Raw genomic sequence first — 55909 nt, forward strand, 5'->3', positions numbered from 1 at the left:
GCGACAAGAGTAAGACTCTTGTCTCAAAAAAGAGAAAAAAATTTAAAAAGAAACATTGTTTTAAACTTAGATTCAAACATCAGTTTGCTACTTATCAGCTGTGTGACCTTAGGGCAACTCACCAGATGGCTCTGAGCCTCAGTTTCCTCATGTGTAGATTGTAGATAATAATACTTTTCTCATAAAATTAATGTGGGTAATACATGTAAAGTACTTAGCAGAGTGATTACTATTCATTTTATTTCACTAGTTTTTACTGAAATTCTTTAAATTTTAGTAGTGTGTAAGAAAAGATCATCTTTGTCCTAACAGAGATTATAGTCTAGTCTAGAGTAGAGGTCAGCAAACTTTTTCCTGTAAAGAGCAGCTGGTGGCTGGGCACAGTGGCTTGCGCCTGTAATCCCAGCATTTTGGGAGGCCAAGGCAGGCAGATCAGCTGAGGTTAGGAGTTCAAGACCAACTTGGCCAACATAGCAAAACCCCATGTCTACTAGAAATACAAACATTAGCTGGGTGTGGTGGTGCACATCTGTAACCCCAGCTACTCAGGAGGCTGAGGCATGAGAATCACTTGAACCTGGGAGTCAGAGGTTGCAGTGAGCTGAGACCGTGCCATTGCACACCAGCTTGGGCAAAAAGAGCGAAATTCCATCTCAAAACAAAAAAAAAATGCAGATGGTAAATATTTTAGGAGCCATATGGGCAATACATAAATGAATGAATTTTACTGTATTCCAATAAAACTTTATTTATAAAACAAGTGGTAGGCTGGACTTGGCCCATGGGCTGGAGTTTGCTGATCTCTGGTCTAGAGCAAACAGACCAACAAGAAAATATAATTACAAACAAACAAACAAAAAAACCCAGCCAAACAAAAATAAATAAAAATAATTACAAATCATAAGTGCTATGAAGGAAAAAGATAGGTTTTAGAGGATTACATAACAGTGACCTCACCTTCTCTACAATGTTAGGAGTAGCAAAGCTAAAGCAGTAGCATTTACACTGAGACCTAGAAAGTAGGTAGTCATTAACTAAATATGTGGTGGCAGGGAGCTTATCAGGCAGAGCAAATAGCATATTCTAAGGAAGTGAAAGAGAAAGTTACATAACTTTTTCTTTTCTTTTTTTTCGAGACAGGGTCTCATTCTGTTGTCCAGCTTGGAGGGCAGTGGCGCAATCATGGCCCACTGGAGCCTTAAACTCCTGGGCTCAAGCAATCCTCCCACCTCAACCTCCTGAGTAGCTGGGACCACAGGTGTGCTCCATCATGCCCAGCTATTTTTGTATTTTTTTGTAGAGATGGAGCTCTCACTATGTTGCCCAGGCTTATCTTGAACTCCTGGACTCAAGTGAGCCTCCTGCTTCACCCTCCCAAAATGCTGGGATTATAGATATAAGCCACCGTAACAGCTGAACTTTTTTTTTTTTTTTTGAGATGGAGTCTGGCTCTGTTGCCAGGCTGGAGTGCAGTGGCGAGATCTCCGCTCACTGCAATCTCTGCCTCCCAGGTTCAAGTGATCTCCTGTCTCAGCCTCCTGGGTAGCTGGGATTACAGGTGCCCACCACCACACCCAGTTAATTTTTATATTTTTAGTAGAGACGGGGTTTCACCATGTTGGCCAGGATGGTCTCAATCTCTTGACCTTGTGATTGCCCACCTCGGCCTCCCAAAGTGCTGGGATTACAGGCGTGAGCCACCGCACCGGGCAAGCTTTGAATTCTTAAAAAATTTTCAGCTGAGGCCAGACGCGGTGGCTCACACCTGTAATCCCCAGCACTTGGGGAGGCCAAGGTGGGCGGATCACGAGGTCAGGAGACCAAGACCACCCTGGCCAACACGCTGCAACGTTGTCTCTACTAAAAATACAAAATATTAGCTGGGCGTGGTGGCGGGTGCCTGTAGTCCCAGCTACTTGGGAGGCTGAGGCAAGAGAATCGCTTGAACCTGGGATGCGGAGATTGCAGTGAGCCAAGATGGTGCCACTGCACTCTAGCCTGGGCAACAGAGCTAGACTCAGTCTCAAAAAAAAAAAAAAAAAAAAAAAAATTGAAAGCCAATGTAACTAGAAGGCAAAAAAGAAAGAAAAATGATGTGGGAATCTTTGAATGAATAAACATTTGTTAAAAGATTCCCCACATCATTTTTCTTACTTTTCTTGCTGCGTGCTAGGCATTATTCTAGCTAAAAGGAATACACTGGTAAACAAGACTAATAAGGTCCCTGCCTCTATGAAGTTGACATTTGGGATAGAGGTGGGTGTTGGAGATGGATAATAAACACATGAATACATAATTACATGTTTAATATGTAATCGTATAGACGTATGTGCATGTGTAAATAAATGTGTTTACAGATTACAAGTACCAAGAATAAGATGCTTTTTGTTCTTTGAAACAGGGTCTTGCTCTGTCACCCAGGCTGAAGTGCCGTACTGCAATCCTAGCTCACTGCAGCCTCAACCTCTCAGGCAATCCTCCCACCTCAGCCTTTTGAGTAGCTGAGACTACAGGTGCACGCTACCACATCCAGCTAATTTAAAAAAAAAAATTGTAAAGATGGAGTTTCACCATGTTGCCCAGGCTGGTCTTGAATTCCTGGGCTCAAGTGATCCTCCCACCTTGGTTTCCTAAATTGTTGGGATTACAGGTGTGAACCACTGTGCCCAGCCTGGAGAGGGCTTTTTGAGGAAGTGATTTTTTTTTTTATTATACTTTAAGTTCTAGGGTACATGTGCATAACGTGCAGGTTTGTTACATATGTATACTTGTGCCATGTTGCTGTGCTGCACCCATCAACTCGTCAGCACCCATCAACTCGTCATTCACATCAGGTATAACTCCCAATGCAATCCCTCCCCCCTCCCCTTGAACACTGAGAAAAGGCCAAATACATGAAAGCAGAAAGAAGAATGTTAACAACTGTGAAACGACAAAAGCAGATGCCCTGAGACAATAAAGAACCACTACTGAGGAAGAAACCTACAGGCAGCCAAAGGGAGAGGGCTGTGAAACAAGATGGGAGAGGCAGGCAAAGGCCAGATCACACAGCCTTGGAGTCCACGGTGAGAACTTTGGACTTCATTTGAAATGCACTGAAAATCAATGGCAAGATTTTACTGAAGGGAGTGACATGACATTTTAAAAAGATTATTCTGGGTGCAGTGTGATGAATGCAATGGAGAAAAAACAAGATTGAAAGCGGAAAGAAGTTAAAAGGCTTTTGGACTAATCCAGGTGAGAAACTATGAGGTAGTTAAAATGAGGGTGGTGACAGTAAAGATGGAAGGAAATGAACAGTTTAGAAAGATACTTAAATGATAAAACTGATGGAACTTGGTGATTTGTTAGATATGAGTACTAAAAGAGAAAGATGGTCCCCAAGCTCCTGAAAGGAGAAATTGGGTGAATGTTGGTGCCATTCACTGGGATATCCAAGTGGAAATGTTAAATGTGCAGTTGAAAATAGGCGCTCAGGCCGGACGCGGTGTCTCACACCTGTAATCCCAGCACTTTGGGAGGCTGAGGTGGGTGGATCATGTGAGGTCAGGAGTTTGAGATGAGTCTGGCTAACATGATGAAACCCCATCGCTACTAAAAATAAAAAAAACTAGCCGGGCATGGTGGTACATGCCTGTAGCCCCAGCTACTTGGGAGGCTGAGGCTAGAGAATGGCTTGAACCCAGGAGGCTTGAACCCAGGAGCCGAGATCGCGCCACTGCACCACAGCCTAGGTGACAAAGTGAGACTCCGTCTCAAAAAAAAAAAAAAAAAAAAAGGAAAGGAAAATAGGAGCTCGGAGGGTGGGCACCGTGGCTTGTGCCTGTAATCCCAGCACTTTGGGAAGCCAAGGCAGGTGGATTGCTTGAACTCGGAAGTTTGAGACCAGCCTGGGCAACATGGCAAAACCCTTTCTCTACAAAAAAATACAAAAATTAGCTGGTGCTTGGTGGCTCATCTCTGCAGTCCCAGCTACTTGGGAGGCTGAGGCAGGAGAATGACTTGAGCACTGAAAGTCAAGGCTGCAATGAGCCACGATGGCACCACTATACTCCAGCCTGGGTGACAGAGTGAGACCTTCTAAAAAAAAAAAAAAAAAAAGAAAGAAAGAAAAGAAAACAGAAAAGAAAAAGAAAATAGGAGCTCAGAGGAGAACTGGGGATGTATTTATCCACATGTGGTAATCAGAGCCATGGATATGGTTAAAGAGAGAGGAGATAAGAAAAGCCTGCCTAAGTCTGAATCTTGAGAAATGTGGACGTGTAAAGACTGACAGAAGCTATAATCCCAGCACTTTGGGAGGCTGAGGCGGGCGGATCACCTGAGGTCAGGAGTTTGAGACCAGCCTGGCCAACGTGGTCAAACCCCGTAGCTACTAAAAAACCACAAAAATTGTCTGGGCGTGGTGGCTCACACCTGTAATTCCAGCACTTTGGGAGGCTGAGGCGGGCAGATTACCTGAAGTCAGAAGTTCGAGATCAGCCTGACCAACATGGTGAAACCTGTCTCTGCTAAAAATACAAAAATTAACTGGGCACGGTGGCGCACAGCTGTAGTCCCAGCTACTGGGGAGGCTGAAGCAGGAGAATTGCTTGAACCCAGGAGGCAGAGGTTGCAGTGAGCCGAGATCATGACACTATACTCCAATCTGGGCGACAGAGCAAGACTCCATCTCGAAAATAAAAAATTAGCCAGGCATGGTGGCACACGCCTCTAACCCAACTTCTCAGGAGGCTGAGGCAGGAGAATAACTTGAACCTGGGCGGGGGAGGTTGCGGTGAGCCAAGATTGCGACACTGCACTCCAGCCTGGGGGATAGAGAGAGACTCTGTCTCAAAAAAAAAAAAAAAAAAAAAAGAATTAGCTGGGCCTGGTGGCAGGTGCCTGTAATCCCAGCTACTGGAGAGGCTGAGGCAGGAGAATCGCTTGAACCCAGGAGGCAGAGATTGCAGTGAACTGAGATCGCACCACTGCACTCCAGTTTGGACTAATCGAAACTCTGTATCAAAAAAAAAAAAAGGCCAGAGCACCGTGGCTCACGCCTGTAATCCCAGCACTTTGGGAGGCTGAGACAGGCGGATCATGAGGTCAGGAGATCGAGACCATCCTGGCTAACACAGTGAAACCCCGTCTCCACTAAAAATACAAAAATTAGCCGGGCACGGTGGCGGGCGCCTGTAGTCCCAGCTGCTCTGGAGGCTGAGGCAGGAGAATGGCGTGAACCCGGGAGGCGGAGCTTGCAGTGAGCCGAGATGGCCCCACTGCACTCCAGCCTGGGGGACAGAGAGACAGAGGCTATAATCCCAGCCTCCCAAAGTGCTGGGATTATAGCTTCTGCCAGTCTTCACATGTCCAAGTTTCTCAAGATTCTGTCTCAAAAAAAAAAAATAAAAAAATAAAAAAAGATGTAGGCAGAACACCAGGAGAGCATCATGTCACAGAATGCTGCTGAGAGTTGAGGAATACGAGGATTAAAAAACAGCCACTGGAGGGAAAGACAAAGGAGTCATTGATAGCCTTGGGAAGAGTCATTTTGGGGAAGAGGATGAAGCTAGATTGCAGTGTCAGAGGAATAAGTACAAGGTGACAGGGAGTGTAGATGACTGTGAAAAACATAGACATAAAAGGGAAGAGAGATAGGCCACAGACTCATCCCTCCATAAATAACAGTTTTGTTATTACTATTTACTTGTCATTTTTAAAAAGCAAAACTTTGAGACACATTTACTTCCCCACCTTACCAGTCAATTATTACATCATAATTCTGAGTGGCTGTCTTATATCTTCTCAGAAAAAGTGCACTATTGAGGGGCTGGCATCTTATAGGGAGCTTCCCTCTTTGGTCATAGCATTAAGAGCCCTTGGCTTCACAGGTCATTCAATAGACTGTTTAGGTACTTACACTTAAGATTTTCACCTGAGTATCCAACTTACTTGTTTAGTGGATTTTTTGATTAATTTTTTTTTTTTTTTTTTGGAAACAGAATCTCACTGTCACCCAGGCTGGAGTGCAGTGGTACAATCATAGCTCACTGCAGCCTTGCTCTCTCAGGCTCAAGTGATCCTCCCACCTTAACCTCTCAAGTAGCTGGGAATACAGGCATGCACAACCACACCGCTTAATTTTTTTTTACTTTTTGTAGAGATGGGGTTTCACCATATTGCCCAGTCTGGTTCTTGAACTCCTGAGCGTAAGTGATTCACCTGCTTCGGCCTCCCAAAGTGCTAGGATTACAGGTGTGAGCCACTGTGTCCAGCCTTAATTAATTATTTTAACATTAATTTTATTTTTTTAAAAAAATAAGCAGGCCAGGCCGGGCGCAGTGGCTCACACCTGTAATCCCAGCACTTTGGGAGGCTGAGGCGGGCGGATCACGTCAGGAGATTGAGAACATATTGGCTAACATGGTGAAACCTCGTCTCTACTAAAAATACAAAAAATTAGCCAGGCGTAGTGGCAGGCGCCTGTAGTCCCAGCTACTCGGGAGGCTGAGGCAGGAGAATAGTATGAACCCGGGATGCGGAGCTTGCAGTGAGCTGAGATTGTGCCACTGCACTCCAGCCTGGGCGACAGAGTGAGACTCTGTCTCAAAAAAAAAAAAAAAAAAAAGCAGGCCAGGCGTGGTGGGTCACGCCTATAATCCCAGCACTTTGGGAGGCCAAGGCGGAAGGATCACCTGAGGTCGGGAGTTTGAGACCATCCTGGCCAACATGGTGAAACCCCGTCTCTACTGAAAATAAAAAAATCAGCCGGGCATGGTGGCACACGCCTGTAGTCCCAGCTACTCAGGAGGCTGAGGCAAGAGAATCTCTCGAACCCGGGAAGCGGAGGTTACAGTGAGCCGAGATCTCGCCACTGTACTCCAGCCTGGTGACAGAGCGAGACTCCATCTTAAAAAAAAAAAAAATGCCATACATCCAAATGCTTCAAAATTCCGAAAGAGGCCGGGCACAGTGGCTCACGCCTGTAATCCCAGCACTTTGGGAGGCAAAGGCAGGTGGATCACCTGAAGTCAGGAGTTCGAGACCAGCCTGGCCAACATGGTGAAACCCCATCTCTACTAAAAATACAAAAATTAGCCGGGCGTGGCGATGCACACCTGTAATCCCAGCTACTCAGGAAGCTGAGGCATGAGAATCACTTGAAAACAGAAGGCGGAGGTTGTGGTGAGCCGAGATCGTACCACTACACTCCATCCTGGGCGAGGGGGACACTCTGTCTCAAAAAAAAAAAATTCAGAAAGAACTAAAAGTTCAGTGAAAGTTTACTTTTCACCCTATTCCTGAACCCCTAGTTTCCTTCCTGGGGCAGCTGTATTTTATTTAACCAGGAGCCTAGTGATGAACATCTGCTTTTTAACAGTCTTTTCCTATTATGAATAATGAAGCAATGGATAACCTTGTATATGTTATTTTGTGCATGCGTGAGTGTCTTCAGTCTATTTCCCTAGAAGCTGAGACTGGTGGAGCTTAGTAGGCAAGTGATTTATTAGGAAAGTAGTCTAGGTAGAAATCTAGGAGACTGAGGGAGGGAAGCAGGCCAGGGGAGGGGAAGAAGGAACGCAAGGATGGTTTCAGGGGAAGTCTAGACTCAGCCTGTTCCTACCGGGAGCCCTGAAGCATAAAGTGCAAGCAGAATCTGTCTGTCCTTAAGCAAGAGACCAGAACATTTGTACCCCACCATAGACAGTCACTGGTTAAAGCAGCACATGACTCCCATGAACCTCATGTCCAGATGGCTCTAATCATGCAAGTCCAATCCCCTGGGGTTGTAGGTAGAAACCATTACCAGCAGTGCCCACAGCTCCTGGGGGAATGGGCACCACAAAATGGTAGCAGGGATCCCCAGGGATTGAGGTGGGGACACCAACAGATTCTGCCACGGTGGATATGTTGATGAAAAGCGTCAAACTCTGTTAACTATTTGAAGAGATTTATTCTGAGCCAAATATGGGTGACCATGGCCCATGACACAGCCTGCAGGAGGTCCTGAGAACATGTGCTCAAGGTGGTTGGGGCACAGCTTGGGTTTATACATTTTAGGGATACATGAGACACCAATCAAATACATTTAAGAAATACATTGGTTTGGTTCAGAAAGGCAGGACAACGCAAAGCCGGGGCTTCCACGCTACAGGTAAATTTAAACACTTTCTGGTTGATAGTTGGTTGAGTTTATCTGAAGACCTGGGATCAATGGAAAGAAAATGTTCAGATTAAGATAAAGGATTGTGGAGACCAAGTTTTATTGTGCAGAGGAAGCTCTCAGATAGCAGACTTCAGGGAGAGCAGTTTGCAAAATGTTTCTTATTGCACTTAGAAGGGTGCCTGGCTCTTAGCTGATTATCTCCTGGATCTGGAAAGGAAGGAAGGAAAACAAAGGAGGAAGGGGATTCTCTACGGAATGTGGATTTTTCCCACAAGAGGCTTTGCAGGGCAATTTCAAGGCATGCCAGAGAAACACGTATTGTGGTAAAAATATTTTGATTTTCTTCCTTGTTATGCCAGAGTCAGATTGGAGAGTAAGTCACAACATACAGGATTAAATAAAACCCATCTGATGAGAATTGATCATTTGTAGGGCATGACTCCCCAGACCCTTTAGGTAGGAATTTGGGGGAAAAAAATCAGAGCTTAGTCCTCAAATATCACTATAGGATAAATTCCTGGAGGTAAAATTGCTGGATGGAGCTAACGCTATTAGTTTCTTTAGATAAACTCAACCAATTGTCAAGCAGAAAAATTTTATCTAAAGACCTGGGATGAATAGAAAGGAAATGTCTGGGTTAAGATGAAGGATTATGGAGACCAAAGTTCTGATTTGCAGAGGAGGCCTTCAGTTAGTGGGCTTCAGAGAGAATAGTCTGTAAAATATTTCTTATCGGACTGAATTATGTGTTGATGTTAATGCCAGAGAGGTATAACAAGGCATGTCTGACCCCCGCCCCCACTTTTCCATTATGGCCTAAACCAGTCTTCCCGGTTAAATTTTAAAAGTGCCCTGGCCAGGAGAAAGTCCATTCAGATGGTTGGGGGGCCTTAGAATTTTATTTTTGGTTTAGAATTATTACACAAATCTATTTTCATTTATACGGTATTTTATGTATTACAAGTATACTTTCACAAACTTTTTTTTTCCACCTCACTTTATTTTTACAGTATCTCCCATCCACATGACAAGTATTGGTACTCTTGAAAAAAATATATCTCCTGCAGTAGTAAAAGCTAATAATTCACTGATGACTTTGACTTAGTTTTCTTTCCTTCTAACAACTAGCTGAGATGAGCTACTCTAAAAGTATGGGATTTAAAATATGGGAAAAGTAATCTTGTAACAGAGTCTTTGGGAGGGGATCCATACCCCAAAATAGAAGTACAGGGTAGAGTCCCGTGAGAGCACCAAAGATCAAAGAAAAGATGCAGTAAATGTGGGGGAAGGAGGGCAGAAGGGATGTCCGTGTGTTACGAAAGTCAACTTTTATCTATTCTGAAGTTTTGCCCTGTAGTCTGTGGGAAATACATTTTCCCTGTATTACTCAGTGTTCCTGCAAAACTTCAGCCTCTTGAACCACAGATACTGATCTACTATTAAAATAAGAATGCTTACTTTCATTTCCCCCATAAATATTTGTTCTCTACAACCTTCATTATGGAGCCATTGGCTTCCACTTAAAGGATAATAAAACTTCTCTTATCTTACCTGGAGGCAGAGCCTTACATTCCAGGATAGGGAACTTCCCCTCCTCCCTAGAAAGACTTCTGAAAGAATGTAGAGAACTCTCTCTCCATGACTTTGCATGTCAAAAGTGGAGAAAAGCCTCAAAGAGGCTGGTTTTATCTTCCCAGTAGAGATAGAGATTTAGATTCCAAAAGGTGAGAATCTGTTCCTAAGGAAAATATGTTTACCTTAGGGAACAAAGCTTTTTCCCTCTCCTTTGAGGAGAGTCTCTTTCCCATATGAACTCTCAGGCTTGAGGACAACTCAGCAAAGTCACTGTGGCTACTCTTATTGCTGGGAGTAAAGCTCTGATCTTTGACTCCGAGACCTGATGTTTCGGCTAGTATCTATTTATTTATCATCTCTATGTGCTTATTTATGACTATACAAGTAGGATAAGGTCTCACACCCATCACAATTTCCTTTTTTTTTTTTTTTTTAAGAGACAGGATCTTGCTATACTGCCCAGGCTGGTCTGAAACTCCTGGCCTCTAGCAATCTTCCCACATTGACCTCCCAAAGTGTTGGTATTACAGGCATGAGATACCTTGCCTGGTCCCATCACAGTTTTTGATTTGACATAATTCTCCTTTAAAAAATTGGTAAATTGTGCTTGCTTCAGCATATATATACATATACATATATATATAATTTTTTTTTTTTTTTTTTGAGACAGAATCTCACTCTGTCGCCCAGGCTGGAGTGCAGTGGCGCGATCTTGGCTCACTGCAAGCTCCGCCTCCTGGGTTCACACCATTCTCCTGCCTCAGCCTCCTGAGTAACTGGGACTACAGGCGCCTGCCACCACGCCCAGCTAATTTTTTGTATTTTTAGTAGAGACAGGCTTTCACCGTGTTAGCCAGGATGGTCCCGATCTCCTGACCTCATGATCTGCCCGCCTTGGCCTCCCAAAGTACTGGGATTACGGGCGTGAGCCACCGCACACGGCCTAGCATATATATTAAAATTGGATTATACAAAGTAGATTAGCATGCCTCCTGTGAGAGGATGACATGCTGAAATGGAAATTCGTGCTCCATATTTTTTCTTAATTGATAAATTACTCTTTAATAGTGAATTACCCAACATTGTGGGGTTTTTTGTTTTTGTTTTTGTTTTGAGACAGAGCCTCACTGTCTCTCAGGCTGGAGTGCAATGGCATGATCTTGGCTCACTGCAACCTCCACCTCCTGGGTTCAAGCGATTCTCCTGCCTCAGCCACCTGAGTAGCTGGGATTACAGGCACATGCCACCACACCCAACTAATTTTTGTATTTTTAGTAGAGATGTGGCTTTGTCATGTTGCCCAGGCTGGTCTTGAACTCCTGGCCTCAAGTGAGGCTCACCTCAGCCTCCCAAAGGGCTGGGACTACAGGCATAAGCCACCGCTGTGGGCCTGTATTTCTAATATATACATACAAGATCATTTATGTAGTTTACTGCCCAAAATGGAAGAAACCTCATCACAAAGAGACATTTAGAAAACCTAAATTGATGAACATCCTAAAAATATATTTGTCTGTAAAGACTAACTTCTGATTTTTATTTTTATTTTTATTTATTTATTTATTTATTTATTTTCTCTTGCCCAAATTCCTATCTTAAGGGTCTGGAGAGTCATGTCCTACAAACTATAAATTCTCATCAGAGGTGTGATTTAACCCTGTATATTGTGACTTACTTTCCAATCTGACTCTGGCATAACATTACGTGACAAAGAAGAAAGGCAAAATATTTTACCCCAAAACATGTTTCTTTGCCATATTTTGAAATGGCCCTGCAAAGCTGTCCTTTGAAGGGGAAGATTCGCATCTGTAAAGAATCTCTATTAACAAAGCTAGATCTTTTTCTTCCAGGCTCTCCCAATCCTGAAGAGATTGTTATATATATGTGCTGCCGAATGGAGCACTCCAGAAGAGATTAACTAAGACTCTAGCACCTTTTAAGGTCTGAATAGGAAACATCTGTCATTTATTCTCTCTAAGGGTAGCCACTATAAGACTTCAAAAGGGCCGGGCGCGGTGGCTCACGCCTGTAATCCCAGCACTTTGGGAGGCCGAGGCGGGCGGATCACAAGGTCAGGAGATCGAGACCACGGTGAAACCCCGTTTCTACTAAAAATACAAAAAATTAGCCGGGCGCGGTGGCGGGCGCCTGTAGTCCCAGCTACTCAGGAGGCTGAGGCAGGAGAATGGCGTGAACCCGGGAGGCGGAGCTTGCAGTGAGCCGAGATTGCGCCACTGCACTCCAGCCTGGGCGACAGAGCGAGACTCTGTCTCAAAAAAAAAAAAAAAAAGACTTCAAAAGAACCTTGGTTGCCGCAATCTTCTTCTTCTTTTTTTTTTTTAATTGAGATGGAGTCTCACTCTGTTGCCCAGGCTAGAGTAGAGTGATACCATCTCGGCTTGTAGCGGGATGAGCCACAGAGAAAACTCCTCAGACACCGGATTAAAGAAGGAAGAGGTTTTTTATTCGGCCAGGAGCATCAGCAGACTCGCGTCTTAAGAGCCGAGCTCCCCGAGAAAAAATTCTTGGCTTTTTTAAAAGCTTACAACTTTAAGGGGTCCATGTGAAAGGGTCGTGATAAATCAAGCAAGCGTGGGAAACGTGACTGGGAGCTACATGCATCAGCTAACAGAACAAAAAGTTTTACAATGCTTTTTTCATACAGTGTCTGGAATTTACAGATAACACAAGTAGTTTAGGTCAGGGTTTGATGTTATTATTATTACTTTTTTTAACTTCTAGGGCTGAGTGGTGGTGTCAAGGTTGTCTGGCTATTTATTTTACTTTTGTTTCTTTTTAACTTTTTGCCTTCTCTTTTTTCTTCTGTCTTGTGAACTAGGCAAGGTGAGGGGAGGAGGGCAGCAGGAGTAGTAGTGGTCTCCTTCCAAAGGCTCACTGCAACCTCCACCTCCCAGGTTTAACTGATCCTCCTGCCTCAGGCCCCCTAGTAGCTGGGATTACAGGCATGCATCACCATACCCGGCTAATTTTGTTTGTTTGTTTTGAGACGGAGTTTCACGCTGTTGCGCAGGCTGGAGTGCAGTGGCGCGATCTTGGCTCATTGCAACCTCTACCTCCTGGGTTCAAGCCATTCTCCTGTCTCAACTTCCTGAGTAGCTGGGATTACAGGTGCCTGCCACCACGCCCAGCTAATTTTTGTACTTTTAGCAGAGAATGGTCACCATGCTGGCCAGGCTGGTCTCGAACTCCTGACCTCAGGCGATCCACCTGCCTTGGCCTCCCAAAGTTCTGGGATTACAGGCATGAGCTGCTGCTCCCGTTCTAAGGGCTGGGATTACAGGCGTGAGCCACCGGCCCTGGCCAAGTCTCCACAATCTTTTTTTTTTTTTATTTTTTTTATTTTGAGGCAGAATCTCTCTCTGTCGCCAGGCTGGAGTGCAGTGCTGCTCTCGGCTCACTGCAACCTCTGCCTCCCAGGTTCAAGCAATTCTCCTGCCTCAACCTCCTGAGTAGCTGGGACTACAGGCGCACGCCACCACGCCCAGCTAATTTTTGCATTTTTAGTAGAGACAGGGTTTCTACATGTTGGCCAGGATGGTCTCCATCTCTTGACCTCGTGATCTGCCCACCTCAGCCTCCCAAAGTGCTGTGATTATAGGCGTGAGCCACCGTGCCTGGTCCCCATAATCTTTTATCTTAACCTTAACATTTCCTTTCTATGGATCCCAGGTCTTTAGACAAACTCATCCAATTGTCATCAGAAAATGTTTAAATTTACCTATAGCCTGTAAGGCCCCCGACTGCCCCCCACCCACCCTATCTGCTTTGAGTTGTCCCGCCTTTCTGGACCAAACCAATGTATTTCTTAAACATATTTATTGATGTCTCATGCCCTCCCTAAAATGTATAAAACCAAGCTGCACCCAACCACCTTGGGCACATGTTCTCAGGACCTCCTGAGGGCTGTGTCACAGACCATAGTCACTTATATTTGGCTCAGAATAAATTTCTTCAAATATTTTACAGAGTTTGACTCTTTTTGTCAACACTGTGCACTTCAAAAATGTTCGTGTCATAGAAAACAAAGTTTGAGGAACTGTTCCAGATTAAAGGAACCTAAATAGACACGGGAACTAAATGAAAGGTGTGAAGGGAGAAGGATTGTTACAGAAGGCATTATTGGGACAATTGGCAAAATTTGAATATGGACTCTATATTGATAATCATAGTGTATCAATGTTAAATGTCCTGAATTTGGTGATTGTACAGTGGTTTTGTAAGAGAATGTCTTTCTTCAAGGATAGACAATAAATTATTTAGGCACGTCGGGTCGTGATATCTATAACTTAATTTCAAATGGAGAGAAAGAGAAAAAAAGCAATTGTAGCAAAATGTTTACTAACAATTAGTGATCTAGGTGAAGGGCGTTTCAGTTCATTGCGCTACTATTCTTGCAACTTTTCTCTAGTTTATATTGTTTTCAAAATAAAAGGTTTTGTGAAAGAAGGAAAAACATTCCCATCGAGAAAAGCCTAGGTCTGACGCTGTGGCTCACATCTGTAATTCCAGCAATTTGAGAGGCCGAGGCAGGCAAAATACTTGAGGCCAGGAGTTCAACACCAGCCTGGCCAACATGGTGAAACCTGGTCTTAACTAAACTACAAAAATTAGGCCAGGCACAGTGGCTCACGCCTGTAATCCCAGCACTTTGGGAGGCTGAGGCGGGTGGCTCACCTGAGGTCAGGAGCTTGAGACCAGCCTGGACAACATGGAGAAACCCCATCTCTACTAAAAATACAAAAATTAGCCAGGCATGGTGGCAGGCACCTATAATCCCAGCTACTTGGGAGGCTGAGGCAGGAGAATCGCTTGAACCCGGGAGGCAGAGGTTACAGTGAGCCGAGATCATGCCACTGCACTCCAGCCTGGGTGACAGAGTGAGACCCTGTCTTAAAAATAAATTAATAAAATAATAAAATAAAATAAAAAATTAGTTGGGCGTGGTGGTGGGCGCCTGTAATCCCAGCTACTCTGGAGGCTGAGGCAGGAGAATTGCTTGAGTCCAGGAGGCAGAGGTTGCAGTGAGCCAAGATAATGCCATTGCACTCCAGCCTGGGTGACAGAGCAAGACTCCATCTCAAAAATAAATAAATAAATAAATAAAAGGAGAAAAGTCTAACATGTGTCAGGCACTGAGCTAAGCATAAGCTCTAGAGATGAGTAATGGATGTGATATATTACCAGACCACAAAACCTAACAGTCTAGTGAAGGAGATATAAGGAGATATACAAGTAAATTAATATCATGTGACAAAAAAAAAAAAAAAAAGGGAAGGCTTTTTTTTTTTTTTTTTTAAAGACAGAGTCTTTCTCTGTTGCCAGGCTGGAGTGCAGTGGCATGATCTCGGCTCACTGCAACCTCCACCTCCTGGGTTTAAGGGATTCTCCTGCCTCAGCCTCCTGAGTAGCTGGGACTACAGGCACCCGCCACCATACCCAGCAAATTTTTGTATTTTTAGTAGAGACGGGATTTCACCATGTTGGCCAGGATGGTCTCCATCTCTTGACCTCATGATCTGCCCGCTTGGCCTCCCAAAGTGCTGGGATTACAGGTGTGAGCCACCGTGCCCTGCCAAGGAAGCCTATTATTTTAGAGTATGATTATGAACGTTTTCTTCACTTGGCCTCTGCAACATCATCGTCTCTTTTCATTTATTTATTTATTTATTGAGATGGAATTTTGCTCTAGTTGCCCAGGCTGGAGTGCAATGGTGTGATCTTGGCTTACGGCAACCTCCGCCTCCCGAGTTCTCCTGCCTCAGCCTCCAGAGTAGCTGGGATTACAGGCATGTGCCACCACGCCTGGCTAATTTTGTATTTTTAGTAGAGACGGGGTTTCTCCATGTTGGTCAGGCTGGTCTCAAACTCCTGACCCTAGGTAATCCGCCCGCCTCAGCCTCCCAAAGTGCTGGGATTACAGGTGTGAGCCACCGCTCCTGGCCGTCTCTTTTTATTTTTTAATTTATTTTCATTTTTTTATTTTTGAGATGGAGTCTCGCTCTTGTTGCCCAGGCTGGAGTGCAATGTTGCGATCTCGGCTCACCGCAACCTCCACTTCCCGGGTTCAAGCAATTCTCCTGCCTCAGCCTCCTGAGTAGCTGGGACTGCAGGCACACAATACCACATCTGACTAATTTTGAGTTTTTAGTAGAGACAGGGTTTCTCCATGTTGGTCAGGCTGGTGTTGAACTCCTGACCTTAGCTGATCTGCCTGCCTCAGCCTCCCAAAGTACTGGGATTACAGGCGTGAGCTACCACGCCTAGCCCATCGTTGTCTCTTGATTCTCCTCCTACTTCCCCGGCTGCTGCTTCTCAATATCCTTTGCTAATTCTTCCACATCACTCCCAACTCTTTTCTGGGGAGGCCCAGAACTCACTCTCTGGACCTCTTCCCTTCTCTGTCTACTCTTGCTCCTTAGGTGGATTTAACTAGTCATATGGCTTTAAAGATCATCTACAAGCTGATAATCCAATTTAGACCTCCAGCCTGGGTCTCTCCTCTGAACTCCTGTGGATTCAGCATCTCCACTTGGATGTTAGATAGGTATCTCTAACTCTTTTTTTTTTTTTTTTTTTTTTTTTGGAGACAGGATCTCGCTCTGTTACCCAGGCTGGGATGCAGTGGCTCCATCATAGCTCACTGCAGCCTCGACCTCTCAGGCTTAAGTGATCCTCCCCTCTGGGTCTCCAGAGCAGCTGGGACCACATATGTGTGCCATCATGCCTGCCCAGCTAATTTTAAAAAAATTTTTTTCTGTAGAGATGTAGTCTCACTATGTTGCCCAGGCTGGTCACAACTCCTGGGCTCAAGTGATCCACCTGCCCCAGCCTCCCAAAGTGCTGGGATTATAGGCATGAGCCACTGTGCCCGGTCAAACTCAATTTATCTAAAAGAAAAAAAAAAAGCCTCCTAATTTTCTTCCTAAAGCGTTCCCCATCTCAGTGGAGAAAAGCTTTTCTTTTACATGCTAAGGGTAAAACTCTTGGAGTCATCTTCAGCTTCTCTCTTTCTCTCATACTCTACATGAATCATTTAACAAACTTGATTAACTTTAAATTCAAAACAAAATACTCATAATATGACCACTTCTTTTTTTAATTAGTAATTTACTTCTTTTCTTTTTCCATTTATTCTTCATGATGGTATATAACTGACCACTTCTTACCACTTCACTTCTACTACTGTGGCCTAAACCATCATCATTTCTCACCTCAACGATTGCGATAACTTCCTAATGCTATACTTCTCTGTGTCTGTTCTTCCTATGGTATTCTGAGGGATCTTATGAAAATGCAAGTAAGATTAGGTCACATTTTGGCTCAAAACCTCCAGTGACTTCCCATCTCACTCATGATTTTACTACCCACACCCATCGCTGGCCTCCCTGACCTCCTCTCCTTATGTTCTCCCTCTTGGTCCCTCAGCTCCAGACACATGGGCTTCCTTTCCGTTCCCTGAGCATAGCGTGCTTCCACCTCAGGACCTTTGAACTTACTCATCCCTTTACTCGGGTCACTTTAATCACATATCCATATGGCTTGCTCTCTCACTTCTATTCAGATATCACCTTGACGGTGGAGCTGTCCAGACTACCCGTGTGTAAAGCAGTATTTCCACACCCCTGCCTCTGGACTACCTGTCCTCCTTATGCCGTAATAATTTTCTCCCATAACACCTATTATCATTTGTCTAATAGACACATTATCTATTAGACAAGTGGGACTTCCCGAGCATGTCCTGGTTACTGTAGAAGTGTCTCCTCCTCAAGGCAATGTTATGATGAGAAGTGAGGGAAATAGTCAACAAGGGCTGCAAAGCATGTTGGTCTAATTAGTGCCCCCTTGCACAGAGATCTGGGGAGAAGTCTGAGGAGGGAGTATCCAAAGATGACATAACCTGAGTGCAGATTTTCCACTGTAAGTGAAAAGTGAGCTGAGCCTGTGCTCAAGGACTTCCTGTGTGCTGAGCACCCGTGCCGAGCACTGTCTCTCACTAGCTTGCTGATGGGGGTTTGGGTTTATAAATTTCATGTTTCACTCACCAACACTAACTCATTTTATATTTCAATCAAAACGGAATGTGTGAATCCAGGCTCGGTGGCTCATGCCTGTAATCCCAGCACTTTGGGAGGCCAAAGCAGGCAGCTGGCTTGAGCTCAGGCGTTGGAGACCGGCCTGGGCAACACAGTGAAACCCCATCTTTACCAAAAATACAAAAAAATTAGCCAGGTATGGTGGCATGTGCCTGTAGTAACAGCTACTCCGGAGGCTAAGGTAGGAGGACTGCTTGAGCCCAGGAGGCGCAGGGTACAGTGAGCTAAGATCGCGCCACTGCACTCCACCCAGACTCTGTCTCAAAAAAAAAAAAAAAAAAAAAAATTGTGTTTTGTTTTTTTTTTTTTTTCTGGAAGGAAATAGAACATATTCTCTAATATTCTCTAAGTGGTTTGTGTGCTTTGGCACACAAAAGAATGCAATGATGATGGCCTTTCTCACTGGTTGGTTTGCTGTTCCCACAGGTAGAGGAGACTGCCCACATAGGGAGAGTGGCACAGAGGAGAGCAACATCAATCAACAGCGAATATGCATGTGATCGCGGTCTAATTAGCACCAGGCACCTCAGGGCAGCAGTATTGTCAGAGGCATTGGAACAAGAGGGACTCCATCTTGAATAAGGTCTGGGTAAAATGAGGCTGACACTTACTGGGCTGCATTCCCAGGAGGTTAGGCATTCTTAGTCACAGGACAAGATAGAGGTCATAAAGACCCTGCTGATAAAACAAGGCAACAAAGAAGGCAGCCAAAACTCACCAAAACCAAGGTGGTGATGAAAGTGACCTCTGGTTGTCCTCACTGCTCATTAAACGCTAATTATAATGCATTAGCATGCTCAAAGACACTCCCAGCAGCACCACGACAGTTTACAAACGCCATGGCAACATCAGGAAGTTACCCTATATGGTCTAAAAGGGGAGGAACCCTCAGTTAGGGTAAATCCCTGCCCCTTTCCTGGAAAACTCATGAATAATCCACCCCTTGTTTAATATATAATCAAGAAATAACTATACGTGTACTCAGTCGAACATCCTATGCCACTGCTCTGCCTATGGGAGTAGCCATTCTTTTATTCTTTTACTTCTCTAATAAACTTACTTTCACTCTACTTTATGAACTCACCCCAAATTCTTTCTTGTGCAAGATCCAGAACCTTCTCTTGGGGTCTGGATCAGGACCCCTTTCCTGTAATAGCATTAGTCATAACTATTATCTGAAAAAGTATATTTATATGGCACTTTACAAATTCAATTGTGCACGATAGACTCTGACCCATGTCATTCTCACAATCACCCCATAATGTTAATCCTTCCATTTCACAATAAAAAAACTGAGGCTCAGGCTGGAGATGGTGGCCCACACCTATAATCCCAGCACTTTGGGAGGCTGAGGCAGTGGGATCATTTGAGGATTGGAGTTTGAAACCAGCATGGGCAAAATAATGAGATTCCAGTTCTACAAAAAAATAAATAAAAGTTTTTGGCCAGGCACGGTGGCTCACGCCTGTAATTCCAACACTTTGGGAGGCCGAGGCGGGTGGATCACGAGGTCAGGAGATCAAGACCATCCTGGCTAACATGGTGAAACCCCATCTCTATTACAAATACAAAAAATTAGCCAGGCATGGTGGTGGGCACCTGTAGTCCCAGCTACTCGGGAGACTGAGGCAGGAGAATGGCATGAACCTGGGAGGCGGAGCTTGCAGTGAGCCGAGACTGCACCACCACACTCCAGCCTGGGCGACATAGTGAGACTCCAGCTCAAAAAAAAAAAAAAAAAATTGTTTTTCATTAGTTGGGCTTGGTGGGGCAACTCTAGTCCCAGGTATGAGGGAGGCTGAGGCAGGAGGATTGTTTGGGCCCAGGAGTTTGGGGCTGCTGCAGTGAGCTGAGATCACACCATTGTACTTTAGCCTGCATGACAGAATGAGACTATGTCTCAAAAGAAAAAAAATAAAGAAGAAGAAGAAATTGAGGCTCAAGGAGGTTAGGGTGGATTGCTCAAAGCCATTCTGCTGTGACCTAAACCTAGAGTGAACATATGTCCTGATGCGTCCAGGACAGCCCTCAGTTTATGCCTGTCGTCCTGGTGTAATTATTAATAGCACCTTCTCACTCTCCGGAGTATCCTGGTTGGATAGTAAATTATATGGTCACTCTACCAAAATCTGTTTCTTTCATTCACTTAAATGCAATCTTTTATTTCATTACTGCCTTATTTCCTCCACTTATGGCAGCTTCAGGATGATTATAACAGCTGAAAAGGCTGGCTTCAGACCATGGTATCACTTCTATAAGAAAGGACATTTCAAGTTGCAAACAAACAATTCAACCAGTGATTTTAAAGTTGAAAACTACCGATATAGTACGGCAGTGAAGAGATCAGGGTCTCAATCTCTTCACTGTGTGGGAAGTTGCGTGGCTTTGGTGAAATTAATGTGGAAAAAAAAAAACCAGCCAGAGCACCATCAGCATAGACATTATTCAAAATGTCAGGCCTGAGAAGGAGCTAAAATACGGCCTGTCTTGGGGAGGAAACAGCAAGAATTTTATGAAACTTTAGCTGGAGTGGGAGAGGGGGTTGTCAGCCAGAATGCAGCTAGTTTGGGGACGAGTTGGGCAAAGAGATTCTTGAAAGAGGGAGGAATCGTGGTTGCAGATGAGCAGCCATTGGGCACTTTGGATTTATCAGCCTGGACAGGATGAGCTGTTAGGGGCTAAGGTCCTGCGCAGGAAGAGGTGGAAGGAACAACTGCAGGCAAAGGGGACCTGCAGGTTCCATGTGGAAAATGCTAGGACTTCAGGGTCTCTTAGGTTAGTTAACTCTTTCGAGCCTCATTTTCCTCATCTGTAAAATGAGGATGGTAACAGTTTATAAGGGTGGTTCTGAGGATGGAATGTTCTCAGTACATAGATGTTCAGCAAACAGTGGCTCTTATTCTTTGAGTCTCTTCCCCACCCTGTGCCCCCAGTGTAGTAGTAAGGGTACGCATTTTCTTTATGCTGTATATAAAACTTTGAGAAACTATCAATTGTTTGTAATAAAGAATGAAAACTCCAAAAGGCATCTGGGGTGAAGTGGAGGTCTGCACAGAGATTATGGAGGGAGGGGACCCCCAAAGCTGTCGTTGGCTTCAGGCACTCAACAGATTGGAACACAGCGTGGAGATTTATGGTAGTGTGAAGGTGCTTTATTTGTTATGAATTACTCAGAGATTTTACTATATTTTAACCTGGGGTAGGGAACCCTTCCTTTTTTGGCCTTTTGAAAATAAGGTAGATTTCTTCAGATGTGGAAAGTATCAATAACCAATCTGATAGCTTTTCATTATTTTATTTTTTTATTTTTGGAGGCAGAGTCTCACTCTGTCTGTTACCCTGGCTGGAGTACAGTGGTGCAATCTGGGCTCATTGCAACATCTCCCTCCTGGGGTTCAAGTGAGTCTCCTGTCTCAGCCTCCCGAGTAGCTGGGACTACAGGCGTGCGCCACCATGCTTGGCTAATTTTTGTATTTTTAGTAGAGATGAGGTTTTGCCATGTTGGCCAGGCTGGTCTCAAACTCCTGACCTCATGATCCACCCGCCTCAGCCTCCTGAAGTGCTAGGATAACAGGCTGAGCCACCATCCTTGGCTCACTTTGTGACCTGTTTTTAAAAGTTAAAAAACTCACCTGACAAAAGAGATACTTTGTGGCCAAGCACGGTGGCTCACTCCTGTAATCCCAGCACTTTGGGAGGCCAAAGTGGGTGGGATCACTTGACGTCAGGAGTTCGAGACCAGCCTGGCCAACATGGTGAAACCCCCGTCTCTACTAAAAATACAAAAATTAGCCAGGTGTGGTGGCAGGCACCTGTAATCCCAGCTACTTGGGAGGCTGAGACAGGAGAATTGCTTGAACCTGGGAGGTGGAGGTTGCAGTGAGACAAGATCGTGCCATTGCACTCCAGCCTGGGTGAGGAGAGTGAAACTCCATCTCAAAAAAACAAACAAACAAAAAACAGAGACAGAGAAACTTTGTGATTTACTCCATGGAACAAATATCATATAGAACTGTAACATTTATAAAGTCAGATTTCTGTTTCTAAACTTTAGGTTTATACCTTTTGGCAGATGACTAGATGATTGTTTCCCCATCCCAAGAGTAACAGATATTCAGCCAACTTGTGTGTGTGTGTGTGTGTGTGTGTGTGTGTGTATCACATGTGATTCAACATTTCAGTTTGTTTCTCAATACTTTTTGTATTTTAAATTGGACAAGTATTACTTTTATAAGAAAAAAGATAATTACTAAAAATGAATGAGAAATACATATACATATAGAATTTGCATAGTGTCAAGTAAATGATAAGGTTAGAAAGAGTGCAGAGAAAAAAAAAGATTAAAACGAAGGTGGCTGAAGAACACGTTGTGAAGGAGGTGGGATTGAAATGTGCCTTGAAAGGCCGGGTGGGGCGGCTCACACCTGTAATCTCAGCAAATTGGGAGGCTGAGGCGTGCGGATCACCTGAAGTAGGAGTTTGAGACCAGCCTGGCCAACATGGTGAAACCCCATCTCTACTAAAAACACAAAAATTAGCCAGGTGTGGTGGCAGGTGCCTGTAATCCCAGCTACTCTGGAGGCTGAGGCAAGAGAATCACTTGAACCTGGGAGGTGAAGGTTGTAGTGAACCAAGATCACACTACTGCACTCCAGCCTGGGAAACAGAGCGAGACTCCGTCTCAAAAAGGAAAAAAAAAAAAAACCCACCAAAATGGGCTTTGAAGAACGGAAGGGATGCAGATAAAAGAGAGAGAGAAAGAAGCAGAAGTATTGGAGAGTAGAAATGCGACAGAGAATTGTAAAGTTTATGTTGGGGGAAAACAATTAGTTTGTCTCAAGTGTAGTATTTATGCAAAGGAGAAAACTTTAGAGATGTAGGGCACACATTGTAAAGAGCTTGGAATTAGGATTTAAGGAATGTTATACTCTATCCTGCAAAATTCAGAGACAAATTTGAGAACCGACTAGCACTTTAACTTGCAAAAAAAGACAAGTTGGTACAGAACTAGCACATCTAATTTTTAAAAAAGTATTTGAATTATAACATGGTGAAACCCCATCTCTACTAAAAATACACAAATTAGCCGGACATGGTGGTGGGTGCCTGTAATCCCAGCTACTCTCAAGGCTGAGGCAGGAGAATCGCTTGAACCCAGAAAGTGGAGGTTGCAGTGAGCTGAAATCGCACCATTGCACTCCAGCCTGGGCATCAAGAGCAAGACTGTCTAAAAAAAAAAAATCACAAAGTCAGGAGATAGCTCAGATTGTTATATATTAGTCAATAATTCTGATTGGATAACTTTGGGGTCAGTTTTGATAAAAAGAAAAATAAAATGTTTCTGTCTTTTGCATAAAAAATAACTTTATGGTTTATCTTGGAATTCAAGGCTTTCCAAATATTTCTGGTTTTCGTGGCTTATCTTAGAGTGCAAAATTTTTAGGAATGTCAGCCTTTTCCAGACTATGGTACAGGATGGGCTTGATTAGTCGATATGGTGGGCAGGGCTAGATAGGACATTAGTTTTACAGACTAGAGTTCACACTAAACGTCCATAGGCTTCCATAGGGCCACCGGGTAGAGTTGTACAGATTATATAGGTTGTGCACTGCACAACTTTAGATGTTATGTGCACAGTTATAAAATGCAAAGTCGGCTGGACGCAGTGGCTCATGCCTGTAATCCCAGCACTTTCGGAGGCTGAGGCGGGTGGATCACCTGAGGTCAGGAGTTCAAGACCAGCCTGGCCAACATGGTGAAACCCCATCTCTACTAAAAATACAAAAATTAGCTGGGCATGGTGGTGTGCAACTGTCATCCCAGCTACTCAGGAGGCTGAGGCAGGAGAATCGTTTGAACCCAGGAGGTGGAGGTTGCAGTGAGCCAAGATTGTGCCATTGTACTACAGCCTGGGCAACAGAGGGAGACTCCATCTCAGGGGGAAAAAAAAAAAAAGGAAAGTCTACTCAACCATACCTGGAAGCCTAGAGGCCAGGCAGGTAACACAAATCAGTGAAACCTACGGCCCACTGAAAGGATTCCAACAAATTTAAAAATAATGGTCAGAGCACTATGGAGTTGTAGTAAAACAAATTTGTAGACTACGTTCAGCCTTGGAGCTCAAGTTTGGGACCTCTGCTGTATAAGGTAGAGGCAGTCAATATTTTTGTGCAGGGTAATGATGCAAAGAGATATGTAAAATAGATTACCATAGAGAAAAGAGGCTACAAAGAAATAAAAAAATCAGAAAAGTACTTCAATAATCTGGGTTGAGGAAACAGGGGCCTGGCCGGGCCAGAGCTATGTGGATAGACATAGAAAGAAAAGAATTAATAGAATTTAGTGATCAGATTCAGGTTTAATTCTGAACCGAATCAATTCAGACTTGATTTCTCATAAGACAAAATAAAAAGAAAGGGAGACCAGAGTAATGCAAGGTTTTGAACTTGGGTCCTTAGGAAAATACCTGGAAGAAAAATATTTACCTTGGAAATAATTTCAGATTAAAAAAATAATCTTTTGGCTGGGCACGGTGGCTCACGCCTGTAATCCCAGCACTTTGGGAGGCCGAGATGGGCGGATCACGAGGTCAGGAAATCGAGCCCATCCTGGCTAACACGGTGAAACCCTGTCTCTACTAAAAACACAAAAAATTAGCCGGGCGTGGTGTTGGGCACCTGTAGTCCCAGCTACTCAGGGGGCTGAGGCAGGAGAATGGCGTGAACCTGGGAGGCGGAGCTTACAGTGAGCCAAAATCACGCCACTGCACTCCAGCCTGGTCGACAGAGCGAGACTCCATCTCAAAAAAGAAAAAAAAAAAAAAAAAAAAAAAACCTGTTAGAATATGATAGTAAAAATCATGTTTTGAAAGCTTATGTAATGCTGGCTGGGCATGGTGGCTCACGCACTTTGAGAGGCCAAGGCAGGCAGATCACTCGAGGTCAGGAGTTCGAGACCAGCCTGGCCAACGTGGCGAAACCTCATCTCTACTAAAAATACAAAAATTACCCAGGCTTTGTAGCGGGCACCTGTAATCCTAGCTACTGGGGAGGCTGAGGCAGGAGAATTGCTTGAACCCAGGAGGCAGAGGCTATAGTGAGCAGAGATTGAGCCACTTCACTTCAGCCTGGGCAACAAAGTGAGAAGCCATCTTAAAAAAAAAGAAAAAAGCTTATGTAATGCTATGGTACTGCTCATAATAAAAAATATGTGGGAAAAAAGCTGACAAGATGAAGATAAAAATTGGGAAAAAAAAAACTATGGAAAAACATTAACAAAATGTTATCTCTCAGCAATGTGATTATAAGTTACAAAAATTTTCTTTATACTTGTACTATGTTTCCAAAATTACTACAATGAATATGTTATATTTAAAAATAGAAAAAATATTTTTAAAGATCCTAGAGGCTTCCCTTTTAAGCCATAAATTCAACCTTCATTATTTTGTTTTTGTGGCAACCATTTGTGATAGTAAGTGCTAACAGGCTTGGCTTTTTGGTTTTGGAAAAATTGGTCCTTTTCTGGTATACTAAATAGAAAGTCTTTGTAATCTTGAGGAGATAAAGATTTAATGTTGCCTAGTGATATAGAGTTGTTATAGCCATTATTTTCTTATTCAAAAACTAACTTCAATTGTTTTAATGATTTTTAGAAAAGATGGTTTTCCTTTTTTTTTTTTTTTGAGATGGAGTCTCACTCTGTCACCCAGGATGGAGTGCAGTGGCGGGATCTCAGCTCACTGCAACCTCTACCTCCTGGGTTCAAGCAATTCTCTGCCTCAGCCTCCCAAGTAGCTGGGATTACAGGTGCCTGCCACCATGCCCAGCTAATTTTTGTATTTTTAGTAGAGATGGGTTTCACCATCTTGGCCAGGCTGGTCTTGAACTTCTGACCTCGTGATCTACCCTCCTCGGCCTCCCAAAGTTCTGGGATTACAGGTGTGAGCCACTGCGCCAGGACTCTTTTTTTAGAATTAGCTATTAGCCTTTCCCAAGTTGTATTCATAGCTTAAAGCCTATATGAGCTTTTGTCAAGAACATAAAGATTCAAGCATAAAGGAATGATAACAGTATTATTCTGTTTAAGGTCGGGTGAGGTGGCTCACAACAGTAATCCCAGCACTTTGGGAGGCCGATGTGGGTGGATCATCTGAGGTCAGGAGTTTGAGACCAGCCTGGCCAACATGGTGAAACCCCATCGCTACTAAAATATAAAAATTAGCCGGGCATGGTGGCACATGCCTGTAATACCAGCTACTCCGGAGGCTGAGACATGAGAATCACTTGAACCCAGGAGGCAGAGGTTGCAGCGAGCCAAGATCGTACCACTGCACTCCAGTCTGGGTGGCAGAGTGAGATTCTGTCTCAAAAAAAAAAAAAAAAAAATTCTGCTTATAGGAGTGTTAAGTTTTAAAAAATGGCTTCACATAGGCCTGGCACAGTGGCTCATGCCTGTAATCCCAGCGCTTTGGGAGGCTGAGGCAAGTGGATCACCTGAGGTCAGGTCACCAGGCTGACCAACATGGTGAAACCCCATCTCTACTAAAAATACAAAATTAGTTGGGCATGATGATGCATGCCTGTAATCCCAGATACTCAGGAGGCTGAGGCAGAATTGCTTGAACCCGGGAGGTGGAGGTTGCAGTAAGCCAAAATCGTGCCATTGCACTCCAGCCTGGGCAACAATAGCCAAACTGCATCTTTAAAAAAAAAAAAAAAAAAAAAAGACTTCACAAATATTTGATGCCAGGCTCATTTGACCTTTAAGAAGAAAAACAGGATATAATTACAGCTGATTTTTTTCAGCTGTATTTTGTTGGGGTCCACGTATTTCCTAAACAAAGGAATGAACACACAAGACAACACAAGACAAGACAAACATGGCGGCCACCTCGAATGGTGCGCTCTGCTTTATTTTATACAGTCGTTTGTGGAATGTTGCCAAGTCACAAGACACATTGTTGTTTTGCTGACCTTTCCCTGACTTTCTGGATTTTCAAGATGTTTACACATAAACAAGCCCCCAACGCACTGCTTCGTTTGCAAGAGCAGGACTTATTGGGAATGCCCTGCTTCGTTTGCAAGAGCAGGACTTATCAGGAATGCCTCGTTTGCAAGCACTTAGTCCTCTACATTTCCCCTTTCCTTATTTACAAGTTTCAATTTCTTTTAAAACCATCATTACATATTGGGCTCACTGGGATTCGGTGTTTGCCCTTTGGCACCATCTCCAGCAGACTATGAAAATGACAAAGGCAAGAACAACAATCAATACATTACTAGAAAGAGAGGTCAGCAAAGTTTTTACAGGGCTTATAGGGTTCAAAGATGTCAAACTTTGTGCAATACCAGTCATCAAATCTGCACCAGTCAGCAATGGTAACTGATTGCAAAATGTTTCAGAAATGTTCTGTGTTAATTCCTGTATTTCTAGGGAAAGATTATTATGACCAATTAAAAGTCTCTTTATCTCAGTCCAGTTATGTACAGTGCTGTTAAAAGGAACAGGAGTAATACAAAATTGGGTAGTGTTCCAATCACATTTCAACAAAGCTCGGGTATTCAACACTGTTAGCTGATCTCCCAACCAAGAAACCACTTGCTCCAGATTATCCACTCATTCAGTCAAATGAGCATCTGTCTCGTTGCTGCTGCCACAACAAATGTGATTGTTCATGCCATTGTTGCACAAATTCTGCATTTTGTATACTCTGGTGTAGAGCTAATCCAGCAACAGCGGCAGTGGAAGCAATTGCTACAAGTCCTATCACCGCAGTCACGAGGATTCCAACCATCCTCCGACTGCAGTAGACAAGATCTTGCATAACCTTGTAAATTTGAGTAACCCCAGCAGATTCACTCCAAGTATGTGTTAAGTTTACAGGTAGCCAGGTTTCTTTTCTGGCTCTTAGTATATATAAATCGGAATGAGACTCATTCCAATTATTATTCCACCAAGTAGTATTTATACAACTTAAGAATGTACAATTGTCCGTACAGTTAACTACTCCTGTATTATTATCCCATTTAAAAATTCCTGTCAACAACAAGTAAGGCTTTCTTACACATGCAATAACATATCTAGAACTATTTCGATGCAAAGATATATGGAAAGGGTTAGCAATATTAGTAAGATTTAAGGACATGTTTCCCGTGAAAGTGAACATTGGTTTACCAGCAGCTAGCAACTTCCAAATATGACCTTGTATTTGTGAGGTATTAGCCAAATGTGGCATAGGGGGTGATAGACCACCATCATGCCAAATAATAGTTTCATTGTCATCTGCAGAAATGCTATGATTACCTTTATGCCAACGCAGGTTGACATGGCTGAATTTAGTCTGAAAATCTCCGTGTACACTCCAATCTGTAACAAGGTATTTACAACTCTTCCCTTTTACTTCTAACAACAATCGTGGCCCACTACCTCTACATCTAGTCCACTCTAGTTGGGAAACACCTCCGGACACATCAGGGATGGGGCATAAAGATAATGTACTTGGCAGAGTATCATTAAGTACTGCAGTATGATTATACTTAAAGCTTTGAGCAACAATAATCATAGGAAAGGCAGAGATATGACTATGGTTATAGCGAACAGCCCAAGCCTCATGAGAAAGATGCAGACAATGTGGACTACCCCCAAGACATATAGGTAACCCTTCAACCCCAAATTGATATGAACTATTTACTGTGCCAGTGTTTAATTCAGGATCCTGGTTTTAAAAAGGCAATGGCATCCAAGCAGTATCATTAGTAAATACTGGGACTTCTCTGTCTCCCCAGGCCACACCTTGATATAAGGGTGGAAAAGGAATATAAGCCCAGTATGTAAATTCTCCAGCTGTTACCTGACAATTTACTACAGTCAGCATAGCCAGGAATAAAGTCAGTGGGGTTTTGGGCTGCCCAGCTTGTTGAACAACCCCTTCAGCTTCTTAACCTTTTCAGTTGTCCCCATGTCGGGGCCTCCGCACGTCGAGTTCCAAAGGTGAATGTTCTCTGAGCGCTCATATTTAGCTCCTGGAATTCCTTCAGGAACTCTTCGGATCAGCTCCTCTTCGCCATGGCACTGTTTCAACCGTCGAGATGGAAACCACTCGTCTTCGGCACCTGTACGGACAAGAGCATAGCCTCGGCCCCATTGTAAAACTTTTCTTTTAAATATTTCCCTTGTAATGAAGGATAATACACCCACAGATTACTGTTTTGCAGCTTTTCTAAAGGCTGTTGAAAATGTTTCACCGCTGCAGACTGCTGTAATTGGCGCCAATGGTTGAGAAAATTTAAAGTAAAAAGGGCTTTCAGAATTTGATGTTTTGGGGAATCTCGCCCATCTCTCCCTTTTTGTTTTAAAAGTTGTAATTTTAAGGTAGTATTGGCTCTTTCAATAATTGCTTGACCTTGACTGTTAAATGGAATACCAGTGGAATGATGAATATGGTATAAAGAGGGAAAGCAGCCAATTTGCGAGAGCAATAAGCAGGGGCATTATCAGTTTTTAATTCAGCAGGGACTCCCATAACTGCAAAACAAGTAAGTAAATGAGTAATAACAGAGTCAGCCTTTTCAGAGGGTAATGGCATAGCCCACTGGAAATGTGACCATGTATCAATAGTATGATGAACATATTTTAAACGACCAAAGGAAGGAACATAGTTACATCCATTTGCCAAATGTGATTTTGTTGAGTGCCTCAAGGATTAATACCTGGACTTAAAAAAGGTGCAATAATAGGAGCACAAGATGGGCAGGCTCTGACAATAGCTCAGGCTTGACGGCGTGTTATAGAAAATCACCGTTGTAATCCTAAACTATTAGTATGATGTAGTTGGTGCTCATCCTGAGCCCACTGGACACTGTCAATAAGTAAAGAATCAATCTGACTATTGCCAAAAGATAAAGGTCCTGGCAAAGCTGAATGAGAACGAATATGAGTGATAAAAAGGGGGGCAGTGCGGGAAGTAAGAGTTACAAGTAATAAAGAAAATAATTTTTGTAAAGGAGTTTGAGGAAATAATGGTCATATTGGGAATCACTAACTATATTACAAGGGGTTTGAGACCAATCTTGTAGAACCATAAGAATGGCAAAAAGTTCCCCTTGGTTGTACTGATTCAAATGGATAGTGAGAAATTTTTGAATTGTCTGAAGTCCAGTATCCAGCCTTTCCATTGCTTGAAGCATCAGTAAAAAAGGTGGGACCTTTAACTGGAGTGTAAGAGATAGGATTATATGGTAGTGAAGAATATTGTTGCAGAGAAGCAAATAATTTATTACTAGGATAATGCTGAGAAAAAGAACCAGTATACTCAGCGCAAGCCACTTGTCAACCCTTATGAATTTCCAACAGAGATTCAATGTATTGATTAGATAATGGGGTAATAATTTTTATAGGGTCAGCAGCAAGCAACTGACAAGCTCGATGTCATCCTTTAATAATTAATTCAGCCAATTTATCAATATATGGGTGAATTTTCTTAATGGCTTTATTAGCCAAAAACAGCCACTCCAGAATATTATTATCTTGGTGTAAAATGGCCGTTGGCAAATGGCGAGTATGAAAAAGACACAACAAAAGTGGAAGATTGGGTGCAATATAATCAAGGTGAGCTTCACTAATTCTATTTTCTACAATTGACAATTCTTCTTCTGCTACAGGGGATAAAGTCCCCATAGGCTGAATACAAGTATTTACAGCTCTAAGATCAGTTAATAAGTGCCATTTTCCCTTTTTTTTTTTTTTTTTTTTTTTGACAAGACAAACACAGGGGAATTCCATGCAGAAGTACTTGGTTCAATATGCCCCTCGGCCAATTGTTCCTTAACTAAATTCTTTAAAGCCTTAAGTTTTTCTTTAGATAATGGCCACTGTTCCACCCAAACAGGAGTTGTAGTTTTCCACTTCAATTGTAAAGTTTGAGGCTTGTGGACGGTGGCTAAGAGTTTAAAGGACTGTAGCCCATTTTGGACATCATATTTTTGGCAGCTGAAGAAATATGAGGAATGCTTAAAAAGGCACCAAATTGTTGTAAAAGATCACGGACCCAAAGGTTAATATTAATGGGAACAACATAAAAGAACACTTTTCCTTGTTGTCCTTCAGGTCCTACACAGCTCAGGGGCTCGACACTTTGGTAGACTATAGAAGCAGTACCTAGGCTGGATAGAGTAACTGATACTTGTTTCTTTTTCCAATGATCAGGCCATTGAGCCAAGCATATAACAGATACATCCGCTCCTGTGTCGACTAATCCCTCAAAAAGTATCCCATTAATTTGCAATGAACATAAAGGTTTTTGATCAGAAACTAAAGTTTCCCAGAAAACAGTTTTCCCAGTACTACCAAAACCTCCTTGACGAGACACATCTCTAGATAAGAAAGGGGAAAAAAAAGGCAATAAAAGCAATTGTGCAATATGTTCCCCTGCCTCTAGGAGCATAAATTGTGAAACTTGTAGCATAATAAGGATTTCATCAGTAAAATCAGGATCAATAATTCCTGGGACTACCATTAACCCCCGCATAGCGCTGCTGCTTCAACCTAGTAAAAGTCCTACATGTCCCTTTGGCAAAGGACCACACACTCCGGTAGCCAACTTATATATTCCTCCATTAGGAGATAAAGTATAAGGTTGGACAATAGCTAGGTCAGCAGCGGCACTCTGCTTAGTGGCAGCATAAAGCTGAGAAACTGGGGTAGGGTAAGATGTCTTTAAGGAGGACTCGAGGTCATTCCTTGATGTTGTAAGCCACTGCTCACTGGGTACTGGGGTAGGCCTGCATTGTAGTTGTTGGGGCCCCAAGCCTGTGGGCCCCGGCTCCCATTTCCTGAGAGGGGTGACAATACATTCCCACTTTTATCAGTTTTTGAACGGCATTCATTGGTCCAATGTCGACCCTTGCCACATCGTTTACACATATCAGATGGTAACCTTTTTTCTTTTAGAGCAGAAGAGCCTAATTTTTTCCGGCATTCCTTTTTAAAATGACCAGGTTTCCCACATTGATAGCATATACCTTATTTAGAATTGCCTTTTAAAGCCTTAGAAAGTGCCCCAGCAAACAATTGAGCATTGTAAATAGCTCCTCCAACACCTGCACAAGCCCGAATGTATTCAGCTAAATCAGCTCCACTAGCTTTTAGAGGACGCAGCAATTTTTGGCACTCGAGATTAGCACTCTCAAAAGCCAGAGTATCCAAAAGAATTTTAGCAACAGGGCCTGAACCTACAGTCTTTAATACAGCATCTTGAAGATGGGCTACAAAATCTGGATACGGCTCAGTGGCTCCTTGTAGGATCTTTACAAAAGATAAAGAAGTTTTACCCGCTATTTCAACCTTAGTCCACGCTTTTATATACAAGGCTTTAATCTGAGTGAGAGCAATATCATCTAGGCCTGCCTGAGCATTAAGAGTGGCCTATTGTCCTGAACCCATTAAGCTGCTCTTCAGTAGGTTCTGGGGGATTTCGGGTAGCATTTTTTCTAGCTTGTACTCTTGCTTCCTCCCACCACCAACTTTTTAATTGAAGCCATTGCAAACGATCAAGGACAGCCTGTCCCAACGTTTCCCAGTCAATAGGAATCATCATATGTTCTAAAGAGAAGGAATCAAGAAGACCAAGAACAAATGGTGACTGAGGTCCATAATTAGAAATTGCAGCTTTCACTTCTTTCAAAAATTTAAATTGTTGGGCTGTAAAAGTCACATTCTGGCCACCGTTTGGGAACTGAGCTTTGGGGCTGAAAGCAGCCCGTGTTATTGGGAATAAATCTAATTCCTCGAAATCATCCTTCTCCTTCAATTCCTTATTTTCTCCTACAGGAGGAAGAGGCACAGAGAAAACCTGACCTGACATAGGCAAAGAGGTTGTAGGTAGAGGCAAAGGGAAATCCTTTTCCAAAGGAGCAGAAGGGAAGGTAACAGGGAAGGCTCATGGTGGAGAGATAGGAGAAACAGGAGCAGCGGTACCTTGCAATTTTAACAACTGTTGTAACATCTCTAAAATGCGCTGCAAATCAGAATTTCCTTCAGATGAAGGAGGCATTAGCTCTTTTTCCAATTCCTTGTCCTCAACAACTGGGGCTTAAATATGTTCCTCTCTAGGATCATTCCTCTCTAAAGGTTCAGATGCCTCACCTCCTGTGGCCGTATCACCACGCTCTGAGTCCGTTTCAAGTAACTCTAATGCCTGAGTAATGGAACTACACAAAGTCAGAGGCATCGTTTGCCCTCCCTGATGAGCTCGACGCAGGACTTTAACCACTTGTAACCATTCCTTTCAATTTAACTGCACTTTGGTTTGATATTGAAACCGATAACAATGTTGTTCAACATGGGCAAACAATCGCTTCAAAGTCCTGTGTTCCTTAACTAACTTCTACTCCTATAGACATCAACAGTCCCTGGAGTAACCGCAAATATTCAGAGGCCAGAGAGGTGGAATTCCCCATAATTTTCCCGTGGGTTCCCCTTTCTTTATTTACCTGCCCAGGGTGTTCCCTCTCCAGTTCCTTGCTCTGATGGAGCCACGGACCCTGCTCGCTGTGCCAGATGTTGGGGTCCGCGTGTTTCCTAAACAAAGGAATGAACACACAAGACAACACAAGACAAGACAAACATGGCGGCCGCCTCGAATGGCTGGCTCTGCTTTATTTTATGCAGTCGTTTGTGGAATGTTGCCAAGTCACAAGACACATTGTTGTTTTGCTGGCCTTTCCCTGACTTTCTGGATTTTCAAGATGTTTACACATAAACAAGCCCCCAAAGCCCTGCTTCGTTTGTAGGAGCAGGACTTATTGGGAATGCCCTGCTTCGTTTGCAAGAGCAGGACTTATCGGGAATGCCTCGTTTGCGAGCACGTAGTCCTCTACGGTATTTTGTGGAGAAGACATCGAGGTTCACAGAGGTAAAGTCTCTTGCTCAGTATCACAGAGTTATTAAATGGTAAAGCAAGAATTTAAGTCAAGGTCTTTCAAGTAGTACAATTTTTCTTACAGATGATGAATTGCAAACCGTGAGGACTGTCCCCGGCCCACAGGATTGGACCTCCTTGCTATGCTGACAGCTGGATCTGTTCATCAACTCACCACCTCTGCCCAGGCTCCATGACCTGGCCAAGCCCCAGGCTATCACTGTGGTACAGCAGCTCCAGCACCCAGTAAAACCCAAAATACAACAAAGGAGAACAGAAGGTGACTAACAACTCTAAATTATTTTTTATTTTTTATTATTATTATTATTTTTTCGAGACAGAGTCTTGCTTTCTCTCCCAGTCTGGAGTGCAGTGGCGCGATCTGGACTCACTGCAAGCTCGGCCTCTGAGGTTCACGCCATTCTCCTGCCTCAGCCTCCGGAGTACCTGGGACTACAGGCACCCGCCACCACGCCTGGCTAATTTTTTGTATTTTTTTTTAGTAGAGACGGGGTTTCACCATGTTCGCCAGGAAGGTCTTGATCTCCTGACCTCATGATCCACCCGCCTCAGCCTCCCAAAGTGCTGGAATTACAGGCGTGAGCCACCGCCCCCAGCCTAACAACTCTAATTTCTTTAAGGCACATTTGGTATTTCAAACTTTGCACCATTGCACACAAGTCCTTCCTGAAAAGAATACAAGAGTCAAAGTCTGAGATAAATAATGAAAATGATAGAAAATTTTACAAGTTTGACGTAATCGTTCACATTCCACCAGCAGAATAATTTTTCTGTGTGAAAATCTTATACTTATCATAAATGGTTAAATTACGGGAGCACAATTCCTGATAACCTGAAGCAGAACTTGAAGAATTAGCTTCAGTTCCACATGGTTACAGCCTCAAAATTAGTTTTCCCTTCATACTTCTTTTATATTATCCCATTTGGCAGTTATGCCCACTTGCTGCAGGAATTTCTCATTGTTTTGTGATCAGGGGTATTCATTTGTTTTAACTCATGCTATACAGTTCATCATGCAAACATGATTTTCACGTTGAATATAATTTTGGCTGGATACATTCTCACACTGTTCTTCACACATTCTTGGGTTTTTTGTATGTATCATTTTCTTCTGCCAAGATGATTAACTTCTCATGTATACTGTTTGGGTATTTGTTTATACTTTTATGCTATTACCCATACTTCTTTGTTCAGTAAACCCTTATTATTAGATAACTTGGATATACTAGCAAATAGCTCATTTATCATCCTACTAATCACTTTAAAAGCAACATTGCTTTCTATAAAGTTAATACTAATGTCACATACAATAAATATTTATCAAATGAATGATTAAATGGATATCACCTAAGAAAATAGGTATTATAGCCAACTTTGAGTAGGCTGTTACAAAAAGTAGGAAATTCTAATTTTATATATGTATTTATATGTAAATGTATACATTCATATCAACATATATTTATTTAAAGATATATATTTAAATATATATATATATTTTTGGAGAGAGGGAGTTTCACTATGTTGCCCAGGCTGGTCTTGAACTCCTGGCCTCAAGCAATCCTTCCACCTCAGCCTCCCTAAGTGCTGGGATTTTAGGCGTGAGCCACTACATCCAGTCTAAAATATTTTTTGATGAGCAATAAAAATGGCTTAAGTCTAGTCGTAACTTAGAATTTGAAATATTTTAAGATACCAAGCCTAAGCAATAAAGGGTAAACTTGAAGAACAAGATTTTACAAAAATGACCATACATGGTAACTTCTCAGAGGAAGCAGTCTACCCTCCTGTTCAAAACCAATCCTTCCTGTGTTATCTATTTTTATATAATAAATTACCCAGACTTCACAGCTTAAAACAACAAACGTCCATTATCTCACACCATTTCGGATTTGAGGAATCTGGGAGCAACATGGTGGAGTGGTTCTGGCTCAGAATGTCTCATGAGAATTACAGCCAGATGTCAACTAGGGCTACCATTGTCTGAAGACTTAACTGAACTGGAGGATTCCCTTCCAAGCTCCCTCACATGGTTGTTGGCAAGAACCCCCTAGTTCCTCACCATATGTGCTTCTCCGCAGATGGCAGCTGGCTTCCCCCAGAGCAAATGATCAGGGAAGAGAGAGAAAGCGAGTGAGAGAAAGTCACCAAGACAGAAGCCACAGTATATTTTATAACCTAATCTCAGAAATGACATAATGCTATCTCTGCCATATTCAATTAGTCACTCGGACAATTGTGGGAGGGGCTGACAAAAGGGCATGACTACCAGGAGGAAGGATCATTGGGAGCCATCTTGGAGGCTGACTACCAAACTTCCCTTGTATTCTTTATGATCTTCTCCCATCTCTTCAGGAACTTTGCTGCATCCATTACCCTCTTGCTCTTACAATTTGACTAATTCCTCTTTACTAATTATTTCCCTATCTTGGTTCTGGATACTCTGAAACTATATTCTGAGGTTTCACTCTATACCTTCTTGTTTTCCTTGACTCTCTTTTGCCTTGACTAGTGTGACACCATTCTTCCCTGGCTTTTATCCACTGCCGACCTTCTTCCTTTAGTTCTCTATAAATGTCAGTATTTTTCACAATTTAGTCCTCATCTCTTTTTTCTTATTCTAAACACTCTCTCTTTCTAACTTTTTCTGTCATTGCCCTTAGCTGCCATCTCTGTATGCTGATGACTTCCAAATCCAAATTCCTAGATTTGTTCTCTTTTTTCAGTTCCATTATTATATCCAACTCCTTGCTCAAGAGTCTGAAAGTCCCACAGGTTTCCCAACTGATAGCTGTGTTGGCTCTATTTGAGGGGATTACTTCTGGGAGCTTTTGATTAGGAATAGAAACATTTTTTAATAACAGTATTCCAGGCCGGATGTGGTGGCTCATCTGTATAATCCTAACACTTTTGGAGGCTGAGGTGGGAGGATCACTTTGGGCCAGGAGTTCCAGACCAGCCTGGACAACAGAGGGTGACCCCATCTCTACAAATAAATAAACGAACAAATACTTTAAAAAGTATTTAACTCCAAAATGAGTTGTGTCTGTTTGGTACAATCCCTAGGGCAAAGGCAAGATGGAATGTGGAAATGGCAAAAGCTTCCCTTTTTTTCAGAGGAAGCCACTGATATGTCCACCAAACCATTATTTATAGTTTTAGCTCATCCTAAAAGCAGAAGGCTCACCCTAATTACCAGTTTACGCAGAAAATATAAAAGGAAGAGCTGCACCCAGTCTCATAATCCACTTCTGTCTGCCATCACCTTCTTCAGGTACTTCATGGTGCCTATCCCAAGACTCAGAACCTTACCAAATCCACTCCTACACAAATTGTTCAAGACCAACTCCTCCCTGGAATGCTCTAGATTTCAGACCTAAATTTCTCTGAAACTAATGTTATGAAACCAAGTTCTAAGAGCTATGTCCCCCAGGGCATCTCTAGTACAGACACTCTACCTCCTGCAGCTCTTGTCCCCACATTTCTATGATGTAACTGTGCTGTGAGCAAGAGTTCATAATGCAATACAACATTTGCATATAATGCAATAATTACGCACTAAATATTATAATTATGGAATAACATCATAAGGCCCAATCACAAGCTACATGCAGCAGCAGCCTGCTCATACACACACAATATCAGAAACTGTTTTCACTTGCAAGTTGATATTGAAATGGGAAAGTTTCCCTGTCCCCCTCGCAGAGCATGCAATGGAGGTGTGGCTCACTTTTTCAGTGCCTCACTGCTCAAACCTCTAAGGGAGCATACGGACAGGTAGGCTGTGGGGCTCCGACCCCATGGCAGTGTCTAGGGGTGAATGTTTACGGCTCCTGAAGCCCCCATGGGCATGTGTTACAGGATGCTCTTAGTTTGTCATCTTGTATTAACCAGCTCAATTAGACCCTCTACCTTGTTGCAAGGACAGAAGGCTTTCTGTATCCTGGGTTCTTGCCTTGGTGTACTGGAAGAATCTGATCACACGTGGGCTTGGAGAATGAGTGCAAAGTTTTACTGAGTGGAAGTAGCTCTCAGCCCATGGAGGAGCCAGAAGGGAGATAGTCTTCCCCCGGAGTTGGACCACTCGGCAGCCCCAGCTCTCCTCTGACTGTCCTGGCCAACGTCCACCTCATCCTGCCTGCCGGTGGTGTCCCACCAGTTGGTGGCCTGCCGGTGTGCTGGTGCCTGCTGGTGTGCTCTTCTCCTGGTGTGCTCCTCTCAACGACCAGCCACTTGCGTCTTCTTCCACCAATGTGTTTCTCACAATGTCCAGCCACTGTGTCTGCCTGCTAAGGTCTCTGGTTTTTACAGGCCCAGGGTGGGGGTGTGGCAGGCCATGGTGGTCTTGGGAAATGCAACATTTGGGCAGGAAATGCAAGATTTGGGCAGGAAATGCCTGTCCTCATCTAGGTCTGTGGGGTGGAGCCCTAGGCAGAGACGATGCCTTTCTCTATCCAGCACTTCCCTTCCTCCCTTTTGTATTATTTAAAGGGACCACACTCTTCCCTTTCCAGCACTCCAGTATCAATATGTACCCTTAATCAGGAACGAAGCCTGATGTCAAGTGGATGGATGTTTCCTCTTATTCAAGCTATGAACCTTATTTTCACCAGTGAAATGATTGGCATTCAGATTGAGCACCCAGAACTTCTCCACATGCTTGAATCTCTAGAGCCTCCATTCTCAGGCTGATGAAATCATTTCTGTACTTCAAACCCATCTAGCAGGAGAGGCTGCCTAGAAGCCAGTTAGTAGTGCTGAGAGGTGACAACATGCTAGCAATCCTCGCTGGCTTTCAGCACCTCCTTGGCCTCCGCGTCCACTCCTGCTGCACTTGAGGAGCCCTTAAGCCTGCCCCTGCACTGTGGGATCCCCTCTCTGGGCTGGCCGAGGCCAGAGCCAGCTCCCTCTGCTTGCAGGGAGGTGTGGAGGGGGAGGTGCTGGCAAGAACCGGGGCTGTGCCTGGCGCTCGTGGGCCAGTGTGAGCTCCAGGTGAGTGCGGGCTCAGCGGGCCCCACACTCCGAGTGGCCCCAGGCAGTGAAGGGCTTAGTACCCGGGCCAGCAGCTGTGGAGGGTGCACCAGGTCCCCCAGAACTGCCAGCCTGCCCACGCTGCCCTGGAACTCTCTCAGGGCCTCAGCCGCCTCCCTGTGGGGCAGGGCCCGAGACCTGCAGCCCACCATGCCCAAGGCCCCCCACCTGGTGGCCTCCTGCACAGCATGAGCCTCCCCGACGGGCACCGCCCCCTGCTCCTCAGCGACCAGTCCCATCCACCACCCAAGGGCTGAGGAATGCAGGTGCCCTGGTGTGGGACTGGAGGGCAGCTCCACCCACAGCCCCAGCACAGGATCCACTAGGCAAAGCCAGCTGGGTTTCTGAGTTGGGTGGGGAATTGAAGAACTTTTATGTCTAGCTGGAGGATTATAAATACACCAATCAGCACTCTGTATCTAGCTAAAGGATTGTAAATGCACCAATCAGCACTGTGTGTCTAGCTCAAGGTTTGTAAACATACCAATCAGCACCCTGTCAAAATGGACCAAACAGCTCTCTGTAAAATCGACCAATCAGCTCTCTGTAAAATGGACCAATCAGCAGGATGTGGGCGGGGTCATATAAGATAATAAAAGCAGGCTGCCTCAGGTCCTCTTCCATGCTGTGGAAGCTTTGTTCTTTTGCTCTTTGCAATAAATCTTGCTGCTGCTCACTCGTTGGGTCTGTACCACCTTTATCAGCTGTAACACTCACTGTGAAGGTCTGCAGCTTCACTCCTGAAGCCACCAAGACCACAAACCCACTAGAGGGACAAACAACTCCAGATGTGCCGCCTTTGAGAGCTGTAACACTCACCACAAAGGTCTGCAGCTTCACTCCTGAAGCCAGCGAGACCACGAACCCACCAGAAGGAAGAAACTCTGGACACATCTGAACATCAGAAGGAACAAACTCCGGAGACATCATCTTTAAGAACTATAACACTCACCACAAGGGTCCGCAGCTTCATTCTTGAAGTCAGCGACACCAAGAACCCACCAATTCCAGACACAGTGCCACAGTTCTAAAGCTTAAAACTGGTCAGGGACCACAAGAAGAAACACATTTCATCCAAGGAAACACGAGCTCCCTGCCCTGCCTTCCCCTCCCCTCCCCTGCCTTCCCCTCCCCTCCCCTGCCTTCCCCTCCCTTCCCCTGCCTTCCCCTCGCATCCCCTCCCCTGCCCTACCCTGCCCTTCTTTTTTTCTTTCAACTGTAGAGTGAGGTCTCACTGCATTGCCCAGGTTGGTATAAAGCTCCTGGGCTCAAGCGATCCACCAGCTTAAGCCAGCCAAAGTGCTGGGACTACAGGTGTGTGCCACCACACTCTGCTAGAAATGTGAGTTTCTAAATGTTAAGATACGTGGTGGGTCACACCTGTAATCCGAGCACTTTGGGAGGCCGAGGCAGGCGGATCACCTGATGTTAGGAGTTTGAGACCAGTCTGGCCAACATGGTGAAACCCCGTCTCTACTGAAAATACAAAAATTACCCAGGCGTGGTGGCAGATACTTGTAATCCCAGCTACTCGGGAGGCTGAGACAGGAAAATCGCTTGAACCCAGGAAGCAGAGATTGCGGTGAGCCAAGATCGTGCCATTGCACTCCAGCCTAGGGGACAAGAGCAAGAATTTGTCTCAAAAAAAAAAAAATTTCAGGGGTCAGGCGTGGTGGCTCACGCCTGTAATCCCAGCACCCCAGCACTTTGGGAAGCTGAGGCAGGCAGATCACTTGAGCTCAGGAGTTCAAGACCATCTTGGCCAACATGGTGAGACCACCCCCCATCTCTACTAAAAATACAAAATATTCGCCAGACATGGTGGCTCGCACCTGTAATCCCAATTACTTGGGAGGCTGAGGCAGGAGAATAGCTTGAACCCAGGAGGTGGAGGTTGCAGTGAGCCGAGATTGCACCACTGCACTCCAGCCTGGGCAACAGAGCGAGGCTCCATCTCAGATAAATAAATTAATTAATTTTAAAATAAATATAAAATTAATTTTTAAGCAGAAAGAAAAATTGAAATATTTGTACTGAGAAAAATGCCATGTCCAACAAACTTAATGCTAGTCCTAGATTGTTTAGGTAGCTTTATAAAGGCAGGGAGGAAGGAAGGGAAAGAAAGAGGGTAAAAAGAAAAAAATACATAAAGGAGGCCTCCTTATCCAGAAATCAGTGAGAAAGGTTGGAGGCTTTGGTTCTATATACCCCAAAACTATCTTTTCAAGTTGATCAACGTTCCTTCATCTCGTAGTGCTATTTTATATATATTGAGATTGCAGAAATGTATAGCTGATATATTTGTAGTTTGGTATGTTGAGAATGCTTTCATAATTAAGACATACATACATTTTTTGTAGTGCAAGTAATCTCGATGTTTGAATGTTTGGATGATTGACTGAAAAGAAGACACAAACAATTTCAAACAGTGTCTCTGGTACCAGGACAAAGCAGGAACATTCTGATCCTATAGTTGTTTAAACAAAGGCTGGAGAGTACTGCCTTCTTTGGCATACCAGAACCCACAGTAAGATGGTAAGTTACTGTGTAACCAGATGTGACCTTCAAGTCCAACAAGTCCAACACTATCAAATTATAAAGAAGGATTTCAGTAGCAGCTCAGATTACAACCTCACTCACTCCACTGAGCCACTCCCTGAGTATTGCAAAACACTTATTATAGGATGCAGGTATTGGTAAGGTGATTCTAATCAATGTCCTAATGTGTTTTTTCAAAAGTGTATTCTTGTAAACCGAGTTTTAAGACATCATGACCCTGGCATGAATCACAAGATCAAAAAAGTCTTCTGAGATTCTGCAAACATGGTCTTATCTCCTTGACATTCTCCTGTAACATTCCAGACAGGCTGTTGAGATTGAGGTAGAGATAGAATGGGCAGCCTGAAGAAAATTGTAAATGTTTGTAAAACCCTCTGAGGGGATTTGGTGAAGCAGATGGCCCAGACCAAATAAAAAGACTGCGGAGCTGTGTTGGAGGTTCACCTGAGTTTAAAGGGCATGGATTTATTGTGGCTATTGCATACTAGACCCCTTGAGTTTGTTTTCACGTTTGATCCTCATGATGTCTAAATGTGTAAATATAATTTTCCTGATTATGCAGGATTTAAGTCACTAATACAAGCTGCCACCACTAGTTAGGGTTTTGTGGTTGCAAACAACAGAAAATCACTTTTATCACAAGATAAAAGAGATTTCCTTGGAAAAATATGTGGAAACAAGAGGGACAAAACAAAAGGGGAGGTTAATGAACCAGTATGTAAAAAACAAAACCAAAGCATTTCAAAGGCCTTAGTAGTAGAAATGAATAGATTGATTATTTAGGACATAGCTGCCTGTGTATTGCTTAATACCTTTGGATCACTCCACCCCAGAGTCCAATTCCAGAGAGAGGAGATGGTGCGGAGACACTGTCTGCCTTAGCCAGAGTCATATTCTTAGTTGAGGAGCTGCCTCCAGGACTGGAATACAGCATTGTGCACATTAAGATGGTTTTGCCAAAGAAAGGAGGCTGGATAATAGTGAGCAAAAGTCCACTGCAGATCAAATAGCAGAATCTATATTTGTCAGATGTGAAACCTAACGTTATATGCTCTTTAGCTAGGTCTGTTGTCGTCTGGATGATTATAGCACAAGTGAAACAGAAGAATAAGAGATTTGAAGGCGTTAATGCCGGAAATAGTGATGGATAATCACTATGCTTCTGAGCTAGGGAAGAAAATGAAGCCTGAAGATAATTTGGAAACCAGGAGAACTGAGACAAGGTGGGTTTAAATCAAGTTTAGCCTAAAGCTGCCTTCTCACATATTTAAGTTTGGCCTAAAGGTTTTTCTGTACGTCATGAACCGTAAAAAGTGGAGGTGTAAACTGACCCTAGCCCACACCTGTGCCAGTCACTGAGTTTTGGCCAATCAGACTTAGGCAAATGTTCAAACCGTGTTCAAATAAGGCAAGTGCCAAGCTGTAACCAATCCAGTTGTTTCTGTACTTCACTTCTGTTTTCTGTATATCACTTTCATTTTGCTGTCCATAAATCTTCCACCACGTAGCTGAGCTGGATTTGCTATGAATCTGCTGTGATTCCAGGGGTTGCCCTGTTCACAAATTGTTCATTGCTCAGTTAAGCTCCTTTACATTTAATTCTACTGAAGTTTTTTATTTTATTTTATTTTAACAGTGGTAAGAAATTTCTAAGAATCTTCTGAGATTTTCTTTTCTTTTCTTTTCTTTCTTTTTTTTTTTTTTTTTTTTGATACAGAGTCTCCCTCTTTTTGAGACATCATTTCACCATGTTGGCCAGGCTGGACTAGAACTCCTGACCTCAAGTGATTTGCCTGCCTTGGCCTCCCAGAGTGCTGGGATTACAGGAGTGAGCCATTACAGCCAGCCAAATCTTCTGAGATTATGCCAGAAATTATTATTATTTTTTGAGATGGAGTTTCACCCTTTTGCCTAGGCTGGAGTAAAGTGGTGCAATCTCGGCTCACTGCAACCTCCGGGCCCGGGTTCAAGCAATTCTCCTGCCTCAGCTTCCCAAGTAGCTGGGCTTACAGGTGCCCACCACCATGCCTGGCTAATTTTTGTATTTTAGTAGAGTTGAGGTTTCACCATATTGGCCAGGCTGGTCTCGAACTCCTGACCTCAGGTGATCCACCCACCTCAGCCTCCCAAAGTGCTAGGATTACAGGTGTGAGCCACCATGCCTGGCCTATTATGCCAGAAATTCTATGATGTAAACCAAGCAAGAGGCATGCCATGAGAAACTGAGGTGCTACGAAAGGTCATCAAAGAGCAAATAAAGTTCCAATTGTATTTTCATTTCATTTATTTATTTATTTTAAATAGAGCCAGACACAGTGGCTCACTCCTATAATCCCAGCACTTTGGGAAGCTAAGGCTTGAGCCCAGGAGTTTGAGACCAGCCTGGGAAATATAGCGAGACCCTGTCTCTATAAAAAATTTTTTAAATTAAATTAGCCAGACATGGTGGCACATGCCTATAGTTCCAGCTAGTCTAGAGGCTGAGATAGGAGGATCACTTGCACCCATGAGATTGAGGCTGCAGTGAGCTATGTTCACGCCACTGCACTCCAATCTGGGCAACAGAGCAAGACCCTGTCTCAAATGAATAGAATAGAATAGAATAGAATAGAATAGAATAGAATAGAATAGAATAGAATAGAATAACCATACTGTCATTTATTTCCATTTACTAGGGGAAAAGAGGGAGAAGCAGAATCATCACTATCCAGCTCCCCAAGTAATATGAGATCCAAAGCTGGCTGCTGTGGTGTATGCCTGTAATCCCAGCTACTCAGGAGACTGAGTTGGAAGGATCTCTTGAGCCCAGGAATTTAAGACCAGCCTGGGCAACATAGCAAGACCCTGTCTCAAACAAACAAATAATATGAGATCCTTTGAGGTAAGCTTTACAGTAAACATACATTTCTAACATTCTATTCTTACCCAGTGAAAATCTACAAAATAAATCTAAAATTACCCACAAACCTGTTGTTTTCTTTAGTTTTTTTGTTTGTTTTATTATATATGTGTGTGTATGTGTGTGTGTATTTTTTAAATACAGATGGGAGCATGGTGGCTCATGCCTGTAATCCCAACACTTTGGAAAGCCAAGGCAGAAAGGTCCCCTGAGGTCAGGAGTTCAAGACCAGCCTGGCCAACATGGTGATACACCATCTTTACTAAAAATACAAAAATTAGCTGGGAGTGGTGGTATACACCTGTAGTCCCAGCCCCTCGGGAGGCTGAGGCAGGAGAATCACTTGAACTTACGAGTCAAAGATTGCAGTGAGCCGAGATCCCATCACTGCACTCCAGCCTGGGTGACAAGGCAAGATTCTGTCTCCAAAACAAACAAACAAACAGACAGACAGACGGAGTCTCACTATGTTAGCCACGCAGGTCTCTAACTACTGGCCTTAAGCAATCCTCTTGCCTTAGTCTCTCAAAGTGCTAGGATTACAGGCATAAGCCACTATGCCCAGCCATTTTTATGAGACAGGGTCTGACTTTGTTGGCCTGGCTAGAGTGCAGTGACAAAATCTAAGCTCACTGCAATGTCTGCCTTTTGGGCTCAAACCATCCTTCCACCTCAGCCTCCTGAATAGCTGGGACTACAGCTGTGCACCACCACGCCCAGCTAATTTTTTTTTTTTTGTATTTTTGGTAGAGATGGGGTTTTGCCGTGTTGCCCAGGCTGGTCTCAAACTCCTGGCCTTAAGTGATCCTCTCGCCTTGGCCTCCCATAGGCCAAGGATTACAGGCACGCCTGGGATTACACTGTCCAACCACTGGCTCGAGAGAAGCAGAAAGTCTTCTCAATGGTTCAAAATTCATTTTATGTTCAAACACAGGCCTTCTGCAAATTTAGACTCTGAGTTCTTTAGGGTAGTGACTATAATTCTTCCTAGACACACAAGGCCAACAAGGTGATTGTCACAACAGCACTGAGCAAAAGCCATTACATATTAGTAGCCAGTAAGAAACAAGATTCAGGACCCTATAGAGGAGAGCACTCTCATATGTGGCAAGCAGAGTGGTGGAAGGGGCGTTTGGGTGCATGCTCATCCATTACAGCCAGTCGGCGGCTCTGAAGTCTAAGTAAGATGAACACACACTGCTGTACTGGTAGGCACCTAGGCAGTAAGTAACAATTCACCAGATAAAATTTTAGGTGGAACTACAGATTTGAAAAGTTCCAGGATGCAATACAATATCTATAGGAGCATGACTATTAACATGAGAAGTCAGTATCTTGGAAACAAGTAGGGTCCCTTTCCCTGGAATATTGAAGAGATCTGAAGACCACATCTTCAAGTACCTGAGGGGAGACCTAATACAATGAGTTCTGTGGCTTTTTGCCAGACCCAGTGCAGGGAATCCATGAACTCATCAGGCCTCCTGCTCTGCTTGGGGACTCATGGCCAGAAAATGTGTTTTAGGTTCTAATACAGTCAGAAGTACATTAATTATTTGGTTTACTGAAAACTCAGGCCAGGTGCAGTGGCTTACATCTGTAATCCCAACGCTTTGGGAAGCTGAGGCTGGAGGATTGCTTGAGCCCAGGAGTTGAAGACTAGCCTGGGCAACATAGTGAGACTTCGTCTCTATAAAAAGTAAAAAATTAGCCAGGCATGGTGGTGTGCACCTGTAATTCCAGCTACTCGGGAAGCTGAGGTGGGAGCATCCCTTGAGCCCAGGAGGTTGAGGCTGCAGTCAGCTGTAATCACACCACCGCACTCCAACCTGGGTTGGAGACTCTGGGAAAAAAATAATAAAAAGAGAGAGAGAAAGAAAGAAAGAGGAAAGAAAGATAGTTTAAAAAAAGAAAGAAAGAAAACTTAAGCAAGAGAGAGACAGCTCATTACCATAGCCTTTTTTTTTTTTTTTTTTTTTTTTTTTGAGGCAGAGTCTCCCTCTGTTGCCCAGGCTGGAGTGCAGTGGCTCAATCTTGGCTCACTGCAAGCTCCCTCTCCTGGATTCAGCAATTCTCCTGCCTCAGCCTCCTGAGTAGCTGGGACTACAGGCGCCCTCCACCACGACCGGCTTATTTTTTTGTATTTTTAATAGAGACGAGGTTTCATTGTGTTGGCCAGAATGGTCTCGATCTCCTGACCTCGTGATCCGCCCGCCTCGGCCTCCCAAACTTCTGGGATTACAGGCATGAACCACCGTGCCTGGCCAATTTATTTTACTTGAAGTAAGAACAAACATAGTGTTTAATTATAACCATTATTATTTTTACTATTAATTTATTTGGATTCCAGTAGATCAATGCCAAGTGGCTATTTAAACCGGAAGAACTATGTATTTTCTCTCTTTTTTTTTCTTGGGACGGAGTCTCGCTCTGTCGCCCAGGCTGGAGTGCAGTGGTGCGATCTCAGCTCACTGCAAGCTCCGCCTCCCAGGTTCACGCCATTCTAACACCTCAGCCTCCCGAGTAAGTGGGACTACAGATGCCTGCCATAACATTCATTTAATTTTGTTTTTGTAGTTTTAGTAGAGACGGGGTTTCACCGTGTTAGCCAGGATGGTCTCGATCTTCTGACCTTGTGATCTGCCCGCTTTGGCCTCCCAAAGTGCTGGGATTACAGGCGTGAGCCACAGCGCCAGGCCTTTTTTTTTTTTTTTTTTTTTTTTTTTAAATCTGGGACAGAGTATCACTCCGACTCCCAGGCTGGAGTGCAGTGACATGATCTCAGCTCACTGCAACCTTTGCCTCCCGGGTTCAAGCAATTCTCCTGCCACAGACTCCCAAGTAGCTGGGATGTCTTGCTCTGTCGCCCAGGCTGGAGTGCAAAGGCAAGATCTCGGTTCATTGCAACCTCCGCCTTCCGAGTTCAAGCAGTTCTCCTGCCTCAGCTTCTCAAGTAGTTGGGATGACAGGCATGCAACACCAAACCTGGCTAATTTTTGTATTTTTAGTAGAGACAGGGTTTCACCATGTTGGCCAGGCTGGTCTCGAACTCCTGACCTCAGGCGATCCACCTACCTCAGCCTCCCAAAGTGCTGGGATTACAGGCGTGAGCCACTGTGCGTGGCCTCTGCCATAACTATTTAAAAAAAAAAAAAAAACAGCCACTAAAGATACATGATAGGTTTTTGTTGAGCAAAGAAAAAATGAAAACTCTATGGATTATGGCAATTATACATAAGAATGTCTGAAGATTATTTTACGAACTGACATTATTTTTTCTACCCATCCCTTTCTTCCCAAGGAACTACCCTTCACGACTCCAGGGAACGCTCTCAAACAACAGCGCTAGCAAGAACCTAGAGGCAAACTCTCTAAGAGAGTTCCAAAAGATAGCCTGACTGCTAAAAGAAATTGAAAACAGGTGTTTTCATTTGCTTTGTATTAAAAGAATTCAAAGGCCGGGCGCCATAGCTCATGCCTGTAATCCCAGCACTTTGGGAGGTTGAGGTGGGCAGATCACAAGTTCAGGAGATCAAGACCATCCTGGCTAACATGGTGAAACCCCTTCTCTACTAAAAATACAAAAAATTAGCCAGGCCTAGTGGCGGGCACCTGTAGTCCCAGCTACTTGGGAGGCTGAGACAGGAGACTGCTTGAACCCAGGAGGCGGAGGTTGCAGTGAGCCGAGATCCTGCCATTGCACTCCAGCCTGGGCGACAGAATGAGACTCCATCTCAAAAAAAAGTAAAATAAAAATAAAAAAAGGAAAGTATCTCAGAGGAAATCTGCCATTTATGAGAAAAGCAGAGCATAGTTAAAATGAATAGTCCAAGTTATGGGGAAGAACAGTATCTCCATCCCTTATGTTTCCAGATGCAGCAACTTCAGGTAGGTGAGTGGCTTTCTACCTCACTACACATTGATTCCCTGGGTGGCTTTGAACTGTGAGATTGGCTGAGAATCACTGAGTATCTCCCTGATCCTCATTCACCCCTCCCCAGGGAAATAGGAGTGAGCAGTGAGACATGTGAGTTGGGAAGAATAGACTGAGCTCAGCCCTTCCTCCACCTTTCTAGACCTGTATGTTACAGGGAGTGGATCTGCTTCCTATGACCCTGCCTTTGCTGAGAAGCCTGTGTTGTTCAGCTGTGCCAGCAACCAGGTGGGGAAGTCTGGGGAAAGTGTGAGCCTGCGCACTTGGCCACATCTTCCAGTTGACTTCATAAAGCTGATATTTTGATGCTCACCTATCTGACTCCTGTATTTCTCTCAATTGATTCTGAATTCAAGAGGAAGAAAGATACTGTTAGCCCACCAAGGAAGGAATTTTTGGCTGGTATAAACTCTTGCCCTAGACCCAGGGACCCTGGCGATATGACCTTAGATTTACCTTCAAGCCACTCTGCTCACCAGAATGTATTGATACAAGATAAACTTGGAATGTTAGCAGGTCAGACTGCCCCTGGCTTACAGAAGCATTCATTGTGAAACCCCTGATTGATGAGTTGCAGCTGCCCTGTTAGGCATGTGATTTAGCACTTTCTCCCAGAGGCTATGCAACAAGCATGGACTATGCATAAGTAGAGGATAGAAAGGGTGGCTGCCCAGAGGTCAAATCTTCTGCACGTGCTTCAGCCTCACCTCTTGCAACTGAGCATGCTGTGTGGTGGAGGGGCATGGAAGCTGCACCCAGCATTGCCAGACATCGGAAGGTCTCTGCTGTTTAGCGGTGTGCATTATTTACAGTGTACATTTTAAGGCTAAGTAAACTGGTATAGGGAACATACTGTGACTTGTGAGACTTTTTTAAAAAATCAATTTTGATCTTAGGACCAACAGATATTGAGTAACACATGTAGCAAATAGTCCACTAAATTCCTACACCTGAAAGAAATCAGGCATATTCCTCCATACATCTCTCTCAACTTCCTGAGCCCAGCACAAACACATTCCTCCATATATCTCTCTCACCTTCCTGAGCCCAGCACAAACACATTCCTCCATATACCTCCCAACTTCCTGAGCCCAGCACAAACACATTCCTCCATATACCTCCCAACTTCCTGAGCCCAGCACAAACACATTCCTCCATATACCTCCCAACTTCCTTAGCCCAGCACAAACACAACCCACCATATATCTCTCTCAACTTCCTGAGCCCAGCACAAACACATTCCTCCATATTTCTCTCGACTTTAGAAAAACACCACCTGGGAAATCTCCGATAAGGACACAGCGGGAACCAATAAAAAAATGCTAAATGTATAATGTTAACCAATTGTAATGCTGTAACCAAAAGAATTCCCTTGTTCCCCTGTAACTTTACGTATCCTATTTACATCGGGCTATAAAAGGCAAGCATTCGCATTGTTCGGGGCCCTCTTGTATGCTGTGGAATGGAGGGACCAAGTTCGAACTTGCAGTAAAAGATCCTTGCCGCTTGGCTTTGACTCTGGACTCTGGTGGTCTTCTTTGGGGAACAAACGGTCTGGGCATTACACACCTGAGTCCTGCCCTTCAATAATTGGATTATTAAAGTTGTTTGCTCAGTCACTTACTTGTAGTCAATTCTGTAGGTCAGCTCACCTATCACTCATTCAAACTCTTATTTCAATTTTCCTTTCTTCTTTAGAGAAGGAGGAAAGCCCAAAACTTCCCTTCTCAGATTTCCTTGTAGCTAGGGGTGGTCCCATGACTCAATTCTGGCTAACAAAATGTCAGCTGAATTTTGCTGGTACTGCCGCTTCCATTTCTTTTTTCCTGCCTGGAACCTGTGAGGATGCTTGAGGCTCAGTAGTCATTGCTAAGCATGGTAGTGAGCAGGACACTAGGGGTCAGTTTCCTTGATGGCATTGTTGAGGCCATCACAATCAGCCTTGGGCCTCCCGTTCCCAGATTTCCTGCTATAGGAGACAAAGAGATCCCTTACTTGTTTAAGCAGTCAAGTGCAATTCTAACGGATATATTTATAAATTCAATTTCCACGTGTGGTAGGCAGAATAAAGTTCCCCTAAAGATGTTCGTGTCCTAATCCTTGTGACCTGCAAATATGTTACCTTACATGGCAAGAGGGACTTTGCAGGTGTGACTAAATTAAGTCCCTCAAGGTAGGGAGAGTATCCTTGATCCTCCAGGCAGGCTCAAGGTAATTGTAAAGGTCCTTAACAACTGAAAGAGGGAGGACGAAGGGGTTGTCAGAGAAAGAGATGTGACAACAGAAGTAGGGTCAGAGAAACATATGTTGTTCGCTTTGAAGAAGGAGAAAAGGGGCTGTGAGCCAAGGAATGTGGGTAACCTCTGGAAGCTGGAAAAAGAAAGGAAACGGATTCTTCCCTAGAGCCTCAAGAAGGAATTCAGCTCTTCCAGTGTCTTGGTTTTTAGCTTAGTGAGACCTGTGTCAGATTTCTAATCTACTGAACCATAAGATGATAATTTGTATTGTGTTAAATGACTAAATTTGTGGTAATATGTTATAGCAGGAAGAGAAAATTAATACACTATATTATAGCCTTTTAATATAAAATTATGATAGGTCAAAAGAAATTACATTTTTTCAGTGCCAGATTCCTCTAGTTTTTAAAATCAAGACCAAGCAAAAAAAGACATAACTCTTCTTTAGAATAAAAAACAAATCCCCACAAACTTAGAAAAAGACTGATTTTTTTTTTTTTTTTTTTTTTTTTTTTTTTTTAAGATGGAGTCTCATTCTGTCACCCAGGCTGGAGTATATTGGCATGATCTGGGCTCACTAAAACCTCCGCCCCTTGGGTTCAAGCGATTCTCCTGCTTCAGCCTCCCAAGTAGCAGGGACTACAGGCATGCACCACCATGCCCAGGTAATTTTTGTATTTTTGGTAGAGACGAGGTTTCACCATGTTGGCCGGGCTGGTTTTGAACTCCTGTCCTCAGGTGATCCACCCGCCATGGCCTCCCAAAGTACTGGGATTACAGGCATGAGCCACTGTGCCCAGCCGAGACTGAAATTTTTATAGCATAGTAACAACTAAACACCAGTGCTGGTTTTAAACCTATTATAATTGATCAGTGATAGCGCCTTCAGCAAACACATCAAGGTAACAGAAAATGAATTTCTGTAACCCATGCTTTTGTGACTGATTTTCCAAACTACTCCTACCTCAATAACCAATACTTACCAAAAACAAACCCTTCCCATAAAGCCTGTATTTTTTTTTTTTTTTTTAGATGGAGTCTCACTTTGTCACCCAGGCTGGAATGCAGTGGCGCAATCTCGGCTCACTGCAAGCTCCGCCTCCTGGGTTCACACCATTCTCCTGCCTCAGTCTCCAAAGCAGTTGGGACTACAGGCACCCGCCACCATGCCCAGTTAATTTTTTTTGTATTTTTAGTAGAGACGGGGTTTCACCATGTTACCCAGGATGGTCTCAATCTCTTGACCTCGTGATCTGTCAGCCTCAGCCTCCCAAAGTGCTGGGATTACAGGCGTGAGCCACCGCGCCTGGCCAAAGTGTATATTTTCTGTTTTCAACAAGACTGATCAGCATAGCTTTGGGGTGGTGATCTCATCCTTTGATATACTGTACATTTTTCCTAAACAAAGGGAGACTTCATTTAACAAGGGTCAAGTCTAATACAGAATATCTAGTAGATAAAAGCAGAGTATACCAAGTTTTGTACTATTCAATGAAGGGAGGTAGGAAAGTGGTGTATGATAATTTGTTTTGATTATGTGAAGAAATAACTTTATGTATTGGTTTGAAACTCTTGATTTTTTCCTATGTTTTTATTTGAAAAAAATGCTAAAAATGAATAAAATCCTTCATGATCCCACCATCTTCATATTTGAAATATTTAAAAAAGTAAAAGTCTTCCCCTTGTCTCCTTTCTGGCAATCCCATCCAACAGATGTAATTGCTATTAACAATTCTAGCCAGCTGTAGTGGTGCACACCTGTAGTCCCAGCTACTCAGGAGGCTGAGGCAGGAGAACTGCTTAAACCCAGAAGGCGGAGGCTGCAGGGAGCTGAGATTGCACCACTGCACTCCAGCCTGGTCGACAGAGTGAGACCCTGTCTCACCTCTCTTTCTCTTTCTCATCTAGGACTTTCTTTCTTTCTTTCTTTCTTTCTTTCTTTCTTTCTTTCTTTCTTTCTTTCTTTCTTTCTCTCTCTCTCTCTCTCTCTCCTTCCTTCCTTCCTTCCTTCCTTCCTTCCTTCCTCCCTCCCTCCCTCCCTTCCTTCCTTCCTCCCTTCCTTCCTTCTTCCTCCTTCCCTCCCTTCCTTCCTTCCTCCCTTCCTTCCTTCCTTCTTCCTCCTTCCCTCCCTCCCTTCCTCCCTTCCTCCCTCTCTCCCTCCCTCCCCCCTTCCTTCCTTCCCTCTCAAAAAAATTTTTTAAAAACTTGTGTGTATCCTTTCAGATGTATACTTAGGCACAGGATGGTATAATAAACCTATTTTAACCAACTGCCATAGTGTTGCTGGAGCCTTTAGAATCTATTTTATATAATTGGATATAGTTTAGTAACCAGCATGCTTGTGAGCATCTCGAGAACAGCAGCCAGGATACATTAATCTCTGTATAACAGATAATATTAAATAATAGGTTTCCAGCAAATACTAACTAATTGAATTAAGAATTAGGAGTTTCTCTAATAAGATCCCACTTAATCTCTGGTATAAGAATATAATTTGTGGTCCTAAAGAGATGTGAATTCAGATACTGGATCCAACTGTAGTAGCCTCTCTGGCATCTGAATGTTTAAAGTTCTGGGACAGCCTTGCTCAAAGAATAGTCAGCTGGTGGTCTATCAAGTAGTCAAGAGAGTTGGGCCATTTCAGAGGAAAAGAATAAATTTAAGTATAATAATTTTGTTCAAATACATTTTATGAATGTGAGATTAAGATTAAGAATTATTTTTGGCTGGGCGCGGTGACTCACGCCTGTAATCCCAGCACTTTTGGAGGCAGAGGCGGGCAGATCACGAGGTCAAGAGATCAAGACCATCCTGGCTAACATGGTGAAACCCTGTTTCTACTAAAAATACAAAAAATTAGCCAGGCGTGGTGAAGGCACCTGTAGTCCCAGCTACTTGGGAGACTGAGGCAGGAGAATGCCATGAACCCGGGAGGTGGAGCTTGCAGTGAGCTAAGGTCATGCCACTGCACTCCAGCCTGGGTGACAGAGTGAGACTCCATTTCAAAAAAAAAAAAATTATTTTTACAAAAATTCTGCTATATTGTCAGTGTATTATTTATTTTTATTTTTTTGAGACAGGTCTCACTCTTGTCCAGGCTGGAGTACAGTGGTGAGATCATGGTTCACTGCAGCCTTGACCTCCCAGGTTCACTCAATCCTCCCACCTCAGTCTCCTGAGTACCTGGAACCTCAGGAGTGTGCCACCATGCCCCGCTAATTTTAAAATTATTTGTAGAGATAGGATCTCGCCATGTTGTCCACGGTTGCCTTGAACTCCTGGGCTAGAGCAATCCTCCCCTCTTGGCCTCCCAAAGGGTGGGATTACAAGCGTGAGCCACTGCACCCGATCCATTATTTATTTTTAAATCAGATATGACTTTCATAAGACTCAAAACTCTAACCACATCCCCTAAGCCAGTATTGATCAGCATGTGTATCCCCTTATAGAGATATTTTACAATATACAAGAAAACACACACACATACACAAATACACATTTTGCCCCTTTTTACATAAGCAATATAAGCTATACACTTTTCTGCACCTTACTTGTTCCATGAAACAGTATATCCAGGACAATGGTCTCCTACCTTTTTGACACTAGGGACTGGTTTTGTGGAAGACAACTTCTCCATGGACCAGGGTGGAGAGGGATGGTTTCAGGATGATTTAAGTGCATTACGTTTATTGTGTACTTCATTTCTATCACTATTATATTGTAATATATAATGAAACAATTATACAACTCGCCATAATGTGGAATCAGTGGGACCCCTGAGTTTGTTTTCCTGCAACAAGATGGTTCCATCTGGGGGTGATAGGAGACAGTGACAGATCATCAGGCATTAGATTCTCATAAGGACACACAACCTAGATCCCTGAATGCTCTGGTCATGATAGGGTCCATGCTCCTACGACAATCTAGTGCCACCGCTGATCTGACAGAAGGTGGAGCTCAGGTGGTAATGTGAGTGATGGGGAGCAGCTGTAAATACAGATGAAGCTCTGCTTGCTTGCTCACTGTTCACCATCTGCTGTGGGGCCCACTTCCTGACAAGCCATGGACCAGTAGGGTTGGGGACCCCTGGTCTAGGACTCTCCTCCCTCCCTCCATTCCGTCCCTTCTCTCTTCCTCTCTCTCGCTCATCTAGGACCCTTTCCTTTCCTTTCCTTTCTCTCACTTTCGCTGTCTCTCATCTAGGAATCTTTCTTTCCTTTCTTTTTAATTTTCTTCCTTCCTTCCTCCCTCCCTCCCTTCTCCCTTCTCCCTTCCTGCTTCCTCCTTCCTCTTTCCTCCTTCCTCCTCCTTCCTTCCTTCCTTCCTTCTTTCCTTCCTTCCCTCTCTCTCTTTCTCTTTCTTATCTAGGACTCTCTCTCTCTGCCCCCCCCCTTTTTTTTTTCATTGAGACAGAGTCTTGCTGTTGCTCAGCCTGGAGTGCAATGGTGTGATCTCAGCTCACTGCAACCTCTGCCTCCTGGGTTCAAGTGATTCTCCAGCCTCAGCCTCCCAAGTAGCTGGGATTACAGGCAAGCACCAGCATGCCTGGCTAATTTATTTTTTAATTTTTTAATTTTTTTATCTTTAGTGGAGATGGAGTTTCACCATGTTGGCCAGGCTGGTCTCAAATTCCTGACCTCAATTGATCTGCCCGCCTTGGCCTCCTAAAGTGCTGGAATTACAGGTATAAGCCACTGCACCCGGCCTCTTTCTCTCCCTCCCCTCCCTTTTCTTTTAATTTTTAGTAGAGGTGGGGTTTTACCATGTTGGCCAGGCTTGCCTTGAATTTCCAACTCCCAAAGTGCTAGGATTACAGGCATGAACCACCACGCCTGGCCTAGGACAATTTCTATATCAGTAGACAAAGACCAGCTTCATTCTTTTTCATAGGTGCAGCGAATTCTTGAATGGATACAAAGATTGTTTTCTTAATTACAAAGAAGATTTTAGTAAATAACTTTGGGCCAGGCATGGCTCAAAGACTTGCATTTTGGCTTTGGCACCACAAGAGATACTTTGATTCCTAGAACTCTACTGATTTTTGGATAATTTTGCTCCTAGTGACTTTTGCTTATTAAATAGTATAAATATTTTACATATGCAGCAGGTTTTTGGAATCCCACAGTATAATCCCTAGCTACTTTAAACAAATACAACTGATTTTTGTGTATTGATCTTGCATCCTTGCATCATTCTGAGCTTGTTTATTAGCCCTAATGGATTTTTTTGTGGATTGTTTAGGGATTTTTATCTCATCTGCAAAAAGAGATAGTTGTTCTTCCTCTTTTCCAATCTAGATGCCTTTTATTTTATTTTCTTGCCTGACTGCATTGGCTAGAACTTCCAGTTCAATTTTGAATGCAAGTGGTGACAGCAGGCATTGTTGTCTTGTTTCCAATAACTTTTAACTTCTAATTTTCCCCCAAATATAAAGACAACTACATTAGAAAAATATTACTGATAATGGTAGTCATCATTAT

The 55909-nt window shown here is 43.6% G+C and overlaps 1 long non-coding RNA gene and 1 other non-coding gene across 2 annotated transcripts; both read left to right on the forward strand.

Annotated features, from left to right (window-relative positions):
• The first annotated feature begins 10658 nt into the window (after positions 1-10658).
• Positions 10659-10764, forward strand: LOC112427165 (U6 spliceosomal RNA). Its single transcript, XR_003018640.2, has one exon. It is a non-coding gene; the product is annotated as a U6 spliceosomal RNA (small nuclear RNA).
• A 15399-nt stretch (positions 10765-26163) lies between these two features.
• LOC105484272 (uncharacterized) lies at positions 26164-44371 on the forward strand. The gene is made up of 6 exons (XR_011609248.1): positions 26164-30444; positions 32665-33748; positions 33840-34034; positions 41164-41338; positions 42422-42585; positions 44038-44371. It is a non-coding gene; the product is annotated as an uncharacterized lncRNA (long non-coding RNA).
• Positions 44372-55909: the final 11538 nt, after the last annotated feature.

The sequence above is a fragment of the Macaca nemestrina genome, chromosome 10, assembly GCF_043159975.1.
Source record: "Macaca nemestrina isolate mMacNem1 chromosome 10, mMacNem.hap1, whole genome shotgun sequence".
Lineage (NCBI taxonomy): Eukaryota > Metazoa > Chordata > Mammalia > Primates > Cercopithecidae > Macaca > Macaca nemestrina.